The 72,089-nt window shown below is 36.5% G+C and overlaps 1 protein-coding gene and 1 pseudogene across 1 annotated transcript; both read left to right on the plus strand.

Moving 5' to 3' along the window:
• Positions 1-12,702: 12,702 nt before the first annotated feature.
• On the plus strand, positions 12,703-14,268 carry LOC139867604 (acid phosphatase 1-like). The gene is made up of 3 exons (XM_071855973.1): positions 12,703-13,125; positions 13,319-13,528; positions 13,828-14,268. Exons 1-3 carry the CDS (start codon positions 12,728-12,730, stop codon positions 14,003-14,005), a joined length of 786 nt encoding a protein of 261 aa, XP_071712074.1. The 5' UTR covers positions 12,703-12,727; the 3' UTR covers positions 14,006-14,268.
• A 7,878-nt stretch (positions 14,269-22,146) lies between these two features.
• Positions 22,147-47,184, plus strand: LOC139867743 (acid phosphatase 1-like; annotated as a pseudogene).
• The last annotated feature ends 24,905 nt before the right edge of the window (positions 47,185-72,089 follow it).

A 72,089-nucleotide genomic window follows, 5' to 3' on the forward strand; every position in this document is an offset into this window, starting at 1 on the left:
CCAATTCGACACTTAGTGCAATTTCGACCCAAATGCACTTTCAAGCACAAACCGCGCCCAAACTAACCAACATTCACTAACGCAAGTGAAAATGGTCCTAATATGCCAATTAAACCCAAACACAAGTGTTAAAAACTTATCGTTCTCAAAAACGCCCATAAACCCTAATTTTGACCCATAAAGTCAAAATCTCACCAATTACAAGTTTTGACACCAAAACATAAATAACTCGGTTCTATGCTTCAACTTAATCCATTTTAAGTTTATAAACCTTATTAAATCGGCAATTGAGTCATAATCATCAACAAACCCTAATTTTGACTCTAGTCAAAATTAGTCAACCATAAGAACCCTAATGGTTTCCAAAACACCAATAATCACTAACACTAGCGATTATACATCATTTACAAGTCTTAAACATGGTTAAATCATTAACCAACCCAAAACCCGCCTTTAACACTTACAAACCCGAATCTTGGTGTTAATTTTCAATTAACAACTAAATGGGTTCCATCTACGTATCATACAATCAAAAGCCCCAAAATTGAATGATGAACACGAAAACAAAATTCGAAGTTATAACTTACCACTAGTATCACCGTGTAGCTAAGAACGAGGAGAACAAACTTGTCTACTACGCCAAAGATCAAAACCCGCTTCTTCCTTTCCAAAAAATCCCTTAGAATCAAATGGGTGTTTGAGTTCTTGAGAGAAATATGAAAAGAAAAGGAAAAAGAAATTAATAAATGAAATGGGTGGATGAGGTTAAGTCCACAAATCTGGCTCAAACACGAAAAGACCAAAATGCCCCTTTAAACCCCTTAAAATAACAAGGGAGTCTGCCAGCGACACATGGCGCGGTGCGTGACCAGGTGGCGCGGCGCGCGACTTGCTAGAATCAGAATCCAGGTCTTACAACTCTCCCCCACTTAAAATCGATCACGTCCTCGTGATCTTCACCACTTAACCATTCCGGACCTACTCAACGGTCCTCAATCATAAGTCCCAATCCGAACTTTCCTAGACTATTCTTCCCAATGAATCACCTTTAACAACAAAAATCGTCACCCGCGATATCAAAACTACCATCCGAGCACTAAAACCTGCTCAATTCTCCATATCGGGAAAAATTCAACCAATCTCGTACCGAGATATCAATTCCTTAGCGTACCTTTACCAAGGACAACGCTAAAAGCGACCAAGACTCAACCTAAAGTCAACAATCCAAACGTTGAAGATCGAACCGCATGAATCCTTACGGATTACACTTACTACCAAACATCCTTTGTGGTGCGCAATATAACCAATACGCCACTATCCTAACATCGTAAGCAACGACTAAAAACAAAAACGCCCAAAACGACTATGGCAACGCTAATCCTAAGGTGTACAAAATCGACTATTGTCACACCTGTAACAACATGTGAGCGAAACACGGCTATCGCATCACTAATCACACAACATGGTCCTCACTATCCCACCATCGGTGTATAAAACAGCTGATAGATCACACCACACGGTCCTTACGACCCCACCATCGGTGTATAAAACAACCGATAGATCCCTCAACACCGGATGAAGTCAGCGGACCCCGTCAGCGGTCATGCTTCACCGATATAACACTACACCCATGATGAAGTCAGCAGACCCCGAAGATCATGCTTCACCAATCAATGATATCATGATGAAGTCAGCGGACCCCGAAGGTCATGCTCCACCAATCAACGATCCCATGATGAAGTCAGCGGACCCTGAAGGTCATGCTTCATCAATCACCAATACCATGATGAAGTCAGCGGACCCCGAAGGTCATGCTTCATCAATCAACGCCCTTTTGGCCTCGAACGACGAGTAGCGTAACATCGAGCTCTGCTACGCCATAGTGAATCCTAACGGATACCACTAACCATCCACACAATCGAGCAAGAACCACCTATATCGAACATAGGCACAAAACAATAATTCTCTATAAGAGAATCCACCACGCACATCCCTTAACCGAGGGATTCCACCTTGCTCGCCATACCCGTCCATTATCTCTCAACGAGATTTACCACATTACCACCTTGGTGATAATTCAAATCCAAAATCATAGGTACAATTTAACCGAAATTGTACTCTACCACAAATCGACCAAATCTAGGTCCCGACACAAATTTCGGATCTACCATAAGCATTGTCCGAAATCTCACACTAAAACCTCCTCGTGCGGGAGTGTAACTCCCCCACTTGGAATTACGTTCCATAACCGCATCTCGTACACCCGCACAATGCTACCAAAGGTAGACTTTACCAATAATTGGGTTCGCACGGCCCATCACCATGTCTTGCTTCAACTTTGAGCATACCAAGGATCCTAACCTATCCTTAAACACTTCGAACGAAAAGTGTACCACAAATTACACGAACTATACACTCGCAATCATCCAATTGTTTAGTTTGTCGAATTTCACTCGATCACTCATGTACCTAAGAGTTTCACTTCGGTACCCTAAGTACAATGTAACCGCAACACAATCTGAGTCGAACACCACGCTAGTAGGTATAAAAAGGCACCTAATGTCGCGTCACATAGACTCCTTTACCAACATACATCGAGATCAACACTCGATTTCAAGAGTTTCAATCCACCCGACGAACCTCATGGTTCATCAACTTCAACATGAAAGCGAACACGCGCTTAACGACCGAACACCAAAACCCATTTCCATGATTTGGTAGAAACATTTCCCAAATACTAAGAAATGTTTGGTTGCACCAAGTCTTACGCCCTTCGCCCGACAATCAAACGTCACCATAGGGTACTTCCATTAGGAACGTCACCCATATCAATAATATGCACAACACCATTGAGACTTTAAGGGTCTCACTCAACCGAGCTTAATGACCTGATACCAACCGAAATGCTTAAGCACCCAAGGATTCGCACCATAGGATCAAGGCACAACACACCACTTATACAACTTTCTGAGAGCAAACCGGAACCATAAACGTAAACCGCCCGCATGCTACGAATTATCTCCATCGGAGAATAAAGTTTAACTAAGACTTACGCACATACCACATGTTATTACAAACGAACATCATATAATTTCGTACTAAAAGTACCTGATGTAGAACTGTTGGGCTTCCGTGCTCCACTTCCCATCAAGTATTCGCGCTCTAACCTCCTAACCCGATTGTCATGCGATTCGGAACACTCTGACTTCCGGTGTCCCTCCATCCGGCAAATGAAACACCTGATTGAGCCTAAAGGCACCACCGTACAATCTTGTGCCAAATGACCCCGTTCCCCACACTTAAAGCACGTGAGCTTGTAACCCTTCTTACTCTTCTTCTTCACATTCCCGACGCCTTCAGGCGTACTTCGTGCCCTCTTACTAGGGATGGCAATGGATCGGATATGGATCGGGTGAGGCCGTACTCATATCCATATCCATTTATTTTTTTTACTTTTCATCCATCCATATCCATATCCGTCGGGTAAAGCGGGTTAATGGATAATTATCCATATCCGTTTAAATTTATTTTATTTTTAACAATTATAAGCGGTAGTTCACTATATACGATCAAAAGTAATATTTTTAATAGTTTATGCGACCGAAAGTCACATTTTACAAATCTATATAACAAATATTCAATAGATAACCTATTAAACGTGTAAAGATATCGACATGTAAGTTGCTTACTTTTAGTTACATGGAATCACATTTGAACCACCAAAGTACGATAAATACATTTGATTAAAGAAAGATGAATATGAATATAATTAATGAAATATCACTACATAAATGATACTAATTTGAGTGATAAATTTATATATTTAGTTATTTCGGGTGAAAGCGGGTTCATCCATGGATGAAATTTTTTCATCCACATCCATATCCATATCCATTTAGATCGTCCATATCCACGAATAATCGGGTGGATCGGATGGATATCTACTGGATCGGGTATACATTGGCATCCCTACCTCTTACCATGAGCACCCTGTAATCCTAACCTTGCAAGTACATCTTCATCATCACTACCTCGAGGTTTGGGAAACCTCTTTTCAAACTCTTCCTTTACAACTTTAGTCACTTGGTCTTGGACCATTTCCGTCATTTGTCCTTCGACCAACTCCTTGGTTACTTCCCTAACTTTACCGGTGAAAACCGAGACATATTGTTCAAACACGGCCTCAATCTTTAACGTTAACTCATCCTTCCCTTCATGAATAGGCTCACTCGTTCCGCATCCATCTTCCGTTTTCATTCTAAGGAATGCAAACGATTAGATCACGAACGTATAAACCACACGCACAACACTGCCTCATCTTGCTAAACACTCATCGTACATCACTTGTTAGACACGATTTGCACCCGTAATAAGGTTTGCAAGTCCTTATTACGCACACACGCCGCATCAACTCGTTAGTACAACGACCGCCTCGCTCGATGATATAAACAAACACAAACAGAATTCTGCGAGATATAAATACACGCGAGAATTACACCACAACACAAATAATATATTAATAATATCTGTATTACTAATATAAACGTTAGTCAACCTATAAACAAGGCACTAGCTAGAACCCATTCCGACCCGTAATCCTACAAGTCCCGCAACAATTAAGCACACACAAAAGTCTAAGTCTAGGCACCTATCTCAAGTCACCTAAATCCCTTAGACCATGCTCTGATACCACTTGTAACATCCCAACCCGTAATACAAACGATCACGCGGAAATATCAATTTTTTTTTTTTTGCCGGAACAGCATATGGCGCGGCGCGCTATATGGCCGCGCGGCGCGCCAAACTGTCCTGTCCAAAAAGTCATGAAATGCGAAAATGTTTGACCACTTCCCGACGTATTTAGACAAAACGCTTTTAACCATGCATTAATATATGTAGAACTAACACGTTCCATTAATAAAATTAGTTTTACGAAGACCGGGCCCACATCGGCCGTTTTACGACTTTCGTACGAAAATACAAGTTTTCAACCACATGATTTGTAATACAAAATAAAGGCCGAGCATGGGGATTGGGGATACGATACCCAATCCTAATCAATCCAAAAGCAAGCCTTCTAAAGCAACTACGCGAGTCCACTAGTCCCACGCTTACCCGAGCCACCGCATCCATGCAAATCTATAAAAAGGTAAACAACGAGAGGGTAAGCTAACGCTTAGTGAGTGAGAATATACTACATACATATATATGCATAAAATGGACACGCCACACAAAACCAAATACCGCATATCGGAGCATCCAAGCATAAAGGCAAGCTAGTCTAAGCATACCGTAAGATCACTAAGCAACGAGCTAAAGATACATCAACAAAATATAAGTTCACCAACAACGATGTGAACAATGCCAATAAGCTACACCCGGAGGGTTAGCTACATCACGACAATACAACATTATATGTATACAATATATATATATATATATATATATATATATATATATATATATATATATATATATATATATATATATATATATCGAATAACATAATTTACTTACGCTTACAATACAATAACCATGGTTAACCAATCGCACAAGGCAATGGCGCTCGCGAAAACGCCATCGGTGTTCATAACATCCGTTAGGGTACTTAACACCTCGTATCACTAACCCCTAGGGTGGCACCTTAACACCTCGGCACTTCACCCCGAGTGGCATCTTAACACCTCGATGCTTCACTCATTATTTTACGGAGTGGTGTCTTAACACCTCGACACTACACCCCTAGGTGGCATCTTAACACCTCGATGCTTCACCCCGAGTGGCATCTTAACACCTCGATGCTTCACTCATCACGTGAAACATGGTGTCTTAGCACCTCGACACTACACATTTCATGCTACAACAAATAGATACATTATATACCTACACATATAATTATTCCACTCACTATATTAACCCTTCGTCATTGGGGTTATATAAGTCCACATCACACGCCCATGTGATAACGTACACACAAAGTGTGTACCTCGCCAACGTGGTCAACCAAAACGCACAATCGTGCCAATTGGACCTATACACAAGTCCAACAATTCCACCTATACGAGAAGCGAGCTCTACAAGCGAGAACCCCTTCTCCCGACCCGCACCCATCCTACACATACATATGCATATAGGATATTAACACTCACCTTGTCGCCTTGATGAAACGCTTCCAAATAATCCGCAACTCGTCAATGGAAAGCACCTATTCCATAATCATAAATACCACAACACAATTAGGATGGATTTACAAACCAACCCAATTCGACACTTAGTGCAATTTCGACCCAAATGCACTTTCAAGCACAAACCGCGCCCAAACTAACCAACATTCACTAACGCAAGTGAAAATGGTCCTAATATGCCAATTAAACCTAAACACAAGTGTTAAACACTTATCGTTCTCAAAAACACCCATAAACCCTAATTTTGACCCATAAAGTCAAAATCTCACCAATTACAAGTTTTGACACCAAAACATAAATAACTCGGTTCTATGCTTCAACTTAATCCATTTTAAGTTTATAAACTTTATTAAATCGGCAATTGAGTCATAATCATCAACAAACCCTAATTTTGACTCTAGTCAAAATTAGTCAACCATAAGAACCCTAATGGTTTCCAAAACACCAATAATCACTAACACTAGCGATTATACACCATTTACAAGTCTTAAACATGGTTAAATCATTAACCAACCCAAAACCCGCCTTTAACACTTACAAACCCGAATCTTGGTGTTAATTTCCAATTAACAACTAAATGGGTTCCATCTACGAATCATACAATCAAAAGCCTCAAAATTGAATGATGAACACGAAAACGAAATTTGGAGTTAGAGCTTACCACTAGTATCACCGTGTAGCTAAGAACGAGGAGAACAAACTTGTCTACTACGCTAAAGATCAAAACCCGCTTCTTCCTTTCCAAAAAATCCCTTAGAATCAAATGGGTGTTTGCGTTCTTGAGAGAAATATGAAAAGAAAAGGAAAAAGAAATTAATAAATGAAATGGGTGGATGAGGTTAAGTCCACAAATCTGGCTCAAACGTGAAAAGACCAAAATGCCCCTTTAAAACTCTTAAAATAACAAGGGAGTCTGCCAGCGACACATGGCGCGGGGCGCGACCAGGTGGCGCGGCGCACGACTTGCCAGAATCAGAATCCAGGTCTTACACATTTGTTCATGTTCCCAAAGATGAAAGGTCAAAGCTTGATATGAAGACTAAGCCATGTGTATTTCTCGGCTATGGTGAAGATGATTTTGGGTACAGGTTATATGATCCAATTCAAAAGAAAGTTGTACAAAGCCGAGATGTTGTTTTTTCAGAAGATCAAATGTTGAAAGATGTTGAGAAGACAGAGTCAGTTCCTCAACACAATGCCGATCTTATTGATTTGGATCTAGTTCCTCCACAACATGTTGATTCAAATGTTGGAGATGATGTTCATAATGATGAACATGGTACTGATGTTGGTGATGCTCCGGAGCAGACAGAGATTCCAGTACCAGATGTGCCCCCATTTATCCCACTTAGGCGGTCTACCCGAGACCGTCATCCTTCTGTCAGATATTCTGTTGATGAGTATGTATTACTCACTGATGGGGAGAACCAGAGTGTTATGCAGAAGCTATGAAAGATGACCATAAGAAAGAGTGGGGTGAAGCCATGCAAGATGAGATGAATTCCTTACATGAGAACAATACTTATGAGTTGGTGAAGTTACCTAAAGGTAAGAGAGCTTTGAGAAACAAATGGGTATTCAAAGTGAAGACAGATGAGCTTACTTCACAACCAAGGTACAAAGCTAGGTTAGTCGTTAAAGGATTCAGCCAGAAAAAGGGTATTGATTTTGATGAGATTTTCTCTCCGGTCGTGAAGATGGGATCGATTCGAGTGGTTCTTGGGTTAGCTGCTAGTCTTGATCTTGAGGTTGAACAGATGGATGTCAAGTCTGCTTTTCTTCACGGTGATTTGGATAAGAAAATCTACATGATGCAACCTGAAGGTTTTCGGGTTAAGGGTAAAGGGGAAAATTATGTTTGTAGGCTTCAGAAAAGTCTATATGGGTTGAAGCAAGCATCGAGACAGTGGTATAAGAAGTTTGAGTCGGTTATAGGAAAACAAGGCTACCGAAAGACAACTTCAGATCATTGTGTTTTCTTTCAGAGGTTTGGTGATGATGATTTCATCATATTGTTGTTATACGTTGATGATATGTTGATTGTTGGTAGAAATATTAATAGAATTGCGCAGTTGAAGCGAGAATTGAGCAAGTCTTTTGCTATGAAAGACTTGGGACCAGCAAAACAGATTCTTGGCATTCGGATTTCTAGAGATAGAGGTGCTAAGACGTTACATATATCACAAGAGCAATACATTGAAAAGGTGCTTAGTAGGTTCAACATGGAGAATGCTAAAGTGGTTAGTTCCCCTCTTACTACCAACTTTAAGCTAACGGATAGAGATTGTCCTACTTCAAAAGAGGATGTTGAGGAGATGGATAAAGTTTCATATGCTTCAGCGGTTGGTAGCTTGATGTATGATATGGTGTGTACTAGGCCTGATATAGCTCATGCAGTACGTGTTGTTAGTCGGTTTATGTCAAATCTGGGTAAGAAGCATTGGGAAGCAGTTAAATGGATTATGAGATACATACGAGGTACTTCAAAGTTGGGTATCACATTTGGAAATGGAGAGCCGATGCTTGTTGGTTATACGGACTCAGATATGGCAGGAAACAAAGATAACATGAAATCCACTTCTGGATATATGATGACTTTCGCAGGGGGAGCAGTTTCATGACAATCAAGGTTACAAAAGTGTGTTGCATTGTCTACAACCGAGGCTGAGTATATGGCAGCAACAGAAGCGTGCAAAGAACTATTGTGGATGAAAAGGTTTCTACAAGACCTTGGGTTTAAGTAATCACGATATGTGGTTCTTTGTGATAATGAGAGTGCGATTCATTTTGCTAGAAATTCTATGTATTATAAGCGGATAAAACATATAGATGTGCGGTATCATTGGATTAGAGAACTTCTTGAAGATGGTTTGTTTGAACTTGATAAAGTTCACACCGATGATAATGGTTCTGACATGTTCACAAAGGCTTTAGCAAGTGAGAAGCTCAAGGTATGTTGCTCGATCGCCGGGATGGCGATCCCTTCCTCATAATCGGAAAGGGGGAGATTTGTTGGGTTTTATGTGGTTTCCAATATGAGGAAGCCATAGTCCAAATGTCCAAAGCCCAACAAAAATAGGCCCAAGTTGTTGTTTCACTTAGTCAACATCTGTGGGCATCTTTTATCTCATGTTTCCAGCTAATTTCCAGCTACTTTCTCATTCAAGAGTGCAAAGTGAGATCAAGAAAAAAGAGTGAAACCCCATTTTCGTCTATAGTGACAGCAGCTCAGTAAATCGATGATCTCCGCAGATCCGACCGTTGAATCTTCATCAAATTTGGGCTGTGTCTTCCTGACATCAGTGCCAAGGTTTTCAACCGTTAAATTCATCTAAAGAGGTCTGTAGCTCGAGTTATAGCTTATGGATCAGACCGCAGTTTTTGGGTGAAATCATTTCTCTTTTGTCTTTAATTGTTTCATATACTTGTTGATTTTTGTAGTTCAAGAGTATGATGATGTTGTATACCTCTAGTTGATCTAGAGAAGGATTATTGTATTGCTCTCTTGTTGATGATAGTGGAATTTAAGTGGCTTACGATTCCCGTGGTTTTTACTCTCGATTTTAAGAGGTTTTTCACGTAAAAAGTCTCGTGTGTATTGTGTGTGATTATTTATTTCGTATTTGCTGATTTGGGACAGAATTGGGGCTGATTTGTGGTGATTGTGGTATACCTTATTTGTTAGTTTCCTCACTGGTTTATACGGGTCGGGAAATGTTTGTCAATCGGATGTTTGTTTCCGTTTTGTAGATTGCCCGTTGTGACTATTTCCCATCAATATTAGGTCTATACCAATTGGTAATTTTAGAAAAGATTTAAATCAAACTAAATTGATAAGTAAAAATAAAAAATAAAAGATAGATTAACTCTAATAGAGACAAACGTATTTACTTAGAACTTGTTACATAGCTTAGATTACGTTTTGAGAAACATTCAATTGTTGTGTAGCAAATGACCGTAGATAGTCTGTCAATTCTCTCAATTTCTTAACTAGTTTAATTCTAACCTACATACTAACTAAATCTCGTCCAATGTTAATTAATAAGTGTGTTTTAATTCAATTCTAAGATTGTAAAACCAAGTCAATGATGGTGTCTCGCACGTGTCAACACAACTGTTTAGATTCTAATCCTATTTCAATTCATCAATTAGAACCTAAAAGAATATATTTCCAATTCAAAAACTAGAATTCAATCACCTAAATAAATGCAAAGGAATTTAGCTACTCACGAGAATTGAATAAACACTCAAAACAATTAAGAACACAAGATTAATCATTTTACTAAACAAGTACTACGTAATAAAAAGAGAATGAACCAATTGCTGAGACTTGAACAAAAATAGCCAAAATCCCTCAAGGTTTAAGACTTCTGGTCTCCAATTACGTCAGCCTCCAGAGAGCAAGAAAATAATATACTAAGCTAAACCTAAACTATTAAATTAACTATCGAAATAATTAAAATAAGGATTTTCTAAGAGAACAATCATACAGGGCACTCTTTGCACATATAACCTTCGTATTGGAGCCTCCAAAAGTGTCCAGCCACGTTTTTCTTTACTGGTCCTATTATGAATATGGGATTTCTTTCCAACTCTCGAGAATAGTAGGTCCAGCCCATTAACCATAGGCCCAATTTTGGACCAAAGTATCCAAAATTCTCAGAATCCATCAGCCTGCGAAATTGCTGTGAACGTTGAGTAGCCCGCAACAATTTCAGGAAACTATCAAAATCAAGAGTTGTAGGCTTGTAGCAGTTTCAGATACCGATATTTAGGCTTTTATATCAACTTGATATGATTCGAATTAAGGTGATATGATTAAAAGTGTGACTGTACCGAAAATCTAAAGATATCCGTCAAAAGTTCCTCCATGTATCACCTTCTTTGACAATTTTACATAAAATCAATTTCAAGGTCAAGTATCAAAAGTTCATGATATTAACCTAGATAACTAACAAAACGCCAATTAAATGTATATAAATATAAATATGTATGAATAAAGCGATATTACCATCGTAAGATGTTATGTTAGTGAGGTTTGAACATATTGAGTTGTTGTAAAGATATAATAACGTGATTATTCGAATATTCGCCTTCTTTATCTGCCCTTAATGATATGCATGATTCACATATATAACTAGTTTTTTGAGCCCGTGCGTTGCACGACATTTGTATAAATTAGTAGTCGATAACGTTAATATTGATACTTGTCAAACGTATAATACAATTACAATAGAAAAAATCCTTTATAATATTTGTATCAAAAATATTAGTATTGAATACCAACGCATAGATTATAAGCCCGTCCGTTAGAATTATTCTAACTTCAATTGACAAAGAATCGATAATAGACCAAACATGAGTCCCTAAAAGTTTGTTTTAAAACTAATCGTTGAGAATCTCTGATTCAAAAGGTAACTTTGGAAGCAATTGCGGAAGCAGAATTTTTTTTTTTACCAGGGGCGAATTTTTTTATAAAAGCAAAATATGGAGGTTTTTTTGGCAAAATACGAAGGTTTTTGGAGAAAATACGGAGACTTTGGGGACAAAATATGGATACTTTTGGGGGAAAAATCAATCCACGGGGCAAAATCGAAAAATTCTAAATTTTTACATTGAAAATTACAAATCCGCTGGGACGGCCGCCCCACCCTGCCCCCACATATTTCTGCCCGTGTTTAGAAGGAGTAATATATTGAATCCTGAATCATATTTATATTTCCATCCATTAGTCTGTTGATAGATACATATATACATATATACATATATACATATATACATACATACATACATATATATATATATATATATATATATATATATATATATATATATATATATATATATATATATATATATATATATATATATATATAATCTCGTTAGCTGCAAGCCTGCAATAATATAACAACTTATAAAAAAATATTAAATCATCATTGTAATTTTATAGGATCGATTCATTCAATTTCTTTATATAGAAAAGATTTATTTTTATATGGTAACTACGATCTATAATATGTTTTCTTAATATATTTATAATATTTTAATCCTTTTCCTAATTATTAAATTTAATTTAGTTTAATAATAAAATGACACGTAGGATTATTTAACTCATTTAATTGACAGAATGACACGTAGGATTTATAGCACGTGCTTTATAATGATGTATCGATATCGATAGATAGATATTAAACCCCTTAGATTAAATATCTTATCTTATAATTGGAAATACACAAAACTTGGAGGGTACCATTATATAAACGTGTCACAAAATACAAGTGATGGTCCCGTCTTGGCATATAATAATTTTGTTTCCTTATGACTTGTGAGGTTACAGAAAGCATATATTATATCGTTTAATTTGTATAAATTTGGGTTGGACCACTGTATATTGAAGGCTACATGCCCTTTGATTGGGCAAATATGTAATATATTGAAAAGTTAAAGGTTAATTTGGTTGCAAAGAGTGTATATAAACAACTTGCATGAGATACCAATTGATCATCCCAACAATAAGTTTAATACTCCAAAATTTAGTAGTTATGAAATTGTTATTAGTGTTTCTTTTTCTTACAGTAGCAACTGCAACATCACGTTCAATACTGACTGGCCACCATTTAATCCGTAGTGTCCTCCCAAAATCGGATTTTGACGATGAAGTTGTTGAAAGCCATTGTCTGAGCTGGCGATTATCGGTGGAAATCAACAACTTGCGCGATATGAATTGGGAGGTAGTGCCGGAGGAATGCATAAGCTACGTGAGGGATTACATGACTGGCCCACAATATTTTTACGATTGCTTCATTGCTGTATCTGTGGCGATCACGCATGCTGAAAGTGTTGAGCTCACTGGTGATGGGAAGGATGCTTGGATCTTGGATGTTGATCAAACTATCCTTTCTCTTATTGATTATTATGCTCTCCCTACTGTTCAATATGGGTAATAACTGTATGTCTTTGTAAGCTTAAAGTTGTGACTAACCAATATTTCTAATCATAAGTTTTTGGTTCAAACTTAGAAATATTTGGTTAGTTCATTGTTTTAGCTCTTGGGGACGCTGCTATAAGCATAACATTGTATTATCTTTTTCCATTTATTCTACCCTTTAATTACTGAATTGTTGATATTGCAGAGCAATTCCGCATAATGATACAATGTTTCAAGAGTGGTTGGCACAAGGGGTTGCTACACCAAACATTTTGGTGCGTGTATTGTACCGCAACTTGATTGAAATGGGTTTCAAGATTGTGTTTCTTTCGGAATCATCAGAGAGACTACGAGATGCGAGGATTGCTAATTTGAGGAATGCTGGTTACAATACTTGGGAAAAACTTATACTAAAGTGAGTACTTTCCAAAAATAGACATCCTATAATTATTTTGTCATATATAGATGATAGCAGAAAGTGTAATAATTATTATATATATAAAGAAATGGAACATATAACCCTCATCATAGGGTTTAATTTATTCACTTTACATGGTATCAGGATTACATTGAGTACTTAAAAGAAAATACATACGGTATATAACGCATAATATTTTTCATTCAGCTGTCAATTTGTAAAAATATATATATCATTTTATGTCAAGTATAGACGATAGTTGATGGTTAATGTTGTTGAACTATATGTGTTTTCAGGGCAGATTCAGAGCAAGGGACAACTGAACAAGAGTACAAGACCAAAAAACGGACAGAATTAGTAAGAGAGGGATACAGAATCCACGGAAATATGGGAGATCAATGGAGTGATTTGATTGGTGATCATAGTGGTACTCGTACATTCAAGTTGGTCAATCCTATGTTCTACAATCCTTAAACTAACAACCATAGAAACCTAGTAATAATTGGTGGGGTCGTGATGCTTGATATGGCTCTAGAACAATATTATTATGTTGCTTCTTTACGAGATCATATCAATCAATAATCAATAAGAATGTAATAAGAATGAATGCAATAAGAATGTCAAAGAATGTAATAATTTGGATATTCAACCTCGTCCATGTTTGATGAGTTGGTGAAACTTATAAGTATTAATCATGTAAACACTGTACACTTTGTGATAATAAATAAATACTTGCTACTCCGTATTAATTTATTAGAGTTACCGATTTGCATGTAAGTTTTAAAATGCATTTTTCTCCATCATTTAAGTTTTCAATTGCAAATCCGTAAAGTACAATGATTGAGAAGTAGGTCGTCCGTTCAAATATTAATTTAATATTTTAAATTGCTAGCGAAGTATTTTCAAGTGTGAATTATATGTTTACTAGCCTTTAAGAGCCTGTGCGTTGCACGGCGACCCTTAATAAGACAAAATGTAAAATGTTAATGACAGTAGCAAAAGTATCTAAATCATATGAATATAAAACATTATAGTTGATATCAAATAAACGATGTTTGTCCATCAAGAAATGCATTTAAGTTCCTCTAAGGATTGTTGTAAACATTAATAAAGATATAAAGCACGTTCCTTAAAGTAGTACGTGAATAAACATTTTGTGCCACGTTTGAGACGATTTTGTCTTTGAAAACGGCTAAATCCGTACGACACTTGTTTACATAGACCACTGAATGGATCAGTTCTGCTGATCCGCTAAAGCTGAGATCAAGACTCCACTTGCTTAATTACAAAAGAGTATAATGACATTCTTTGTAGGTCCTTTTCTTTGTTCCTTTTAGTGTATTTTGCTGGTATATTTGTTAAGATAATGAGCACGTAGAAAAAGAACTTTCTTGTATTCTTGCTTCTTCAAAGAAGGTAAAGTATGCCTCTCCAATATGTATTGTCTCGGCAGATGCCAATGAAACAGTACCTAGAAGACAGTTAAAACGAAAAAATAAACAAATAAAGTGGAAATTATTTTACATCTCATAAAAGAGTAAAACAATTTTAATTTATCTATGTTATCATTGATTTGTAAATAGATAATACCAAGTACCAATTTCAGATGTTTTAGTAACATGTTGTTTTAGTACTCGAATTTCAGACCATCTGCTCTAATATTTCATCTTTTTGGCAAACTTCAAGCTAAGATACCTTATGCTATCATTATTATTGATCATACCAATTTTGGTCCATACGACTCCTAATATTCTGCCATTATTGAACGGTTACATACGCCTATCTACGAACAGTCAAACAATTTCAAATATAAACACTTTCAAGTTATTTGTAGTAGTAAGAAGCAAACACCCTTAATTTCTGGCGTCACCTGCTTCGACCTGTTGGCTTCACATAACTCCCTAACAACACCAATAGTTGGTGGATCGTGTCGAATTGGTTAAGTCAGCTTGCTTTGAATAACCGCTTTAAAACAATTTGCCAAAAAAATCAGTGGCCACATATCCATCATAGAAAAGGTACTTAAATAATCATTCAAAGCAATTAATACAGTGACAAAAACATGAACTAATATAAAGTTTCTTTACTCAGTAATTCTTAAATCAAGACTGATTATCAGTATAGTATAACAAATTACATTTCAACAATTTAAATAAAATTTAATCTTTTCTTGTACACTGTTCAAATCGCTCAACTATGGTTAGTCAAAAGTGGTCAAATGGGTTAATAAATAACAAATTACGTTGTAGCTATTTAGGGAAAAAAATTAACCAATTTCTATACATTGTCGAAATTAAGTAAATGTAAAGTTGTTAGCAATGGTAAGTCAAAGAACTCAAATATACCAAGTCATTTTGTTTTATTAAGATTTAACCGTTTATCGGTTATAGAATACGACCCGTTTGAAGCTGCCCATTTTGAAATATGTAGGAACACCACATCGCAATTCTCTGACTTAGAACTATTTCTATATTAAGTATGCGCAGATAAAAACCAAAGCTAATTACAAATGATTCAAGCGACGATTAATAAGAAGTCAAACTGAGCAAGCGTAGAATGAAACAGTTAACTACAGCAAGATATTATAGTGCACAGGGTCGCGAAAGTTACTTGGAAAAATGCATATATATATATATATATATATATATATATATATATATATATATATATATATATATATATACATATATATACATATACACATATATATATAACTATTAATAATAATAGAGCACAACAATGTATATCGTTTTTGTACCTGTGATAGTCGTCTTGGCTGCCGTGAGTCATACAAACTCGATTGGTTCCGATATCGTCCAGCTTCTTTTTACATGTTTTGCAAGCGTTGTGGCACCAGACTTACCATGCTTAACCAAGCAGGAAAAACATAAGCCATACTATTATAAAGCAAGTACACAAACATGCCAAGAAAAATAACATAAAATGCAAACGAATTTTAAAAGCTTGCATTAAAAAAATATTATTCTAAGAAAAAAAGACTTAATGACAATTATTTGAAAGAACCATAAATGGATGGTGTACCATGGATGGTGTATACTGCAAACATATATATATTCCTCTAAAAATGGGTCATTCTGTATATATGATAAGTTGAATATAATTCAGTTTTTTTGGGGAATTTATATTTTCAGTTACATATTTAGGTTTAAAAATAACTTTAGATTGGCATAAATTTCGGAATGCAAGTATTCTTTTAAGATTCAAAATGCTAAATTAAATATATTTTAAAACATATTCAAATTAAAATTTGAATAAATTAAATGAAGATTGGAATTTTTTTTTTTTTTAAAAGATATGAACATGAAACACAGATAACCTATGATTTTGCTGGAGATCAATAAACATTTTGAATCAGTCCTTTATGTATATTCATATGAGTCAAGTAATGTATTCCAAATTTTATAGTCATCTACAAAAAAAAAAAAAAAAAAAAAAAAAAAAACATTATGATAATATTGTTCATCACAACAACATTGTTCATCACTTAACATTAAAATGAAACCATAAAAACAGAGTTTTCGAAATAAAACACAAAATTTTGAGATCAAACAATAACCTTAACATTTAAACAACTAAAACTTGATTAATGGGTATTGTTAACACAGAATATGAACCGATTCGCTTTAATCAATACCTTACCAGTGTCAAGTGAATACCTACCAAAACAATACAAATATTATTAAAATTCAACAACATGGTTTACCAACAACTTACAATGGGTGCTTTATACCTAAAGAATCTTCAATAATTAGCATGAATCGTCCACCACCGGAATGCGATTAAATGACCAGAAAAGCTTCAACCGATTTCAATCTTCGTAAAATGCAAATCGAAATGACCGGAAAAGCTTTAACAGATTTCAATCATCGTAAAACGCAAACACATTTACTAACCGGAGATGCTTCCGGCGAGTTAGAATAAACCAAATATATTCTACAAAATTAATACCTTTATATGCGTAAAATTGCAACGGATTGATTAGTTGTTGCGGCGTTGTTTATTATGGCCGGCGGAGACCATGATCGTCGATTTACAGGTGGCGGTGGTTGCTTCTATGTTGAAGAGAGAGGGGTAGAGCGTTTTTAGGTTCCGTAACTGTATTTATTTTATTTGATGGTCGGGTGTGGAGTGATTATGGGACACGTGTCCCGATGTGGTTTTTTTAAAAAAAAATAACCGAAAAATGGAGAGGATGGACACTTGTAAGGTGGGTGTTGGTGTACTCCATGATGTGACAAGTAGGCTGGGATCCTCACGCTTTATGTGAGGAATAGATAACAAATTTTGAAACACTGTTCTACAAAAATAATTTAATATCTTACAAAAATAATTTTGTAACAAATTTATTGGCGACTTGACAGTCGCTTAGAGCCTAAATTGAATTGCATACAAGATTTAAAACCTGTGAGAATTTGATTCTATCATTTTCATGGCGTCTCTCTTATTTATTTTTTATATTTTATTTTACTTTTTTTAAATATTTTCCTACTTATTGGCCGGAGGTCTACTCGGAAGCAATCTCTCTATGAGACTCTATCCGTCGAACATAGAGTAGGGTGACTTTCTCTACTATTGGGAGTGTTTCAATACGGGTGAAAAAATGACTTTTCTTTATTCTCGGATAGGGAAAGGCATCTCGCCTCCTCCATATACCACTCATGTGATATTGGTTTTTGTTGTTGTTATTATTAGTTCTACGTTGTTGTGATGACCCGAAAATTTCTGACTAAATTTAAACTTAATCTTTAACATTTCCGACACGATAAGCAAAGTCTGTGAAATTGAATCCCAAAATCTTGAACTATTCAATTACCCATCGACTATTCTCAACGATTCGAGAACAATTATATGTAAATAGATACATACATACATATATATATACATACATATATATATATATATATATATATATATATATATATATATATATATATATATATATATATATATATATATATATATATATATATATATATATATATATATATATATATATATATATACTATAACTTGAAAACGTAACAAAGTTTTGAGTATATGATACTGTGTATTAACCTTATTGGTTTGATTATCTGATTGATATTTAGATAAGTTAACTAAAACGTTTAAGATGAACCGGTAAAACACTAATTTGCTACAGTATTTTCGAATTGCTACAGTACCCGAAAAGCTACAGTGTTTTCAAAAATCACTATTTGCTAGAGTAAAAAAACTTTGCTACGTAACTTTGCTACAGTAAAACACTATTTTAAAATGTATTTTGACAAATAGCGAGACGATAATTTATAGAAGTAAATGACCAAAACACTTAAATGTATAAGTTATATTTCGAGTGATATAATTTAGGGATAATTTAAGGCTATATTTTGACTAAGGTACGTGTCCCAAAATGTAATGTATAAGTTTTCTTAGCGTACGAAGGGACATTCGAAAAACCAGAACCGAGACATAAGTCGCGTGATGACGTACAACTTATCGGAACAAAAATTACAAATTAACTATGCACGGGAATAAAATATAATATATAATTAATTAATTTAAATTATATATTATATATATATTATAAAAATATGTCGACGAGCTAGTTGCCAAAATTTTGTGAGCTGTAAAAGTGGGCCATGCGATCGCATGGCCATTGGCCTTCAGAACCATGCGATCGCATGGGGTCTGGGGACAGGCCACAACTATAAAAGCTCGATCATTTCTGCCTCTGAATTCATTTTATTATTACTCTGTAAGTATTTATATTATTTATATTATTATTATTATTATTATTATTATTATTATTATTATTATTATTAAGATTAATATTATTATTAATCTTATCATTAATATTAGTAATATTAGTAATATTATTACATAAAATATTACGACGAGGTTATGGGCGTGTCACTTTCAAAACGGGTTTTCGAGCGGGATAGAGATAAGAAAACTATGGGTTATAGCTATGGAGGTTATGGGTAATGTTCAAGGGTATTGTTCTCAAGTCAAACCTAGTGTTTATCATCTTCGTTGCGTCTACGCACTTTTCTAAAATATTGAATCACAATATTGATACGTAAGCATTTATATTTTATCTTTTATAAATTAATAGTGTATCCATGTCTAGTGCTCGAGTATATATGTTTATGCATGCTTGTATACTAAATTTCGTCGTTAAACAGTTTATAATGAATCACTAATTAAATACATATACTATTGGTAAAAGGTATATGATATACCTGTTTTTGGAAAGCTGGCAAAAAAATCAATAACTTTTCATTTAGATATCGAATAGTTTCGATGAACGGATTAAAAGATATGATCAACTGAATTATGATTGACGTTAATTGAAATTGCTTTTGAATCTACAATTAAGATTTGAACAACTTGTTTACGAGATTGATAAATTGGATTTTTGAATATTATCAACAGAGTAAATGACTCCTTATATAAGGTATGTCTCGTTTTGTTGAACTATTGTCAAAATTGACTTTTTGAAACGACTTTGGATAACTTTTGTGTGTCGATCTCGAGCATTAGGATTGTGATACACTATGACCAGACCTAGCTTGATAGACATATATTGACCAACATATGTTCTCTAGGTTGAGATCTACGGTTATTTCGTAATCCGAGTTTCAGTCACATTTTGGTGAACGACTTTATATGCTGCTGAGGTGAGTTTCATTGCTCCCTTTTTAATTGCTTTTGCAATATATATTTTTGAGCTTAGAATACATGCAATTTATTTTAAACGCAATGGATACAAGTACATAATTAATTCTACACTGAGTTTGAACCGAAAATCCCTTAGCTTTGGTAACTAGTAGCTGCCAGTACATAGGATATGGACTGGTGGGCGCGAATAACAGTATATGGATCCATAGGGCTTGACATCCCCATCCGAGCTAGAGCGCTAGCCTTTTAACGGACGTGTGTTATTTAAGTTTAGGACATGTTGGTTTGCGTGTATTAAAACGAATGGGGTATTTATCATTATAACGTTAAAGCTTAGTTACCAGGGTGCTCTGTTACGTAGAATCTATTGACAAACTTTTGATAAACGTTTCTGGATGAAACAACTGAAATCGTGTGATCCACTTTTATATACAGATTATGCAAAACACTAAAACTATGAACTCACCAACCTTTGTGTTGACACTTGTTAGCATGTTTATTCCCAGGTTTCCTAGAAGTCTTCCGCTGTTTGCTTATATATTAGACAAGTTATGTGCATGGAATCGTACATGGCATATTTTTCAAGAAAAAGTTGCATTCACCAAATCATCACCATGTATCTTATTTTGACTGCATTGTCAACGAAAGTACTATTGTAAACTATTATTTACGGTGATTGTCTATATGTAGAAATCATCAGATGTCGAAAACCTTTGATTTAAATATTCATTTATGGTGTGCTTTTTCAAAAGAATGCAATGTTTACAAAACGTATCATATAGAGGTCAAATACCTCGCAATGAAATCAATGAATGACGTATTATCCATATAGATTTGGAGCGATCGTCATATTTGTCGATGTCAACTAATTTTTTGAGATCCCATAATAAAAAAACACTCTTAACTTTAACCAAAATCAATCAGAAAAAATGAGAATTTTTATTTGCAAAACGAAAAAAAATAAACAAATGAACGATCGAGCAATCAGGCCCATATTGGCCCATATTCTTGACAAGTTATTTCACTTTTTTTTTTTTTTGGCAAAATAACGATAACATTAATAACAGATCTGAAGATCAACTCATACAACCAATACAACTAGAGTCCAAACGAGCTCAAGCAAATACTACATGGTCCAAATCAAACGACTCACCAACATGGTGAGAAAACACGTTCTACAAAGGACCAAAAACTTAAGCTATAACAACAGGAATCTAAAGTACCGGTTATACTACACATAATCAAAAAGTAGACATAAACGAATCCAACAAAAACGACCACCGGTAGGACGCCGGATCCCCATACCTGCCGTAAACAGAAACATAAACCACCGACAACCCGCAAGTCATCCGGCCAACCTCCAAGATCATGTAGCACGAGACCCAAAGGCGAGAGAATGTCGTCCGAGAAGCCATATATCACAAGAACCATAAATCAGCCAACAAATTACCCACAAAAAAGTCACCCGGTCGAAAAATAAAATACCGGCCACCCACAACCGTCGCCTGAAGAGCCAGAGTACAAAACAAAAAAACCCCAGCGAACATCTTCATCAGCGAGCCAGAGTACCACAGTACTCGCCGCCTGGTCGGAGAGAAGAGAACTCGCCGGAGAAACGAACACCGGTCAGCCAGCCCAGAAAACCGGCGAGGCCACTACTAAACGCCGAAAACAAAACAAAATCCCAGATCCACAACGAGGAAACTCAAGGAACAAGAGATAGTAGAGAGAACGTTGACTAAACTTCCGTCACACTTAAATCCCGAGGAGATCTAGAGATTTGATAGTCTCCGAAGAAAGAGCATAAGAGGGGCGCCGATCAACAAGAAAATAAAGAACCTGCAACAGAGGAGGACCCCAACCTCGCTACCGTAAGCTGCAAGAACGGCGGCTCACTAGAGTAGATCCACCGAAAAACTCATCTTTGTCGAAAAATGGAGAAAACAGAAAATTGGCCGCGAGATGCCGGAGGCCGGAGAGACAACACGCGCTTGAGAGCTACAAACCAAGAAGGAAAGTTGCCTGAGGAGATGATGGTTGAGTGAGGTGATAACAGGGTAACAAAGCTTTGGAAAGGAAAGAGGGTTTTCTCAGAGAAAAATTTATAGAGAGAGAAAGTGACGTTTATTGTAGCTTTTGAAAGACAAGTTATTTCACTACTTTAGTTGGTTTGCTTGTTAATCAATTGGTTAGTTTGTACTTTGTATGTTTGTTTAGGTAGGTGGTTGACACGGTCTTATGTTGATGCGAACTTGACCAAATTAAGTGATGCTTATTTGACTAAAAAAAATAACCAACAATATTTATGTAACCACATTTGCACAACTCTAATATACTAATTCAAATCAAATACTCCGTAGTTATATATTTCTATATTTCATCTTATGCTTTGTATATCCTAACCATTTGAATTAACCAGCATGATCCCATCAATTCACATCCCAAATCATCTGATCACGCCTCAATCCGGTTCCAAGATCCCCAAACCGTCATGCATCGACTGCTCGAGCTGGCGGTTGGGCGTGGAAACTCACAATATTCGGAACTGGAAACATGTTCCGAAAGAGTGCAAAGACTATGTGTAACATCCCGCCTTTTTACGTCAACTTTTCCGTTTAACTATTTATGTTCCGTTATATGTTTATAACACGTCTCGTTGATACGTGTTTGAATTATCTTGTTTAGGTAATTCCCACACCCGTTTTAAAGTTAAGGGACCAAACTTGCCAAGGGTTGAAACTTTTGACTAGGTCAAAGAGTCAACCCTCATCCTCATCCATTCAATCTCATCTCTTTCACTCTTACTACTTCAACTTTTCTCTCAACTTCCATACAAAGATTCATCATCCAAAATCGAGCTAGCGGTCATCTTTCCAAACAAATTACATATTTGAACTCCTCGTGATCTCCTCTTCGATTCCATACCGACCTCATCAAATTTGGGTAACTTTCTAAAATCACTAATTTTATGTGTTCTTGAGATTTTTGAATTAAAAGGTTGTTAATTAGTGTCTATGGCTCAAGTCTAGTTTGATTATGTGTTTTGTATGCTTGTTCTTGCTATTTTAATGTAACTAGTTCACATTGAAAGTTCACATGCTTAATCTTGAATTTTAAGTGGTTATATGTTGTTTGATGTTAAGAGTTCATGTTTTAATCTTGTTCCTAGTGTTACTAGCTTCATTTGGATGTAAAGATTTATCAAAGAAACCTCTTAAACTTGATTATGAAATTTGGTGATTTTTGGTTAGGGTTTCATGAACTAGGAATGGATTTTTGATGCTTTAAATGCTTAAAAATGTCGATTGCAAGTGTTAGGTTGTGTTGTATGCTTAATTACCTTCGCTACGGCATATCGTTCGTGTAATTTGATTGCCAAATCATTAAATTGCATTTATGACTTGTATGCATTGAATGGGGAACATTAATTGTGGTTTTTGGTTGTTATAAGTGGAAGTTTGATTGATGATATGTGTTTAGTTGCATTCCTCGTCAAAATACCTTTCCAACGATGTATGATAGGCGTTATAAGTGTTTGCGGGTCAAGAGTTGTGTTAGAATTGGTTTTGGCTCGTGCATAGTTTGAAAGACAGAAAAATAGCTGAACTACAGGTCGCGCGGCGCGCACCCTACCCCGCGCGGCGCGCCAAATGGCCTGGACAGATTCTGACCTCCATGTCCCTTTTAACGTGAAATGTTTGACTAGCTACCGACCTCCGATTCACATGAAACTTGTTTTAATATACTTGTATATGAATAATTAGCATGGAAAATTTGTCCGGGACCCGACCCGAACATGTTGACTTTTTCGTTGACTTTGACCCGACCAAGTTTGACTTTTTGTCAAACTTAACCAATTAATTATGCAATCTTCCTAACATGCTTTTATACTTGTATCTTGCATGAAACTTGACAATTTGCTTCACATGCTATATTAATCGAGTCATATTGAGCCATAGGACTAATTGAACATCTTTGACCCTTCGTGACTATCGTTATTGATACAACCTAATTGTTTAGGTCGAGACTAGCATTGTTCTTTGCACGTTTACTTGTTGAAGTACTATTTCACTCTTGCAATCAAAGGTGAGATCATAGTCCCACTTTTACTCTTTTTGAACTTATATTTGGGATGAGAAAACATAAACGATTCTTTTGAACTAAGTGAACACAAGAACGGGAAAACAAACATTCTACATACGAGTTTAGAACAAAAAGCCTCAATTCGATTATCATTAGTTACACTTGACGGGTGTAAGCGAGAACTTATGTTATATGTGTAGTGACCCGAACTTTTCCATGTTTATATATATTAATTGAGATTGATATTTACATGATTAAACGTTTCCAACATGTTAAGCAATCAAACTTGTTAAGACTTGATTAATTGAAATAGGTTTCATATAGACAATTGACTACCCAAGTTGACCGGTGATTCACGAACGTTAAAACTTGTAAAAACTATATGATGACATATATATGGTTATATATATAGTTAACATGATATTATGATAAGTAAACATATCATTAAGTATATTAACAATGAACTACATATGTAAAAACAAGACTACTAACTTAATGATTTTTAAACGAGACATATATGTAACGATTATCGTTGTAACGACATTTAAATGTATATATATCATATTAAGATATATTAATATATCATAATATCATGATAATATAATAATTTAACATCTCATTAGATATAATAAACAATGGGTTAACAACATTAATTGAGATCGTTAACTTAAAGGTTTCAAAACAACACTTACATGTAACGACTAACGATGACTTAACAACTCCGTTAAAATGTATATACATGTAGTGTATTTAGATGTATTAAAATACTTTTGGAAGACTTCAAGACATATATCGAAACACTCATACTTAACGAAAATGGTTACAGTTACTTTCCCATTCTTTTCTTTCATCAAGAATTCTAGTCGTATTCTTACTCGTATTATACACAGCTTCAAAACGTACTTACTATGGGTATATACCAATAGGAACTAGCATGGGATTCCACTCTTGATTATGTCATGTATGACTAATCAATTTTAACTTCTACCATGAGCTAGTCAACTAACTAGAACTCCTTTTAACCCCACTCACCACTCACCAATTAACACTCATCATTCACTCCATTTCACTTCCAAATCTCTTTCTAATTCTCTCTCAACACACCCACACTATTATGAACGTATTTTTCCAGTAGTTAATCATCATCTTCATCAAAAATCACTTCAAGAATCAAGCTATAATCATCATAGGAAGAACACTTCAAGAATACTTCAAAAATCCCTTCAAGTTTACTAATTTACTTCCAAGCTTTCTAATCCATTCCAAGTAATCATCTAAGATCAAGAAACCTTTGTTATATACAGTAGGTTATCTTTCTTATTCAAGGTAATATTCATATTCAAACTTTGATTCAATTTCTATAACTATAAACTATCTTAATTCGAGCAAAAATCTTACTTGAACTTGTTTTTGTGTCATGATCCTACTTCAAGAACTTTCAAGCCATCCAAGATCCTTTGAAGCTAGATCATTTCTTGTCACTTCCAGTAGGTTTACCTACTAAACTTGAGGTAGTAATGATGTTCATAACATCATTCGATTCATATATATAAAACTATCTTATTCGAAGGTTTAAACTCGTAATCACTAGAACATAGTTTAGTTAATTCTAAACTTGTTCGCAAACAAAAGTTAATCCTTCTAACTTGACTTTTAAAATTAACTAAACACATGTTCTATATCTATATGATATGCTAACTTAATGATTTAAAACCTGGAAACACGAAAAACACCGTAAAACCGGATTTACGCCGTCGTAGTAACACCGCGGGCTGTTTTGGGTTAGTTAATTAAAAACTATGATAAACTTTGATTTAAAAGTTGTTATTATGAGAAAATGATTTTTATTATGAACATGAAACTATATCCAAAAATTATGGTTAAACTCAAAGTGGAAGTATGTTTTCTAAAATGGTCATCTAGACGTCGTTCTTTCGACTGAAATGACTACCTTTACAAAAACGACTTGTAACTTATTTTTCCGACTATAAACCTATACTTTTTCTGTGTAGATTCATAAAATAAAGTTCAATATGAAACCATAGCAATTTGATTCATTCAAAACGGATTTAAAATGAAGAAGTTATGGGTAAAACAAGATTGGATAATTTTTATCATTTTAGCTACGTGAAAATTGGTAACAAATCTATTCCAACCATAACTTAATCAACTTGTATTGTATATTATGTAATCTTGAGATACCATAGACACGTATACAATGTTTCGACCTATCATGTCGACACATCTATATATATTTCGGAACAACCATAGACACTCTATATGTGAATGTTGGAGTTAGCTATACAGGGTTGAGGTTGATTCCAAAATATATATAGTTTGAGTTGTGATCAATACTGAGATACGTATACACTGGGTCGTGGATTGATTCAAGATAATATTTATTGATTTATTTCTGTACATCTAACTGTGGACAACTAGTTGTAGGTTACTAACGAGGACAGCTGACTTAATAAACTTAAAACATCAAAATATATTAAAAGTGTTGTAAATATATTTTGAACATACTTTAATATATATGTATATATTGTTATAGGTTCGTGAATCAACAGTGGCCAAGTCTTACTTCTCGACGAAGTAAAAATCTGTGAAAGTGAGTTATAGTCCCACTTTTAAAATCTAATATTTTTGGGATGAGAATACATGCAGGTTTTATAAATGATTTACAAAATAGACACAAGTACGTGAAACTACATTCTATGGTTGAATTATCGAAATCGAATATGCCCCTTTTTATTAAGTCTGGTAATCTAAGAATTAGGGAACAGACACCCTAATTGACGCGAATCCTAAAGATAGATCTATTGGGCCTAACAAACCCCATCCAAAGTACCGGATGCTTTAGTACTTCGAAATTATATCATATCCGAAGGGTGTCCCGGAATGATGGGGATATTCTTATATATGCATCTTGTTATTGTCGGTTACCAGGTGTTCACCATATGAATGATTTTTATCTCTATGTATGGGATGTGTATTGAAATATGAAATCTTGTGGTCTATTATTATGATTTGGTATATATAGGTTAAACCTATAACTCACCAACATTTTTGTTGACGTTTTAAGCATGTTTATTCTCAGGTGATTATTAAGAGCTTCCGCTGTTGCATACTTAAATAAGGACGAGATTTGGAGTCCATGCTTGTATGATATTGTGTAAAAACTGCATTCAAGAAACTTATTTTGTTGTAACATATTTGTATTGTAAACCATTATGTAATGGTCGTGTGTAAACAGGATATTTTAGATTATCATTATTTGATAATCTACGTAAAGCTTTTTAAACCTTTATTGATGAAATAAAGGTTATGGTTTGTTTTAAAATGAATGCAGTCTTTGAAAAACGTCTCATATAGAGGTCAAAACCTCGCAACGAAATCAATTAATATGGAACGTTTTTAATCAATAAGAACGGGACATTTCAGTTGGTATCCGAGCGTTGGTCTTAGAGAACCAGAAAATTTGCATTAGTGTGTCTTATCGAGTTTGTTAGGATGCATTAGTGATTCTGGACTTCGACCGTGTTTTCTTTAAAAATGATTGCTTAACATTTTTGTTGGAAACTATATATTTTTAACATATGAATATTATGTGATATATTAATCTCTTAACGTGTTTGATATTATGTGATAGATGTCTACCTCTAGAACAAGTCCCATTGACTCACCTAATAATAATGAAGAGTCAAATGTAAATTGGAATGATTCGTGGACTGATTCACAAGTTCCCGAAGAGGAACCGGAAGAAGAGTCGGAACCGGAAGAAGAATCAGAACCGGAAGAAGAATCGGAACCGGAAGAAGAATCGGAACCGGTGGGGGAAATAATAAAACGGTTAAGTAAAAGAGAATCCTCAACCAACCGACCAAGGTTAATTATGGTCAATGGTGTTTCCGCCAAGGAAGCAAAATATTGGGAGGATTACCAATTCTCCGATGAATCGGATTCCGACGAGAATTCCGATGATGTTATAGAAATTACCCCAACTGAATTTAAAAAGGCAAAAGAAAATAATAAGGGAAAGGGCATAAAAATAGAGAAATCTAATTCCAACCCCGATGAACTTTATATGTATCGTCAACCCCCGAAGTCCTTAAGTTGTAACAATGACCCGGGAACCTCTAAACCACCAGGTTTTTCTAAACCAATGTGGAAAATTACGGCTCGTATTAGGGGAACATCATATATCCCTAGAAACTTGGCAAAACGAACCAAAACCGAAGAAGAAGAAACAAGCGAGTCGGAATAAGATAGTTGTATTCGTGTGGTGTAATATATGTAATATAGTGTGCTTATGCTTTATGATATATGTAAAAATTGCTTGTATTAATAAGTATTTTTTTTTTATGAATCTAACTCTTGTCTATTTTACAGTATAAAAACACAAAATGGATAGACAACCCAATATTTTAAGAGACCTACCCGGAGACATGATTGATGAAATCTTGTCTAGAGTCGGTCAGAATTCCTCGGCACAACTATTTAAGGCGAGATCAGTTTGTAAGACATTCGAAGAACGTTCCAAGAATGATTTGGTTTATAAAAGGCTTTCGTTCGGAAGATGGGGGATATCACATTGGGAAATCCATAAGTTACGATGTGTTTACTTTGACGCATATATTGCGGGGAACCCAAATGCTATTTTACGCAACGGGTTAAGAAATTATTTTGACTCAGTATATCCAAATATAGGACTTCGTGATTTAGAAAAAGCGGCTAACATGCAACATAAAGAAGCATGTTATGCTTACGGGTTAGTAATGTTCGCTTCTCACCAAAGTGAGAACAAGAACATCGGGCTACAACTATTAAACAAAACGTTCCCTCAAGTGACGGAGTCGGTAATTGGGGTAAGAAATGAGGTTTTTAGGTTATTACGAGACTGTTGGTCATTACGTAACCCTCGTCCCTTTGACGACGTTACAACACGCTGTCTTATCAACGGCCATAACGGTTATGTTCCACAAGACCAAGGATGGGAAGTAGTCCTAGTAAAACCAGAATGCATGACTTGTTTCTGGACGTATGAATTACGTGTCTTTATTGCCTTTGCTGAACGACTTGTGTACTAGCTAGAATTATCTTCACAACTATCTTGTATCAAAGTTATTGTGTGCTATATTTCATGCTTTATGTAAAATAAGCGGTATTGTAAGTTTATAAAATATTGTATAAAAGTTTGAACGCGAAATATTATTGTAATCAGTTTTTCATATAGAATTGTAGTAGTTGAATTGTATATTAGCTACTAAGTATGAACTTAACGGGTAGGTACTACCCGAATTTAAACTTATAAAACGCTAATATGAAGAAAAAGCTTTTATAAATGAGTTCATATTATGCTACGAAATACTATTAACTACTCTTAATATTCTGTATGATTAACTTGTTCCATTTGACTATTTTGAAGGAAATGGCACCGACTACTCGACACACCGTGAATATGAATGAAGAGGAATTCCGTACTTTTCTAGCTTCAAACATAGCCGCAGTACAGGCTGCGCTATATACCAACAATAACCTTGGATCTGGCAGTACAGGAAATCGTGTAGGATGCACCTACAAAGAATTCACTGCCTGCAAACCTTTGGAATTTGATGGAACCGAAGGACCGATCGGATTGAAACGGTGGACCGAGAAGGTTGAATCGGTGTTTGCCATAAGTAAGTGTACTGAAGAGGACAAAGTGAAGTACGCTACGCATACCTTCACAGGTTCTGCGTTAACATGGTGGAATACCTATCTAGAGCAAGTGGGACAAGATGATGCGTACGCACTACCGTGGTCAGCATTCAAGCACTTGATGAATGAGAAGTACCGTCCCAGAACCGAGGTCAATAAGCTCAAGACAGAACTTAGAGGGTTACGAACCCAAGGCTTTTATATTACCACGTACGAAAGACGATTCACAGAATTGTGCCTATTGTGTCCGGGAGCGTTCGAAGATGAGGAAGAGAAGATCGACGCGTTTGTGAAAGGATTACCGGAAAGAATCCAAGAAGATATAAGTTCACACGAGCCCGCCTCCATACAACAGGCATGTAGAATGGCTCACAAACTAGTGAACCAGATTGAAGAAAGAATTAAAGAACAGACTGCTGAAGAGGCCAATGTGAAGCAAGTCAAAAGAAAGTGGGAGGAAAACGGTGATAAGAATCGCCAATACAGCAACAACAGCAATTACAACAATAATCGCAACAATTATCCCAACAATCGCAACTACAACAAACGGCCCAACAACAACAACAACAACAACAGCAACTACAACAATCATCCTAACAACAATAATAACCGCAACAACAACAACAATCAGAAGCAGCTATGCCAAAGGTGTGAAAAGAATCACTCGGGGTTCTGCACCAAATTTTGCAACAAGTGTAAAAGAAATGGTCATAGCGCGGCGAAGTGTGAGGTCTACGGACCAGGGGTTAATAGAACGAAAGGAACAAATGGTGTCGGAACGAGTAATGGCGGAGCAAGTAGTGTCGGAGCAAGTTATGCCAATGTAGTTTGTTATAAATGTGGAAAACCGGGCCACATTATTAGAAATTGCCCGAACCAGGAGAACACGAATGGACAAGGTCGTGGAAGAGTTTTCAATATTAATGCGGCAGAGGCACAGGAAGACCCGGAGCTTGTTACGGGTACGTTTCTTATTGACAATAAATCTGCTTACGTTTTATTTGATTCGGGTGCGGATAGAAGCTATATGAGTAGAGATTTTTGTGCTAAATTAAGTTGTCCATTGACGCCTTTGGATAGTAAATTTTTACTCGAATTAGCAAATGGTAAATTAATTTCAGCAGATAATATATGTCGGAATCGAGAAATTAAACTGGTTAGCGAAACATTTAAGATTGATTTGATACCAGTAGAGTTAGGGAGTTTTGATGTGATAATCGGTATGGACTGGTTGAAAGAAGTGAAAGCAGAGATCGTCTGTTACAAAAATGCAATTCGCATTATACGAGAAAAAGGAAAACCCTTAATGGTGTACGGAGAAAAGGGCAACACGAAGCTACATCTTATTAGTAATTTGAAGGCACAAAAACTAATAAGAAAAGGTTGCTATGCTGTTCTAGCACACGTCGAGAAAGTACAAACTGAAGAAAAGAGCATCAATGATGTTCCCATTGCAAAAGAATTTCCCGATGTATTTCCGAAAGAATTACCGGGATTACCCCCACATCGATCCGTTGAATTTCAAATAGATCTTGTACCAGGAGCTGCACCAATAGCTCGTGCTCCTTACAGACTTGCACCCAGCGAGATGAAAGAACTGCAAAGCCAATTACAAGAACTTTTAGAGCGTGGTTTCATTCGACCAAGCACATCACCGTGGGGAGCTCCTGTTTTGTTTGTCAAGAAGAAAGATGGTACATTCAGGTTGTGTATCGACTACCGAGAGTTGAACAAACTTACCATCAAGAACCGCTACCCACTACCGAGAATCGACGACTTATTTGATCAACTACAAGGCTCGTCTGTTTATTCAAAGATTGACTTACGTTCCGGGTATCATCAAATGCGGGTGAAAGAAGATGATATTCCAAAGACTGCTTTCAGAACACGTTACGGTCATTACGAGTTTATGGTCATGCCGTTTGGTTTAACTAATGCACCAGCTGTGTTCATGGACCTTATGAACCGAGTGTGTGGACCATACCTTGACAAGTTTGTCATCGTTTTCATTGATGACATACTTATTTACTCAAAGAATGACCAAGAACACGGTGAACATTTGAGAAAGGTGTTAGAAGTATTGAGGAAGGAAGAATTGTACGCTAAGTTTTCAAAGTGTGCATTTTGGTTGGAAGAAGTTCAATTCCTCGGTCACATAGTGAACAAAGAAGGTATTAAGGTGGATCCAGCAAAGATAGAAACTGTTGAAAAGTGGGAAACACCGAAAACTCCGAAACACGTACGCCAGTTTTTAGGACTAGCTGGTTACTACAGAAGGTTCATCCAAGACTTTTCCAGAATAGCAAAACCCTTGACTGCATTAACGCATAAAGGGAAGAAATTTGAATGGAATGATGAACAAGAGAAAGCGTTTCAGTTATTGAAGAAAAAGCTAACTACGGCACCTATATTGTCATTGCCTGAAGGGAATGATGATTTTGTGATTTATTGTGACGCATCAAAGCAAGGTCTCGGTTGTGTATTAATGCAACGAACGAAGGTGATTGCTTATGCGTCTAGACAATTGAAGATTCACGAACAAAATTATACGACGCATGATTTGGAATTAGGTGCGGTTGTTTTTGCATTAAAGACTTGGAGGCACTACTTATATGGGGTCAAAAGTATTATATATACCGACCACAAAAGTCTTCAACACATATTTAATCAGAAACAACTGAATATGAGGCAGCGTAGGTGGATTGAATTATTGAATGATTACGACTTTGAGATTCGTTACCACCTGGGAAAGGCAAATGTGGTAGCCGATGCCTTGAGCAGGAAGGACAGAGAACCCATTCGAGTAAAATCTATGAATATAATGATTCATAATAACCTTACTACTCAAATAAAGGAGGCGCAACAAGGAGTTTTAAAAGAAGGAAATTTAAAGGATGAAATACCCAAAGGATCGGAGAAGCATCTTAATATTCGGGAAGACGGAACCCGGTATAGGGCTGAAAGGATTTGGGTACCAAAATTTGGAGATATGAGAGAAATGGTACTTAGAGAAGCTCATAAAACCAGATACTCAATACATCCTGGAACGGGGAAGATGTACAAGGATCTCAAGAAACATTTTTGGTGGCCGGGTATGAAAGCCGATGTTGCTAAATATGTAGGAGAATGTTTGACGTGTTCTAAGGTCAAAGCTGAGCATCAGAAACCATCAGGTCTACTTCAACAACCCGAAATCCCGGAATGGAAATGGGAAAACATTACCATGGATTTCATCACTAAATTGCCAAGGACTGCAAGTGGTTTTGATACTATTTGGGTAATAGTTGATCGTCTCACCAAATCAGCACACTTCCTGCCAATAAGAGAAGATGACAAGATGGAGAAGTTAGCACGACTGTATTTGAAGGAAGTCGTCTCCAGACATGGAATACCAATCTCTATTATCTCTGATAGGGATGGCAGATTTATTTCAAGATTCTGGCAGACATTACAGCAAGCATTAGGAACTCGTCTAGACATGAGTACTGCCTATCATCCACAAACCGATGGGCAGAGCGAAAGGACGATACAAACGCTTGAAGACATGCTACGAGCATGTGTTATTGATTTCGGAAACAGTTGGGATCGACATCTACCGTTAGCAGAATTTTCCTACAACAACAGCTACCATTCAAGCATTGAGATGGCGCCGTTTGAAGCACTTTATGGTAGAAAGTGCAGGTCTCCGATTTGTTGGAGTGAAGTGGGGGATAGACAGATTACGGGTCCGGAGATTATACAAGAAACTACCGAGAAGATCATCCAAATTCAACAACGGTTGAAAACTGCCCAAAGTCGACAAAAGAGCTACGCTGACATTAAAAGAAAAGATATAGAATTTGAAATTGGAGAGATGGTCATGCTTAAAGTTGCACCTTGGAAAGGCGTTGTTCGATTTGGTAAACGAGGGAAATTAAATCCAAGGTATATTGGACCATTCAAGATTATTGATCGTGTCGGACCAGTAGCTTACCGACTAGAGTTACCTCAACAACTCGCGGCTGTACATAACACTTTCCACGTCTCGAATTTGAAGAAATGTTTTGCTAAAGAAGATCTCACTATTCCGTTAGATGAAATCCAAATCAACGAAAAACTTCAATTCATCGAAGAACCCGTCGAAATAATGGATCGTGAGGCTAAAAGACTTAAGCAAAACAAGATACCAATTGTTAAGGTTCGATGGAATGCTCGTAGAGGACCCGAGTTCACCTGGGAGCGTGAAGATCAGATGAAGAAGAAATACCCGCATCTATTTCCAGAAGATTCGTCAACACCTTCAACAGCTTAAAATTTCGGGACGAAATTTATTTAACGGGTAGGTACTGTAGTGACCCGAACTTTTCCATGTTTATATATATTAATTGAGATTGATATTTACATGATTAAACGTTTCCAACATGTTAAGCAATCAAACTTGTTAAGACTTGATTAATTGAAATAGGTTTCATATAGACAATTGACTACCCAAGTTGACCGGTGATTCACGAACGTTAAAACTTGTAAAAACTATATGATGACATATATATGGTTATATATATAGTTAACATGATATTATGATAAGTAAACATATCATTAAGTATATTAACAATGAACTACATATGTAAAAACAAGACTACTAACTTAATGATTTTTAAACGAGACATATATGTAACGATTATCGTTGTAACGACATTTAAATGTATATATATCATATTAAGATATATTAATATATCATAATATCATGATAATATAATAATTTAACATCTCATTAGATATAATAAACAATGGGTTAACAACATTAATTGAGATCGTTAACTTAAAGGTTTCAAAACAACACTTACATGTAACGACTAACGATGACTTAACAACTCCGTTAAAATGTATATACATGTAGTGTATTTAGATGTATTAAAATACTTTTGGAAGACTTCAAGACATATATCTAAACACTCATACTTAACGAAAATGGTTACAGTTACTTTCCCATTCTTTTCTTTCATCAAGAATTCTAGTCGTATTCTTACTCGTATTATACACAGCTTCAAAACGTACTTACTATGGGTATATACCAATAGGAACTAGCATGGGATTCCACTCTTGATTATGTCATGTATGACTAATCAATTTTAACTTCTACCATGAGCTAGTCAACTAACTAGAACTCCTTTTAACCCCACTCACCACTCACCAATTAACACTCATCATTCACTCCATTTCACTTCCAAATCTCTTTCTAATTCTCTCTCAACACACCCACACTATTATGAACGTATTTTTCCAGTAGTTAATCATCATCTTCATCAAAAATCACTTCAAGAATCAAGCTATAATCATCATAGGAAGAACACTTCAAGAATACTTCAAAAATCCCTTCAAGTTTACTAATTTACTTCCAAGCTTTCTAATCCATTCCAAGTAATCATCTAAGATCAAGAAACCTTTGTTATATACAGTAGGTTATCTTTCTTATTCAAGGTAATATTCATATTCAAACTTTGATTCAATTTCTATAACTATAAACTATCTTAATTCGAGCAAAAATCTTACTTGAACTTGTTTTTGTGTCATGATCCTACTTCAAGAACTTTCAAGCCATCCAAGATCCTTTGAAGCTAGATCATTTCTTGTCACTTCCAGTAGGTTTACCTACTAAACTTGAGGTAGTAATGATGTTCATAACATCATTCGATTCATATATATAAAACTATCTTATTCGAAGGTTTAAACTCGTAATCACTAGAACATAGTTTAGTTAATTCTAAACTTGTTCGCAAACAAAAGTTAATCCTTCTAACTTGACTTTTAAAATTAACTAAACACATGTTCTATATCTATATGATATGCTAACTTAATGATTTAAAACCTGGAAACACGAAAAACACCGTAAAACCGGATTTACGCCGTCGTAGTAACACCGCGGGCTGTTTTGGGTTAGTTAATTAAAAACTATGATAAACTTTGATTTAAAAGTTGTTATTATGAGAAAATGATTTTTATTATGAACATGAAACTATATCCAAAAATTATGGTTAAACTCAAAGTGGAAGTATGTTTTCTAAAATGGTCATCTAGACGTCGTTCTTTCGACTGAAATGACTACCTTTACAAAAACGACTTGTAACTTATTTTTCCGACTATAAACCTATACTTTTTCTGTGTAGATTCATAAAATAAAGTTCAATATGAAACCATAGCAATTTGATTCATTCAAAACGGATTTAAAATGAAGAAGTTATGGGTAAAACAAGATTGGATAATTTTTATCATTTTAGCTACGTGAAAATTGGTAACAAATCTATTCCAACCATAACTTAATCAACTTGTATTGTATATTATGTAATCTTGAGATACCATAGACACGTATACAATGTTTCGACCTATCATGTCGACACATCTATATATATTTCGGAACAACCATAGACACTCTATATGTGAATGTTGGAGTTAGCTATACAGGGTTGAGGTTGATTCCAAAATATATATAGTTTGAGTTGTGATCAATACTGAGATACGTATACACTGGGTCGTGGATTGATTCAAGATAATATTTATTGATTTATTTCTGTACATCTAACTGTGGACAACTAGTTGTAGGTTACTAACGAGGACAGCTGACTTAATAAACTTAAAACATCAAAATATATTAAAAGTGTTGTAAATATATTTTGAACATACTTTAATATATATGTATATATTGTTATAGGTTCGTGAATCAACAGTGGCCAAGTCTTACTTCTCGACGAAGTAAAAATCTGTGAAAGTGAGTTATAGTCCCACTTTTAAAATCTAATATTTTTGGGATGAGAATACATGCAGGTTTTATAAATGATTTACAAAATAGACACAAGTACGTGAAACTACATTCTATGGTTGAATTATCGAAATCGAATATGCCCCTTTTTATTAAGTCTGGTAATCTAAGAATTAGGGAACAGACACCCTAATTGACGCGAATCCTAAAGATAGATCTATTGGGCCTAACAAACCCCATCCAAAGTACCGGATGCTTTAGTACTTCGAAATTATATCATATCCGAAGGGTGTCCCGGAATGATGGGGATATTCTTATATATGCATCTTGTTATTGTCGGTTACCAGGTGTTCACCATATGAATGATTTTTATCTCTATGTATGGGATGTGTATTGAAATATGAAATCTTGTGGTCTATTATTATGATTTGGTATATATAGGTTAAACCTATAACTCACCAACATTTTTGTTGACGTTTTAAGCATGTTTATTCTCAGGTGATTATTAAGAGCTTCCGCTGTCGCATACTTAAATAAGGACGAGATTTGGAGTCCATGCTTGTATGATATTGTGTAAAAACTGCATTCAAGAAACTTATTTTGTTGTAACATATTTGTATTGTAAACCATTATGTAATGGTCGTGTGTAAACAGGATATTTTAGATTATCATTATTTGATAATCTACGTAAAGCTTTTTAAACCTTTATTGATGAAATAAAGGTTATGGTTTGTTTTAAAATGAATGCAGTCTTTGAAAAACGTCTCATATAGAGGTCAAAACCTCGCAACGAAATCAATTAATATGGAACGTTTTTAATCAATAAGAACGGGACATTTCAATATGGCCATATGGGTTGACAACCCTCATCTTTGACGGTTCGCTACCGTCTACGGATGAAATATATTTTCGAGAATCAGTGTTTGTTCTAGCACTATGGATGGGGTATACAATGGATGGAATGTTAAGCTTTGATAATTGGGTGCTCGTGAATATTAACTTTTAGAATGATTTACTATTATTTCAACTTTGCAAACCTTGTGGTTCGACTTACTTACTTTTGCTCACTTACTTACTTAAACCTATGATTTCACCAACGTTTTCGTTGACAGATTCTCTATGTTTTTCTCAGGTCCTTGAACTTAGGTGATACATGCTTCCGCTCATACTTTTTGATACTTGCTTTGGATGTCGAGTATAATTGCATACGTGGAGCGTCTTTTTGGCTTCTTTAAACTATGTCGCACGTGTTTCATATGAACTATAACTTTGTTGTGTACTTGTCTTGGGAATTACTTTGTAAACGTTGAAACATCCTTTTATGAAATGAATGCGACATATTTTCAGTCAAACCTTGTTATAAATACTTATAACCATGTAATGGGACCGTAGGTAGCTGACGCCGTCATTTGACGATTTGTCGGGGTCGCTACAAGTGGTATCAGAGCCTTGGTTGTAGGGATTTAGAGTTCATTGGTGTCAACCCCGAGTCATAGGGTACATTGGTGAGTCTAGACTACAACCGGCATATAGACTTGACATAGGAATTACTTGACTACTTGTGCATTTATATTCGAACTCTCTCACTCATATCTACTCTTATTCTATCTAAATCTTGCGTTGTATAATTTAACTGACACGCCACCTTGACTATATGATGTAATGTCGAATGCACATATGAATTAGGGTAATATAATTCCCGGAAATTATATTACGGTGACTCATATGAACATACCGACATTATGACATAAAGAATTTAAGGCAAGTCAAGGATAATTTTCTCTTTATCTTTATTCCATATCACGGTTAGTATTATTTAGAATACTAACCAACGGTATTCTTGTGTTTTGAAGGAACATGGCTCGTCGACGAGCCCCTCCCGAAACTCCCGAACAAGCTTTGCAACGCATGATAGCCACCGCCGTGGATGCGGCCATGGCCGGTCACTCGTCCAACAACAACAATAATAACAACAACAACAACAACAACAACCAAGGAGCCGGTAACTCTAGCGAAGGGTGCTCCTACAAAGCTTTCATGGGGTGCAAACCCCACACTTATGATGGAACCGGGGGACCGGTTGTGCTTACTCGTTGGTTTGAACAAACCGAGGCCGTCTTTAGCATAAGCGGTTGTCGGGATCAAGACAAGGTCAAATACTCCACCCACACTTTCTCCGGAATTGCTCTAACATGGTGGAACACCTATGTTCAATCGGTAGGTACCGATGAAGCTCATGCCCTCTCTTGGGCCGATCTAAGGGAAAAGATGATTGTTGAATATTTTCCGCGCGAAGAAACCCGAAAGCTTGAGGAAGAACTAAGAGCTTTGAAAGCGGTCGGAAACGATCTTAAGGCTTATAATCAACGCTTCGCCGAACTATCCTTGATGTGTCCTAATCTTGTTAACCCCGAATCTCAAAGGATTGAGCTCTACATGCTCGGTCTTCCAAAAAGCATCAAACAAGGGGTGATGTCATCCAAACCCGCTACTCATCAAGCCGCTATGAACATGGCCCGTCAATTAATCGAAACGGTTGACGAAATCGTAGTGCCGGCTCCTAAGGCCGAGGACAAGTCGGGTGGCAACAAAAGGAAATGGGAAGCCACTCCATCAACCAACTACAACAACAACACCTTCACCAAAAAGCCTTTCAACAACGACGGCAAGAAGGGTTATGTCGGAAACTTACCTTTTTGCAACAAATGCCACAAGCATCATTACGGCGAATGTAACAAGCTAGTTTGTCACCGTTGCCAAGGAGTTGGTCATAGGTCCCACAATTGCACAAGCGCTGCCCCCGTCGCTCGAAAGGGGCCCAATCCTCCAAGAACGGCCACTTGTTATGAATGTGGTCAACCGGGTCACTATAGGAACGAATGCCCGAAGAAGAAAGCCAACCCCAACAACCGAGGCCGAGCCTTTAACATCAACACCGAGGAAGCCCGAGATGACAACGAATTAGTCACGGGTACGTTTCTTCTCAACAACACTTATGTTACATGCTTATTCGATTCGGGTGCCGATAAATGTTTTGTGTCTAAGACTTTGGCTCCTACTCTTTGCACTCCACCACACCCTTTAGATACTACTTACTCCATCGAAGTGGCCGATGGAAAACTCTTAAGTGCCGACACATATTACCGGGGGTGTACTTTGAACATTTTGGGTAATGAATTTGAAATTGACTTGATACCCATAGAACTAGGGAGTTTTGATGTAATAATCGGTATGAATTGGATGGTCAAAAATAAATCTCACATTCTTTGCGATCTTCACGCAATCCGAATTCCTATCGAGAATGGTGAACCATTGATTGTCTATGGCGACAAAAATTGCACCGGACTCAATCTCGTTTCGTGCCTTAAAGTTCGAAAGCTACTTCGCAAGGGTTGTTTCGCGATTCTTGCCCACGTTAAGAAAGTCGAGGCCGACGAGAAACGCATCGATGATGTGCCGATTGTTAGTGACTTTTCCGATGTGTTTCCCGACGAACTACCGGGTCTTCCACCTCATCGACCGGTTGAATTTCAAATCGATCTTATTCCAGGGGCCGCACCCGTAGCGCGTGCACCATATAGACTCGCTCCATCCGAATTGCAAGAATTGCAAAGTCAAATCCAAGAGTTACTCGACCGTGGTTTCATTCAACCTAGCCATTCACCATGGGGCGCTCCGATTTTGTTCGTCCAGAAGAAAGACGGATCCCTACGAATGTGCATTGATTATCGTGAACTAAACAAATTGACGGTTAAGAACCGATATCCCCTTCCTCGCATCGATGATCTCTTTGATCAACTACAAGGTTCTCGTGTATATTCAAAAATCGATCTCCGTTCGGGTTATCATCAACTAAGGGTTAAGGGGGAAGATATCTCCAAAACCGCTTTCCGGACTCGTTATGGTAGTTATGAATTCCTTGTCATGCCTTTCGGTCTCACTAACGCACCGGCGGTGTTCATGGATCTCATGAACCGCGTGTGCAAACCTTACCTCGACAAATTCGTTATCGTGTTCATCGATGATATTTTGGTCTATTCTAAAAACGAAGAGGAACACAAAGAACATCTCCGACTCATGCTTGAACTCTTGAGAAAAGAACAACTCTATGCCAAGTTCTCCAAGTGTGAATTTTGGTTGGAGGAAGTTCAATTCCTCGGTCATGTTGTAAGTGATCAAGGCATTAAAGTCGATCCCGCGAAAATCGAAGCCATTAGTAAATGGGAGACTCCTACTACTCCTACTCAAATTCGTCAATTCTTGGGTCTCGCCGGATACTATCGTAAATTCATCAAGGACTTTTCCTTAATCGCTCGCCCTTTAACCGCGTTAACTCACAAGGACCGAAAGTTCATTTGGTCATCCGAACAAGAAACCGCTTTTCAAATCTTGAAAACTAAGCTAACCACCGCTCCTATCTTGTCACTTCCCGAAGGCAATGATGATTTTGTTGTATATTGTGATGCCTCGAAAAACGGTTATGGATGCGTATTAATGCAACGAAAGAAAGTCATTGCTTATGCCTCTCGACAACTCAAAGTCCACGAACGAAACTACACGACACATGATCTTGAACTCGGTGCCGTCATCTTTGCACTTAAGCTATGGAGACATCATCTTCTTGGTACCAAGAGTACTATCTTTACCGATCACAAAAGTCTCCAACATATCTTCGATCAAAAGCAACTAAACATGAGACAACGAAGGTGGATTGAGACCTTGAACGATTATAATTGCGAGCTTCGTTATCACCCCGGAAAGGCAAATGTAGTGGCCGATGCCTTAAGTCGAAAGGAAAGAGCGGTGCCTCTTCGCGTCCGAGCATTAAACATCACCATCCACTCAAACCTTAATAGCCAAATTCGTGTAGCCCAAGAGGAGGCTCTTAAATACAACCACATCGGACGTGAACTTTTAAACATCCTCGTCTCTCGATTCGAAGTTAAGGAGAACGGACTTCGATATTACGCCGGAAGAATTTGGGTGCCTAGATATGGCGACTTACGAAACCTCATCCTAGACGAAGCCCACAAATCACGATATTCGATTCATCCCGGCACCAATAAGATGTACCATGACCTTAAAGAACAATATTGGTGGCCGAATATTAAAAAGGAGGTTGCTAAATACGTTGCCAAATGTTTGACTTGCGCTAAAGTCAAAGCCGAACACCAAAGACCGTCCGGGTTACTTCAACAACCCGAGATCCCACAATGGAAGTGGGAAAGGATCACGATGGATTTTATCACCAAATTACCGAAAACGTCGGGCGGTTATGATACTATTTGGGTCATTGTCGATCGCCTCACCAAATCCGCGCACTTTCTCGCCATGAAAGAGACCGACAAAATGGAGAAACTTGCACAACTTTACATCAAGGAGATCGTAGCCCGTCACAGTGTACCTTTATCGATTATCTCCGACCGAGATGGTCGTTTCGTTTCTAGATTTTGGCGTACTTTACAAGAAGCGTTGGGAACGCGTTTAGACATGAGCACCGCATATCATCCTCAAACCGATGGGCAAAGTGAACGTACGATACAAACCTTGGAGGACATGCTACGAGCTTGTGTTGTTGATTTTGGAAAAGCTTGGGACAAGCACTTACCTCTCGCCGAATTCTCTTACAACAATAGTTATCATGCGAGTATCCAGGCCGCACCTTTTGAAGCGTTGTATGGTCGAAAATGTCGCTCTCCTCTTTGTTGGGCCGAAGTGGGTGACGTGCAAATTTCCGGGCCCGAACTCATTCACGAAACAACCGAGAAGATTCTTCAAATCCGAGATAAGCTTCAGACGGCCCGGAGTAGTCAAAAATGCTATACCGACAAAAGACGCAAAGACCTCGAATTTCAAGTCGGTGACCGCGTCATGTTAAAAGTCGCACCTTGGAAGGGTGTCATTCGTTTTGGGAAACGTGGGAAACTAAATCCGCGGTATGTTGGCCCTTTCGAAATCTTAGAGCGTGTTGGAACCGTTGCGTATCGTTTGGATCTTCCGCCGCAACTAAGCTCCGTCCACCCTACATTTCACGTATCTAACTTGAAGAAATGTCTTGCCGAGCCCGATATCGTCGTTCCTCTTGAGGAACTCACTATTAACGACAAACTCCATTTTGTGGAGGAACCGGTTGAAATTGTGGACTACGTCGAGAAGGAATTAAAACAAAGCCGGATCCCGATTGTTAAGGTTCGTTGGAACGCCAAAAGAGGACCCGAGTTTACTTGGGAAAGAGAAGATCAAATGCGAAAGAAACACCCTCATCTATTCCCGGTTCCGGAAACGTCAGATTCCGAGGAAGAAACAACGACTACTACGCCTACCTAAATTTCGGGACGAAATTTCTTTTATGGTGTAGGTAATGTAACATCCCGCCTTTTTACGTCAACTTTTCCGTTTAACTATTTATGTTCCGTTATATGTTTATAACACGTCTCGTTGATACGTGTTTGAATTATCTTGTTTAGGTAATTCCCACACCCGTTTTAAAGTTAAGGGACCAAACTTGCCAAGGGTTGAAACTTTTGACTAGGTCAAAGAGTCAACCCCCATCCTCATCCATTCAATCTCATCTCTTTCACTCTTACTACTTCAACTTTTCTCTCAACTTCCATACAAAGATTCATCATCCAAAATCGAGCTAGCGGTCATCTTGCCAAACAAATTACATATTTGAACTCCTCGTGATCTCCTCTTCGATTCCATACCGACCTCATCAAATTTGGGTAACTTTCTAAAATCACTAATTTTATGTGTTCTTGAGATTTTTGAATTAAAAGGTTGTTAATTAGTGTCTATGGCTCAAGTCTAGTTTGATTATGTGTTTTGTATGCTTGTTCTTGCTATTTTAATGTAACTAGTTCACATTGAAAGTTCACATGCTTAATCTTGAATTTTAAGTGGTTATATGTTGTTTGATGTTAAGAGTTCATGTTTTAATCTTGTTCCTAGTGTTACTAGCTTCATTTGGATGTAAAGATTTATCAAAGAAACCTCTTAAACTTGATTATGAAATTTGGTGATTTTTGGTTAGGGTTTCATGAACTAGGAATGGATTTTTGATGCTTTAAATGCTTAAAAATGTCGATTGCAAGTGTTAGGTTGTGTTGTATGCTTAATTACCTTCGCTACGGCATATCGTTCGTGTAATTTGATTGCCAAATCATTAAATTGCATTTATGACTTGTATGCATTGAATGGGGAACATTAATTGTGGTTTTTGGTTGTTATAAGTGGAAGTTTGATTGATGATATGTGTTTAGTTGCATTCCTCGTCAAAATACCTTTCCAACGATGTATGATAGGCGTTATAAGTGTTTGCGGGTCAAGAGTTGTGTTAGAATTGGTTTTGGCTCGTGCATAGTTTGAAAGACAGAAAAATAGCTGAACTACAGGTCGCGCGGCGCGCACCCTACCCCGCGCGGCGCGCCAAATGGCCTGGACAGATTCTGACCTCCATGTCCCTTTTAACGTGAAATGTTTGACTAGCTACCGACCTCCGATTCACATGAAACTTGTTTTAATATACTTGTATATGAATAATTAGCATGGAAAATTTGTCCGGGACCCGACCCGAACATGTTGACTTTTTCGTTGACTTTGACCCGACCAAGTTTGACTTTTTGTCAAACTTAACCAATTAATTATGCAATCTTCCTAACATGCTTTTATACTTGTATCTTGCATGAAACTTGACAATTTGCTTCACATGCTATATTAATCGAGTCGTATTGAGCCATAGGACTAATTGAACATCTTTGACCCTTCGTGACTATCGTTATTGATACAACCTAATTGTTTAGGTCGAGACTAGCATTGTTCTTTGCACGTTTACTTGTTGAAGTACTATTTCACTCTTGCAATCAAAGGTGAGATCATAGTCCCACTTTTACTCTTTTTGAACTTATATTTGGGATGAGAAAACATAAACGATTCTTTTGAACTAAGTGAACACAAGAACGGGAAAACAAACATTCTACATACGAGTTTAGAACAAAAAGCCTCAATTCGATTATCATTAGTTACACTTGACGGGTGTAAGCGAGAACTTATGTTATATGGCCATATGGGTTGACAACCCTCATCTTTGACGGTTCGCTACCGTCTACGGATGAAATATATTTTCGAGAATCAGTGTTTGTTCTAGCACTATGGATGGGGTATACAATGGATGGAATGTTAAGCTTTGATAATTGGGTGCTCGTGAATATTAACTTTTAGAATGATTTACTATTATTTCAACTTTGCAAACCTTGTGGTTCGACTTACTTACTTTTGCTCACTTACTTACTTAAACCTATGATTTCACCAACGTTTTCGTTGACAGATTCTCTATGTTTTTCTCAGGTCCTTGAACTTAGGTGATACATGCTTCCGCTCATACTTTTTGATACTTGCTTTGGATGTCGAGTATAATTGCATACGTGGAGCGTCTTTTTGGCTTCTTTAAACTATGTCGCACGTGTTTCATATGAACTATAACTTTGTTGTGTACTTGTCTTGGGAATTACTTTGTAAACGTTGAAACATCCTTTTATGAAATGAATGCGACATATTTTCAGTCAAACCTTGTTATAAATACTTATAACCATGTAATGGGATCGTAGGTAGCTGACGCCGTCATTTGACGATTTGTCGGGGTCGCTACACTATGTGTCCAATTACATGTTAAGCACACAATACCACAATGATTGTGATATGGTAGTCGAAGAAGCTTACAAATACGCTCAAGGACTAACGCTCGGTGAAGATGGCTTGGACGTATGGGTTTTCGACATAGATGAAACGGCCATCTCGAACGTACCTTATTTTCAAAGCGTCAATTTTGAGTATGTGCTACCTGCATTATTTATCAAGAAATGCTACGGTTATAAAAAAAAAAAAAAAAAAAAAAAAAAAATTACAATATAAACTATTATATATTATAAATATATCAATACCACACAGCCTTTTACTGTTCACCACCATTTTTTATTCAGAAAGAATATTTTCGTCATTTCACGTTACCAATATATAAGGATTTTATCCACACAATTCTCTCCACCATTTTTTATTACTACTACATACTAAACTACATACTAAAAATCAAAGTGGAATTCTCTCCACCATTTTTTATTCCTTTTTTTTTTCTTTTTCTTTTTTTCTTTTTTTCACTTTACTTTTCATTCTTTTTAGCACATTTTTTCATTACCATGTCTTTATCATTGTAGTCAAGCGAGTGACATAACATACGAGGTAACATATACAAACACATACAACACCTATTACTCACATTTTTTAATTAAAATAATTTCCAGCGAAGCGGGATCCCCACAATTCTTGTTCTCTTTCAAAAAGGAAACTCGCAAACGTAAACACAATTTTTTTCCCCACCAATCTATATACAAATTGTCCACTCAAACCTCATGGTTAGAGGACACATCAATACCGGTATGTCAATGCCCATTTAATAAATAAAAATGTATATCAATTGTCTTTGTCAACTTTGACGATATATATTTTTATTTGTGTTGTACAATATTTGATTGATGAAAATTTATTAGTGAATCGAGTTTTTAAATGTGTTTATATTAATATATTTTTCATCAAATATTATATATACTGTAACATATTAATTAAAAGTTGACAAATATAGACTTTTGAAACTCAATACTACTAGTTATAATGGGACGGAACGAGTATTGTTTATTGTTTATGTCTCATTAACCTTATATACTAAATCCCATGAGGGATTTGGTCGATTTGGCCAAAAAACCAAAACCAAACGACAAGGAAAGAAAAAAACAACAAATCCCCCCCCCCACCCCCCCCCCCCCCCCCCACAAAAAAAAAACAAATTCCCCCCAAAACTTTGAGAACTATGCAATTTCAACCCCCAAAGAGGGGTGTATTATAACTATAAACCACATTTTTTATTAGTTTTTCTCTAAAATTTAATATTGGTTTCTATACTAAATTTTTTTTGTTACTCATTTTGATTGTTTGTTATCTAGGACAAATCCGACAACTTTTTACGAGTGGTTAACCACAAACGAGGCAAAAGTATTACCGGCTTCCCTGAAACTATACAGAAGATTAGTAAACCTCGGTTTTAAGATAGTGTTCCTATCAGGAACAAGCGCTAGTGTGGCCGAAACTCGTGCCAAACAACTAAAAGCAGTTGGTTATACCGCTTGGGAGAAACTTATACTTATGTTAGTCATTCATGATTAACTTGTAATCAACATTAACGTTCATATTAATTAAACATTGTCGGATTAAATGATTTCAAGTGCTAATTTGCAGGGGTGAATCACTTGAGGAAGTAGGGGTTTCCAAATCTAGAGAACGAAAAGAGTTGGGAGGACAAAATTATAAAATACGAGGAAATATAGGTGATCAGTGGAGCGATTTACTTGGGATCAATACAGGAGATCGTACTTTTAAGCTTCCAAATCCATTGTATTACATTCCATGATTGATTTCAACAAGCTTGATTGTGTTACGTTTTAATAATTGATTATTAGGTTACCGTAAGTGGTAACTTGAGGTTTCATATTTATAAGTTTGGAAAGTTACATATATTTAAATATATTTTTGAAAGTGATTAAACTTTTAAACGAAGGGATAAAACTAGAAGTTAATAGCTAGCTCATACAACTAGCGTTTAAGAAAAAGTTATTAACTTTTTTTTAACAACCCCATCTACTTTATCAAACAGAGCCGGTCCCGACAATTTAAGTACCTAGAACGAAATGAAAAAAATGCCTTTACTCAAGATTTCTTTTTAATTTGGATCCAGAATCTTTTGTTACTTTAATTGTGAATAGTCGATTTTTGTTAAATTCGATTAGTTTTTAGTCTTTTAATTATAGCTTTTGATTTGGGATTTCTTGTTCGTTATTTTAGCACAAAAAGATATATTCATTATATGTACACTACTATTACATTTCACAATTTTAATTAATTAATAAGATTATAACATTTAAAAATATATTCACGCTCAGCGTGCGTGTGTACCCACGGCCCAATTTTTGATAATATACCCACGGCCCAATTGTTTTAATTACTAATTGACTTCCCTCCAGGCCTTGATACTCATGGCTGCAATTTCTTTTTTTGGGGGGGGGGGGGGGGTTGTGTGTGTGTGTGTGTACGCAAACAATTGGGTCCCGAAAATATTAAGCCCTAAATAAATGTTCACTTTATTTTCTCTTTGGGCCGGATCTTCTGTCCAACTAGTAAAAAAATCTAAAAAACTACAGTAGTAGGTAACATTATAAAATTACCAGTTCTCATTTAGTTTTACCAAACATAAATAATTGAAATTGGTTATGAATTCGGTTAATGGTTTACCGAATTCAGAGAAGTTTGTAACACCTATTGGCAATCTATAGTTTCTATTAAAATCTTATAATGATGATGTCATTATTAGGTTAATTACTTTGTTAAAAAAACTAAAAAGAAAAAAATCTAGGCACTCTAGATGATGTCATTAAGACCCCCATTAATGGAGCGTGATCGACCCGAAATGGCCAACATCGCGCCCCCATAGAGCCTCTATGGGGCGCGATCGGTTTTTTTTTCCGGCGTGATGAAAGCATCACGGTTTGTGATGGTGTCGAGCATCGAATGATGATGGTACACGTGGACTGGTGGTGCAGGTTTCCGTTGAGAAGGAGCCGTTTGGTTTTTTTTTTTAATATATATATATATATATATATATATATATATATATATATATATATATATATATATATATATATATATATATATATATACTCCTACTGTAACGATCGCTCCAAATCCATATGGACAATACGCCATTCATTGATTTCATTGCGAGGTATTTGACCTCTATATGATACGTTTTGTAAACATTGCATTCTTTTGAAAAGGCGCACCATAAATGAATATTTAAATCAAAGGTTTTCGACATCTGATTATTTCTACATATAGACAATCACCATAAATAATAGTTTACAATAGTACTTCCGTTGAAAATGCAGTCAAAATAAGATACATGGTGATGATTTGGTGAACGCAACGTTTCCTTGAAAAATATGCCATGTACGACTCCATGCACATAGCTTGTCTAACATATAAGCAAACAGCGGAAGACTTCTAGGAAACCTGAGAATAAACATGCTAACAAGTGTCAACACAAAGGTTGGTGAGTTCATAGTTTTAGTGTTTCACATAATCTGTATATCAAAGTGGATCACAAGATTTCAGTTGTTTCATCCAGAAACGTTTATCAAAAGATTCTACATAACAGAGCACCCTGGTAACTAAACTTTAACGTTATAATGATAAATACCCCATTCGTTTTAATACACGCAAACCAACGTGTCCTAAACTCAAATAACACACGTCCGTTAAAAGGCTAGCGCTCTAGCTCGGACGGGGATGTCAAGCCCTATGGATCCATATACTGTTATTCGCGCCCACCAGTCCACATCCTATGTACTGGCAGTTACTAGTTACCAAAGCTAAGGGATTTTCGGTTCAAACTCAGTGTAGAATTAAGTATGTACTTGTATCCATTGCGTTTAAAATAAATTGCATGTATTCTCAACCCAAAAATATATACTGCAAAAGCAATTAAAAAGGGAGCAATGAAACTCACCTTAGCAGCACATAAAGTTGTTCATCGTAATGTGACCGAAACTCGGAATATCAAATAATCGTAGATCTCAACCTAGAGAACATATGTTGGTCAATAAATGTCTATCAAGCTAGGTCAAGTCATAGTGTATCACAATCCTAATGCTCGAGACCGACATACAAAAGTTATTCGTAGTCGTTTCAAAAAGTCAATTTTGACAATAGTTCAACAAAACGAGACGTACCTTATATAAGGATTCATTTACTCGGTTGTTAATATTTAAAAATCCACTTTATCAATCTCGTAAACAAGTTGTTTAAATCTTAATTGCCGATTTAAAAGCAATTTCAATTAACGTCAATCGTAATTCAGTTGATCATATCTTTTAATCCGTTCATCGAAACTATTCGACATCTAAATGAGAAGTCATTGATTTTTCGCCAGCTTTCCAAAAACATGTATATCATATACCTTTTACCAGTAATATATGTATTTAATTCGTGATTCATTATAAACTGTTTATCGACGAATTTTAGCATACAAGCATGTATAAATATATATACTCGAGCACTAGACATGGATACTCAATTAATATATAAAAGATAAAATATGATTGCTTACGTATCAGTATTGAGATTCAATACTGTAGGAAAGTACGTAGACGTAACGGAGATGATAAACACTAGGTTTGATTCACAAATATACCCCTGAACATTACCCATAACCTCCTTGGCAATAACCCATAATTTCCTTAGCTCTATCCTGTAACATCCCGCATTTTTCCGTTATTGGATTTTAACATCCTCCGTTAATACGCGTTTTAAAATATTCCGTTTAGGTAATTTTCGCACCCGACTACAAACTCGAGGGACTAAAATTGACACGGGGCAAACTAGTTGACTAGGTCACCTAGTCCACCCCAATCACCACCATTCAACCATCTCCATCTCTCTCTCTTTCTCTCTAGCAAGAACACACACACAATTTCCAAATTCATTCAATCATCATCTAAATTCGATCTAGGAGGCTTACAACAAAATAAATTACATATTCGTGATCCTCTCTTCATCCTCTTCATTTTGGTACCAACTTCATCTCGTTTGGGTAACATTTCTAAAACTCTAGATTTCTCTAAATTCGTGTTTTTGACTTGAAATGGTGTTAGTTAGTGTCTATGGCTCATTGTGATGTCGTGTATGTAATTTGTATGCTCGATCTCGTTGTTTTAGTATAACTAGCATGAACTTGAATTTTGGTGTGTTGTTCTTGAATTTTGGATGATCATATGTTGTTAGATGTTAAAAGTTCATGTTCTAATTGTGTTCCTAGTATCACTAGCTTCAATTTGATGTGTAGGTTGCTTGAGAAAACTCCATAAACTTGATTAGTGATTTTTGGTGAATTTGGGTTAGGGTTTGATAAGCTTGAAATGAATAGATGATACATTGAATGCCATGAATTATTGTTAGTAAGTAGTTAGTTGTATTGTATGCTCGATTACCTACAAAACGGCGTGTTGTATGTATGCATTAAATGCCCGAATCATAAATGTGCACTTATCAAATTCGAGTATTAAATGTGTGCATTAATCGATCATTTATTTTGGAAAGCCGATTGTTACAAATAATGTTTTTGGTTGGTGAAATATATTTAGTTGTGTTCTTTGTCAAATTACCTTTCCAACGATATAAGGTGCGAGTTCTAAGAGTTAGCGGTTTGTAATTTATGCTTGAAAGAGTTTTGATTTGGGACTTGAACAATTGAGACTGACCAGGTACCAGCGCACGGCCAATGCCGCGGCGCGGCCAGCTTATGTCGCGGCGCGACATAAGCCGTGGTCAGGTTCTGACCTCCATGTCCAAAATACGAAAAATGTTTGGCATACTACGGACCTCCGATTCACATGAAACTTGTTCTAACATGCTCATATATGATTAAAAACCTCAGAAAAATAGTTCGGGACCCGACCCGAACATGTTGACTTTTTCGTTGACTTTGACCCGACCAAGTTGACTTTTAATCAAACTTAACCAAATAGTTGTGCAATCGTTCTAACATGTTTTTATACTTGTACCTTGCATGAAACATGACAATTTGATTCACATGCTATTATGATCGAGTCTTAACGAGCCATAGGACTAATTGAACATCTTTGACCTATCGTGTTTACCGTTATTGATACAACCTATTGTTTAGGTCAAGACTAGCATTGTTCTTTGCACACGTTTACTTGTTGAAGTACTTTACTACTCGTGCACTCAAGGTGAGATCATAGTCCCACTTTTACTCTTTTTGAACTTACATTTGGGATGAGAAAACATAAACATTTCTTTTACTAAGTGAACACAAGTACAGGAAAACAAACATTCTACATACGAGTTTAGAACAAAATCCTCAATTCGATTATCATTAGTTACACTTGCCGGGTGTAAGCGAGAACTTATGTTGTATGGATCCATATGGGTTTGACAAACCCTCATTCAAACGGTTCGCTACCGTTTACGAATGAAATATATTTTCGAGAAACAGTGTATGTTCTAGCACTAAGTGATGGGGTTCAATGGGAGAAATGTTAAGCATTGATAATTGGGTGCTCGTGAAACAAATTTTGGAATGGTTAACTATTAATTCGATGTTGCAAATCTTGTGGTTCAATCTACTTATTTACTCACTTACTTACTTAAACCTATGATTTCACCAACGTTTTCGTTGATAAATTTCTATGTTTTTCTCAGGTCTTTGAACGATATGTGTTACATGCTTCCGCTCATTATTTTGATACTTGCTTTGGATGTCGAGTATTTATGCATACATGGAGCATCTTTTGGCTACTTTTAAATTGTGTCGCATAGGTTTCATTTGTACTTATAACTTTGTAACGTAACTTTTGGATGAACAATTCTTATAAACTAGGGAACACTCTTTACTTTTGCAATGAATGCGACATATTTTGGTCAAACGTTATTTTAAAGACTTATGACCACGTAACGGGACCTAAGTAGTCGGCGCCGTCAAATGACAATTTTGTCGGGTCGCTACATATCCCGCTTAAAAACCATTTTGAAAGTGACATGCTTATAACCTCATCGTAGTATTTTATGTTTAATACTAATTAATAATATTAATAATAATAATAATAATAATAATAATAATAATAATAATAATAATAATATAAATTAAAATATAAATATGGAAAGCAGAGAGATAGATATGAATTGAATTCGATCACTGGCTTCGCGTTTTATACTATCTGACTTGTCCCAGCCCACCATGCGATCGCATGGTTTTTGGGCATCAAGGCCATGCGATCGCATGGCCCTCTGATCCAGCTCACATTGTTTTAACTTTTTGTTTGTCGACATAATTTAATAATAATATATATAATATATATAATTTAAATTAATTAATTATATATTATATTTTATTCCCGTGCGTAGTGGACTTGTAATTTTTGTTCCGATAAGTTGTACGTCATCACGCGACTTATGTCTCGGTTCCGGTTTTTCGAATGTCCCTTCGTACGCTGAGAAAACTTGTACATTACATTTTGGGACACGTACCTTAGTCAAAATATAGCCTTAAATTATCCCTAAATTATATCACTCGAAATATAACTTATACATTTGAGTGTTTTGGTCATTTACTTATATAAATCATCTTCTCGTAGTATATACATATACATATATACATTTTCATTTTAAAATAGTGTTTTACTGTAGCAAAGTCACTGTAGCAAAGTTTTTTTTTACTGTAGCAAATAGTGATTTTCGAAAACACTGTAGCTTTTCGGGTACTGTAGCAATTCGAAAATACTGTAGCAAATTAGTGTTTTACTGGTTTATCTTAAACGTTTTAGTTAACTTATCTAAATATCAATCAGATAATCAAACCAATAAGGTTAATGCACAGTATCATTTTCATAACACTTTATTACGTTTTCAAGTTATAGTATATATATGTATCTATTTACATATAATTGTTCGCGAATCGTTGAGAACAATTGAAAGGTATATGAATAGTTTAAAATTTTGAGATTCAACTTCATAGACTTTGCTTATCGTGTCAGAAACGTTAAAGATTAAGTTTAGATTTGGTCAGAAATTTCCGGGTCATCACAGTACCTCCCCGTTAAAGAAATTTCGTCCCGAAATTTGAGTGCAGGTCGTCATGGCTAACAATAAAAATGTTTTCATGACGAATATGAGTTGGAAAATAGAATTTTATCACCATTCAATAATATGGATAAAATAATTTGATTACTCGAAGCGTATGAAAGACGTTATCGTAAAAGAGTGAAATGAGGAAATAGAAATTCGTTTTAACTCTTGACGTAGTAACGACTGATTTTCGGAATTTAAGGAATAGAAAATCTTCATTATCTAAATAAGATTTGATTCTTCGGAATTTGCGGAAATTAGTATTTTCTTTGATTAAATGCATAATCTGCCTCGATTGCTATGTCTGATATTTCGCTATAAATTGACCTCTTCCGTTTCATTTATTTTCACCACTCCTATAATCTTCTTCATTATTTAATACTTCTTAATAGATTGTGAAAATGCTTCATCCAGTTCTGATTCTTGATATACTCCTAACTTTCATATCTATCATTCTTCTTTTTCATCTGCCGCCGGAGGAATCTATTCACTTTTACTATACTCTTGGCTTTTGATATTGCTCAATAACATCATATATATCTATCGCAATATCGTGTAAAATGCTCTAGAATCGAGGATAATGAAGGCGTTTCTACAAGTGATAATCCAAGATGCGCAAATTTGTATCGGAAGAGTGATTTACAAAGAGTTTTGATGATTTATGACATTGGTTGATCCCGATACGACTTAAGGTCTATTTAGTGCTCTAAAATGGTAAAACAAAGCTTCCAAGGTGTTAGGCTTCGTCCAAATAAAAGAGGATTGAAAAGAAAGCGAAACAGTGAATCTCAGCATATCTGGACGCCGTCCGGGGTTACAGGACGCCGTCCAGCCTATTGAAACAGGACGCCGTCCTGGATTTATAGGATGCCGTCTAGCTCTTAAGGACGGGACGCCGTCCAGCCTTTTTGGACGCCGTCCCGTAGTAGGTTTCAGCCGACTTTTGTGCTTTTTACCTACTTTCTCCACTTTAAAACTACTGTTTTGAGGGATTGTTTCATAGCTTACGAACCAGAGAGTATAAGAGACGATTTTTAGGAGCAAAATTGGAGAACTCCAAGCTCTTGGAAGAGGCTCAACATCAAGACATCAAAGATCAAAACCTTCATCATCCAAGAACTCCTTGTTCTTGTAGGTTATTCCTTGTTCTAAAAACAATGATTTCAGTTGTTAATCTGATTGTTATGTTGTCTGTTACCATGATTGTTGGCTAGTTTCTATAATGTTTGTCTAGATTAATAACCAAGGTATTGGATGTAATCTTATTGATTGAATGTATTATGTGTGATAGATTAAAGCTTGAATTAAGAACCATGCTTATTGCTGTTAAAATCATTTGTATCTAGTTAATTGATATGTTGTTGATAAAGAGAACTCTTGTTGATGTATCATATTGATTTACAATCAACTTGTCTTAGATTGATTGTTTACTAAACCGAACCAAGGGGGTAAACTAGATTAAAATGGTTAAACAAAATAGGAATGAATTGTGTAGAGCGAACGCAAAGACAATTGTTATTCAAGTCTTTGATCTAGCTAATCAACTAGTCACAAACGAAAAGGTCTAAGTAATAGGGAACCCTCACTTAGTAATTCTAGTTTGAGTACTCGCTAAAGAGAACTCTTGACGGGTCGATTTAGGTGATTAGCATGCTTATAATAGTTATTTGATTACAAATATAAGAACTATAGTGAAAAGGGAACCTTTGATCTTGTGATTGTGTTTGCGTGTTTATTCAAGAGAACTCTTAGTGAACCTATTAGATAACTTACACACATAATTATTCAATCAGGCCTTAATATCAAAACTTACATCCAATACCGAGGGTAAAATATCTAGATGAACATTTCATCTCTTTGATTTAAATCAAAACTATCTTACTTGCTTTCTTTGCATTTATTTTCATCTTATAAATTTAAAAGACCAAAAATATTGTTTTTACATTTAACCTTCTCTGATTTGGCTAAATCGTTAAATGGCCACCAAAACATAAAACTTGTACCTTTAAGTTTCATTTACTTAGTTAATTATAATATAGTTTCTAATTCTAGTTTGGCTAATACAACTGTCCTTGGAACGATACACGGAACTAAACCAGTTACTATACTACTACACGATCGGGTACACTGCTCGTTAGTGTGTAGAAATCTTTAATCGGTATTTTTCCATATTATTTTATACGACAATTTATACGACACTTCCAGCACATCAAGTTTTTGGCGCCGCTGCCGGGGACAGTTTTGTGTCAAAATAGAATTATTAACTGATTTGTGATTAAGTAGTTTCTTAATTATTTTAAAATTTTAATAGTCTTTGATTTTTAAACTTATAGAATCGGTATGCTTAATAATTTTTGTTAGTTGTGTGATTGACAGTTTATAGGTCGCATATGTCACATACCAGAAGTTCAGAATCTCCATTGCTTACACCACTTACAGAACCTGATAGAAAGCTTGGTAGAATTCCAAAAGAAGTACTTGAAATTTTTGAATCTTCATCAAAGCAAGAAACCTTTGATTCAGAATCAAGTACGACCAAGCCTCGATATTCAGACTTTGGTAAACCCGTTCAACCCCCAAATTTTGAAATGGAAGGAGAAAGACCGTTGGTACCACGACAATCAGTGGCAGCAAAGATGAAAGCAACCCGGACCGGACAAGGTAGTGCTATTACTCCACCTACTGGTGAGGTAACTTTTGAAATAAAAGGACCTATTCTTCAAATGATTAATAACAGGTGTCAATTTGGTGGTGGTCCGAATGAAGATGCAAACGAACATATTCGTCTCTTTCAAGAGATATGTCTTCTTTTTAAACTTAAACCAGAAACTGACCAGGCCATATTATTAAGACTTTTCCCTTGGACACTCCAAGGGGAAGCACGAAGTTGGTTAGATTCATTGGCCGAGGCTACCATAGAAACGTGGGATGGTATGTTGGAAAAATTTCTTAAGAAATATTTTCCAGCATCCAAGTCCGCGAGACTCCAACACGAAATTACCCAATTCTATCAAAAGCCGATGGAAACCCTGTACGAAGCATGGAATCGATTTTCCAAAATGCTAAGAGGTTGTCCAAACCATGGTTTGGATACCTTTCAAAAGGTCCAAATCTTTTACAAAGGTTGTGATGTAGCAACCCGAATTTCAATTGACTAAGCGGCCGGTGGTTCTCTTATGGACAAAACCGAGCAAGAGGCTTATGAAATAATCAAGAAGCTAGCCGATTATTCTCATGAGTGGCATCAAGAACGCCCAATTACTCGTAATGCTCAAGTCCAAAGCGCCGGCGCCTATGATGACCTTAGTTCCCTAAGTGTTAAAATAGACGGTGTTGCTCGAACCATGGATAAAATCACCAAGGAAATTCATAGTATGAAAGTAGGTTGTGAATACTGTGGTGGTCTTCATTTAGGAAAAGATTGTGATGCCGGTTTAACAATGGCTCAAAAAGAAGAAGTGGCTTTCGTAAGCCAAAGAAATAACAATCAATTTCAAGGAAGAGCCCAATTTAACCGGAACTTTAACAACCCCTACAACCCTCAAGGTCAAAATTCCAATTACCAACAAGGGTCAAGTAGTGGGTTCCAACAACAAACTTCGGGTTTTTATCAAAAACCCCAACAGGAAGAAAAAAAGTCAAATTTGGAGAGTATGTTGGAAAAGTTAATTTCATCACAAACTCAGCTTGTCACAAATATAAACCAAACCAACGAGAAAAACGAACACCAGTTTCGAAATCAACAAGCCTCAATTCAGAATTTGGAGAAACAAATGAGTGGTTTAGCTAATTTACTTAGTGAGAGAAAACCAGGTAGTTTACCAGGCGATACAAATAAGAACCCTCGAAATGAGCACGCCAATGTTATCACCACACGGAGTGGTTTAGCATACGATGCTCCAAAAATGCCCGAAAATTCTGATTTTAGTGTTCCGTTGAACCGAAATGATGAACCGGTTAAGGAGCCGGAAAAAGTGGTTGAATAGGAAGAACGGGAAAAACCCGTAGTGAAACCATATCAACCACCGCTCCCATACCCAAGAAAACAACAACAAGAAAGGCTAGAGGCCGAAAGGTCAAAATTCCTAGATATGTTTAAACAAATTATTAACATAAATATGCCTTTCATTGATGTAATCTCAGGTATGCCCAAGTATGCTAAGTTCTTAAAAGACTTACTTACTAATCGGAAGAAAATGGACGAACTTTCATCCGTCACCATGAATGCTAATTGTTCAGCAATTTTGATGAACAAAATACCAAAGAAATTAGCAGATCCTGGAAGTTTTACCATACCATGTCTCCTGGGAGATTTGGAATGCATTAAAGCATTAGCGGATTTAGGGGCTAGCATAAATTTAATGCCTTATTCATTATATGTTAAGCTAAACCCCGGGGTACTAAAACCAACCCGAATGGCAATTCAACTAGTGGACCGCTCTGTTAAATTCCCTCGTGGAATTTTAGAGAATATGTTGGTAAAAGTAGGTACCCTAGTATTTCCGGCTGACTTTGTAATTTTGGACATGGAGGAGGACACACGTGTGCCTCTTATATTAGGTCGACCTTTCCTCAATACCGCTAGAGCTATGATAGATGTTCATGGGCAGAAATTGACCCTTAGTATTGAGGATATGAAGGTTACCTTTTCCGTTGACCATGCCCTACAATACCCCGAGTCTACTGATGATCAATGTTATTATGTGCAAACCATAGACACATATTCAGAGTTGTTGCAGGAATTTCCAGAATTGCAAGGTGCGGGAGAATGCATTTTTGCTGAAGGTGATGAAGAGAATATGTTGGAAGAAGTGGAGATGTTGACCACCTTGATGGCTAACGGTTATGAGCCAAATGATGAAGAATACAGAAAGTTGGATTTAGGAAATGAGTACCGATGTAAAACATCGATTGAAGAACCTCCCGTTTTAGAACTCAAGCCACTTCTAAAACACTTGGAATATGCTTACCTACAAGAAGGTTCTACTCTCCCGGTTATCATTTCATCCGAACTCTCTGTAAGTGAGAAGTCTAAACTTGTTTCCATGTTAAAAGCCCATAAAACGGCTCTAGCATGGAAAATTCATGACATCAAGGGTATAAGTCCCTCTTATTGTACGCATAAGATATTAATGGAAGATAACTATAAGCCATGTGTACAAAGACAAAGGCGACTCAACCCTAATATGCAAGAAGTTGTTAAAAAGGAGATTGTTAAACTCCTAGATGCAGGTCTCATTTATCCAATTTCGGATAGCCCTTGGGTGAGTCCGGTCCAATGCGTGCCTAAAAAGGGTGGCATGACCGTTGTCACAAATGAAGACGACCAATTAATTTCTACCAGGACTATCACGGGTTGGAGGGTATGTATTGATTACAGAAAATTAAATGATGCTACCCGAAAAGACCATTTTCCTCTTCCTTACATTGATCAAATGTTGGAAAGGTTGGCAGGAAAGAACTTTTATTGTTTTCTTGATGGTTTCTCGGGATATTTCCAAATCCCTATAGCACCAGAGGACCAAGAGAAAACAACCTTTACATGCCCTTATGGTACTTTCTCCTATCGACGTATGCCCTTTGGCTTATGCAATGCTCCTGCTACCTTTCAAAGGTGTATGGTAGCTATTTTTCATGATATGATTGAAGACTTTATGGAAGTATTCATGGATGACTTTTCAGTCTTCGGTGATTCTTTTGACTCATGTCTTCATAATCTTGAGCGTATGTTGATTAGGTGTGAAGAATCAAATCTTGTGCTAAACTGGGAAAAATGCCATTTTATGGTAAAAGAGGGCATTGTATTGGGTCATAAAATTTCTTGTGCAGGTCTGGAGGTGGATAGAGCTAAAGTGGAAGTCATAGCCAAATTACCACCACCGTCAAATGTAAAAGGTGTAAGAAGTTTTCTGGGGCACGCCGGTTTTTACCGGCGGTTCATTAAAGATTTTTCCAAAATTGCAACCCCCATGAACAAACTTCTTGAGAAAGACGCTCCATTTGTCTTTACGGGCGAGTGTCTTACCGCCTTTAACCTACTTAAAGCAAAGCTCACACAATCACCCATTCTCATATCACCGAATTGGTCAATACCATTCGAACTTATGTGTGACGCTAGTGACTTTGCTATTGGTGCCGTCTTGGGGCAAAGAATTGAAAAACATTTCAAGCCCATTTATTATGCTAGCAAGACATTGCAAGGAGCCCAACTTAATTACACTACCACCGAGAAGGAACTCCTGGCAATCGTCTTTTCGTTTGATAAATTCCGATCCTATTTGGTACTAGCAAAGACGGTTGTCTATACAGACCACTCGGCATTGAAGTACTTGCTTGCTAAGCAAGATGCTAAACCCCGGTTAATACGTTGGGTCTTGCTTTTGCAAGAATTCGACATCGATATTAAAGACAAAAAGGGGGCCGAAAACCTAGCTGCCGATCACCTTTCTCGACTTGAGAACCCGAATCTTGGGGTTCTCCATGAGACTGTTATCCAAGATAACTTTCCAGACGAAAATCTCATGAAGATTGAGAAAATTGATGATCCATGGTTTGTAGACATAGCCAACTATCTTGCGGGTGGATTCCTAGAAACCGGTTGGTCACATCAGAAAAGAAAGAAATTCTTTAGTGACCTAAAATACTATTTTTGGGAAGACCCTTATCTATTTAGGCGATGTGCGGATGGAATTATTCGTCGGTGTGTTTCGGGGAAAGAATGCACCGAAATTCTGCTTGACTGTCACCTTGGTCCAACAGGTGGGCACTTTGGTCCCCAAATCATGGGGAGGAAAGTTTACGAAGCCGGTTTCTATTGGCCTACAATATTCAAAGATGCCTACACTGTTTGTAAGGCTTGTGACGCGTGCCAACGGGCCGGTCAAATAACTAAACGAGATGAAATGCCTCAACAAAGCATCCAAGTATGCGAGGTGTTCGATGTTTGGGGAATTGACTTTATGGGGCCCTTTCCAAAATCTCATTCTTACCTATACATACTTGTTGCCATAGATTATGTTTCCAAATGGGCGGAGGCAAAACCTCTACCAACAAATGATGGCCGAGTTGTGGTAAACTTTTTAATGGAACTTTTCTCTAGGTTTGGCACGCCAAAAGCTCTTATAAGTGACCGGGGCACCCACTTTTGCAATAAGCAATTGGAAAAGGTGTTGAAGAGATATGGAGTAATCCATAAAATTTCAACATCCTATCATCCCCAGACAAGTGGGCAAGTAGAAAACACCAACCGGTCATTAAAACGTATACTTGAAAAGACCGTTGGTGCAAATCCAAAAGAGTGGTCAATCAAGTTAAACGATGCATTGTGGGCCTTTCGCACGGCCTACAAAACACCAATTGGAACAACTCCTTTCCGTATGGTATACGGAAAAGCATGCCATCTCCCGTTGGAGATTGAACACAAAGCGCATTGGGCACTAAGGGCATGCAATTTGGATTACCAAGAAGCGGGTCGGTTACGTTTGACCCAACTAAACGAATTAGACGAGTTGAGGCTCGAAGCCTATGACAACTCTCTAATTTACAAAGAAAAAACCAAACAATGGCACGACAAAAGATTGAAACATCCAAAAGAATTCATGGAAGGAGATCGTGTCCTTGTTTACAATTCCCGTTTCAAGTTATCACCAGGAAAGCTTAAGTCCCGATGGACGGGACCATTTGTGGTTAGAAAGGTGTACCCTTATGGTACAATTGAAATGGTGAACTGGAAGGGTGATACTTTTAAAGTGAATGGCCACCGGGTCAAACACTATGTTGATGGTCCCCTAGAAATTGAGGATGAGGTTAGCCTCAACTTCAAGAACAAGGCATAAATCAAAATGGGGACGAGTTTGGTGAACGACTCGTTAAAAAATGGTTCACAATTGTAAATAGGTTTGAAATGTGTGCACGATAAATTTTAGTTTGGTACAATATGATTTACGTTTGGCCTTTAAACACGCGCGACTCAGAAAAACAGGTCAGTGAGTTTTAGTGCAATGGGACGCCGTCCCATTTTCCTGGACGACGTCCCCATTTAAAGACCGGGACGCCGTCCCAATTTCCTGGACGCCGTCCTAAAATGAAGAACTGGACGCCGTCCCATTTTCCTGGACGCCGTCCCCATTTAAAGACCTGGACGCCGTCCCATTTTGCTAGACGCCGTCCCAAGTGACTGACTCAGAAAAAAAAATACGTTTTAATACCTATCCAACCCATTTCTTAACCACAAAAACACATTTTTATCCATTTCTCTCTGCCAAACACGAAACACTCTCCAAAAACCCTAATTTCTACCTCAATTTCGCGTTTTCTTCTTCAAATCCAAATTTCAAATCATGTTTTCTAGGGTATGGATACTCCATTTTTACACTTTTCTTTATCAATTACTTGAATTGTATGTTTATATCTATAAATTGGTGAAGGATAAGTGTGGGGTGTTTGATTTGCATGATTATTGTTAAGATTTACATGCCTTAGTAGTTTAATTGCCCATAATGTGTTTATTTTGCAAAGATTACATGCTTTTAAGGGTTTGTTCATGATTTTAGGGTTTGTGGAATTTGAATCCGAATTTAGGGTGATTAGTTCATGATGTTGAGTTTGTGTATGATGTTAATGAATCTTGTGAAGTATTTAATTGTGTTGGTGATATTGATGTCAAATTGGCCGGGTCATTTTTGAATGTTCTTGAATTTTTTAGCATACTGTTGAATTATAATGAACTTATGAAGTATGTATGCTTGATTTTCATTTGTATGGGCCTGTTGAAGTAAATTGATGGAATGGAATGCCATAATGTATGATGTTATAATAGGTCATTTGAACTAAAATTGCGAAAAATGTGTTATGATTTGTAATGAATATCATTAGAATGCAAATTTAAATGTTATGACCTATAACACAACATGCTTGAATCCTTGAGTCATAAGTTGATGCTACATTGTGAAGTTGTGATTTTCATTTTTGAAAAGTTATTAACGGGTTTATGTTGACTATAGTTGACTTTGGTTTAAAATTGTGAACATACGCTTTTGCTTAAATGAGTCATAATACTTATGAACTTGAAATGAAATGATTAAGTTCTCTTGCTACTCGGTTATGTTTTAGCTAACATTAACACAACGGTTTCTATGTTCTTTTGGTCTGGTGTTAATGTTTTGCAGGGACAATCAAGCCGAGGAGGACCGGCAAAGAGAGAAAGGACAGCAGGTTTGGCTCCACCACGACAACCACCACAACAGCAATATCATTCATCATCATCGTCAGGAGAAGAAGAAGAGGAGGATCGAAATGATCCTCGAGTTTGATTGACACAGGTTCAAAACGACGAAGACTACGCAGAAACATTTGAGACGATAAACCGTAGGCCTATTAATGCCACTTGGTATTTTATCTGGGGCCCATTGGAAGAGGCGGGTATGCGCCGCCATGTTTCTAACTTACTCGCCATCCCCTACGGTAGAGTAGTCACCCACGCTTGGGAGCAAGTTTTCAGCATCAACGAACCAATTTATCCGGTGCTGCTTAAAGAATTCTACTCAACTGTGTGATTTAACAATGTCAGCGATTATTTGTCAAATGACTTTCTTCGATTTCGTTTAGGGGGTGAGTACAGGGGTATAAGTAGTTTTGAGCTATGCCGAGTTTTGGGTATTTTTGAGGAACTCACCGATACCCAGTTAGGTGAATACTTGCGGGCCTCCGATTATGTTGGCCGGCATGAATTTAGTGATGTTTCTTATTGGCGAAGGATTTGTAGGCTGAATGCGGCTGCACAGTTTAGATCAAGCAGGCACAGGTACAACGAAATCGCAGCCCGGGATGATAAACTGCTTCATAGACTTATCGCATGCACTTTTAATGCGAGGGTTGAGGGTCACGAGAAAGTGAAAACGTTGGATTTATGGATTATGGACCAAATAAAGCGGGGTTGCTATACCGACATTCCTGGGTTGATCGGTAATTATTTCCTGGCCATTGCTACCGAGACACGGCAACAGAAGCCACTTCTGGGAGGCCACTACATCACCCGACTTGCTCGACATTTTAACATAGATTTCAGCAGATTACAGGAGTGTACGAACGTCATGAAACCATTAAAAAAGGTTTCTTATATTAATGCTGAAATTCTTATGAAAGATAGAAATGGGCATTTGGTACCTTTTGAGGCAGGTGGCGCAGGTGGCGCAAGTGGCAGTGGCGTGCAGCAAGAACAGCAGCAGGAAGAAGAGGCGGAAATGGAGGCACAGACTAACGTTGGTGATCAGGTTCCGTGGCATCCGTCCCAATCAAGTTGGGACAGTTTGGTTGGTAGTGTTAATAACATGAGGTTGAGCCCGAACGAACAAAGGACGCACAACAACCAAATGTGGGATAGTCAGCAGCGAATGGAGCAACGACAGATTGCTCAAGTGCACGATCAGGGATGGATGAGTTATGGTATTGATTGGAATAACCATAACTCAGAGTTGTTTTATTCCAACCCCGAGCAGTACTATGGGACGACACGTCTGACACCCCAATATTACACGGATCCTCAAAACCCACCTCCGCCTCACCCGATTTATGATAATACCGCTGCGTTGTAGGATGCTCGGAACAGATTTGAGCAGGAATATCCACAGGGACGCCCGTACATAGATGGTTCGGGTAATTATTTTTGGCCGTTTGATAACTAGGCCTGCGTGCCTTTGATCATTTTGTACTTTGTTTTGAGACAATTTAATTTGTGTGGTGTGATTTTAGACAATATTTGGTTTGTAATAACTGGCTAATTATGTGGATTTATGAACGGTTGTGGTTGTAAAAACACCGTTCTTTTTATTATAAATTGTGTGGTTTGTTAATTTGTGCAGCGTGATTGAACTTCAAAGACTGGCATTAAGTTCAGCGACATTTGATATTATGATGTGTGTATGATGATAATCGCGGAATGGATGATGCTCTTATGCTGGCAGTAAGTTCAGCGGCATCCGTCTACATGTTCCACGATTTGCAGGTTAAAAATTGAAAATTTCTACAATCACCCTATCGCTTTACCCTCTAAATTTAATCCTTTTTCTGATTTCATGCAATGAGGGCCTTGCATGATCTCAAGTGTGGGGTGGGGAATAGAAATTTATCGGGAACTCGTTTCACTAAAATTAAGGCGTTTATTATAAAAATTTTAAAATTTTCATTCAAGTAGCCTTAAAAACGATTAAAAATCCAAAAACCATGTTATACGCATTATGATCTTAAAATCTAGAAAATAAATGTTGGTTTACATTTTAAATTATTAATAGTCTTTGAAGTTGCACTATCATTCAATTATTTGAATAAAAATCCTACTAGTTTAGTAAGCTAACTTGTAGGTCACTTGTACCAAAACGAGTGTAAACCGTGAGAGAGCGGTGATTGTATAGCGTGGTCGGAAACCGGATCTCGCGCCAGATCAAAAACCCTAAGGACGGTCCTCATTGTTTCTCCTAACAAGGACAATATTGCGTCCGACCACTTGATATGACCAATAGGATGTATCTTTTCCATCCTCAAGGAAGTAAAGTCTTCCGAATGACACACTTACTGATTCAATTCAGAAGATGTAGTCCAGACCAGTTGTAGGGTGACAAAAACTCTTGAAAAGTCATTACAGACATCGACTGGAAATCTACCAGGCCTCAACGTCAAACAGGGAAACTGGTAGTCAAAGTTTATCTCAATGAGGGAGATTAACTAGTAAAACGGGGGGGGGGGGGGGGGGCACCATGTATACACAAAATGTTAGTGATTTATCAGATCCCCGGAAGGATAACCTCCAGAAAGGTAAAATATCAGCTTTTAAGACTGATAAACCTCAATCTTCATGATTGATTTAACGGATTAGATGATTACCTCATAATTGTCAATGATGTCCGGACGTAATGTGTATCCTCCTAAAGCACATTATCTTCTACCAACATCTCGTAATGTTAGGTACCGTGGGAGGGATTGGCTTGACCAATAGCGGGAAACCCGCACTCATTTTTAAAAATTCAGAAAATCCGATCAAAATCGGAAAACGTGCATAGTATTAAAAACTAGCATGATATTTTAAAAACCATAAAACGTTTTCATAAGATCCTGATTTCCCTAGGGTCAAATTTTTTGGATACTTGGCTCTAATCTCCCAAAAATGTGTGTTTCCATTGTGTATATAGCGTGCGTGTGATTTCAATAAAAGTGTGCTATACTTAAAGCGTGTGTTTCCATTGTGTATATAGCGTGAGTTGTGTTTCATATCAACGTGTGTGTTTCGTGTGCTTCGAGTGATTCATGTAATGTTTGTAATCTATATTGTGTGATTATGTTTGATATTGTTCTACTTTGTAAAGAAAGAATTGCTTGAGGACAAGCAAGGTTTAAGTGTGGGGTGTTTTGATATTGCTCAATAACATCATATATATATCTATCGCAATATCGTGTAAAATGCTCCAGAATCGAGGATAATGAAGGCGTTTCTACAAGTGATAATCCAAGATGCGCAAATTTGTATCGGAAGAGTGATTTACAAAGAGTTTTGATGATTTATGACATTGGTTGATCCCGATACGACTTAAGGTCTATTTAGTGCTCTAAAATGATAAAACAAAGCTTCCAAGGTGTTAGGCTTCGTCCAAATAAAAGAGGATTGAAAAGAAAGCGAAACAGTGAATCTCAGCATATCTGGACGCCGTCCGGGGTTACAGGACGCCGTCCAGCCTATTGAAACAGGACGCCGTCCTGGATTTATAGGACGCCGTCTAGCTCTTAAGGACGGGACGCCGTCCAACCTTTTTGGACGCCGTCCCGTAGTAGGTTTCAGCAGACTTTTGTGCTTTTTACCTACTTTCTCCACTTTAAAACTACTGTTTTGAGGGACTGTTTCATAGCTTACGAACCAGAGAGTACAAGAGACGATTTTTAGGAGCAAAATTGGAGAACTCCAAGCTCTTGGAAGAGGCTCAACATCAAGACATCAAAGATCAAAACCTTCATCATCCAAGAACTCCTTGTTCTTGTAGGTTATTCCTTGTTCTAAAAACAATGATTTCAGTTGTTAATCTGATTGTTATGTTGTCTGTTACCATGATTGTTGGCTAGTTTCTATAATGTTTGTCTAGATTAATAACCAAGGTATTGGATGTAATCTTATTGATTGAATGTATTATGTGTGATAGATTAAAGCTTGAATTAAGAACCATGCTTATTGCTATTAAAATCATTTGTATCTAGTTAATTGATATGTTGTTGATAAAGAGAACTCTTGTTGATGTATCATATTGATTTACAATCAACTTGTCTTAGATTGATTGTTTACTAAACCGAACCAAGGGGGTAAACTAGATTAAAATGTTAAACAAAATAGGAATGAATTGTGTAGAGCGAACGCAAAGACAATTGTTATTCAAGTCTTTGATCTAGCTAATCAACTAGTCACAAACGAAAAGGTCTAAGTAATAGGGAACCCTCACTTAGTAATTCTAGTTTGAGTACTCGCTAAAGAGAACTCTTGACGGGTCGATTTAGGTGATTAGCATGCTTATAATAGTTATTTGATTACAAATACAAGAACTATAGTGAAAAGGGAACCTTTGATCTTGTGATTGTGTTTGCGTGTTTATTCAAGAGAACTCTTAGTGAACCTATTAGATAACTTACACACATAATTATTCAATCAGGCCTTAATATCAAAACTTACATCCAATACCGAGGGTAAAATATCTAGATGAACATTTCATCTCTTTGATTTAAATCAAAACTATCTTACTTGCTTTCTTTGCATTTATTTTCATCTTATAAATTTAAAAGACCAAAAATATTGTTTTTACATTTAACCTTCTCTGATTTGGCTAAATCGTTAAATGGCCACCAAAACATAAAACTTGTACCTTTAAGTTTCATTTACTTAGTTAATCATAATATAGTTTCTAATTCTAGTTTGGCTAATACAACTGTCCTTGGAACGATACACGGAACTAAACCAGTTACTATACTACTACACGATCGGGTACACTGCCCGTTAGTGTGTAGAAATCTTTAATCGGTATTTTTCCATATTATTTTATACGACAATTTATACGACACTTCCAGCACATCAGATTTATAGTGTTTTTAGTTCTCCCGTGTCTTTACGTTGCAATACTTATTGATATACATGGTTTGTAATTTATGTGTTTTTATCGAGCTTTATATTCTCCGTTATATTTCGAAGCTTCATGCTTTCGTTCTCTCTTCCCGCCTTCAAGTCAAGCGAATAATGGTCCAGAATTCGTAGGTATGGATTTTGAAATGAACATAGTTAATATTCTAAGAAGGAAATTATAATGGCACGATCTTGATTTGTCAAATTACCAGAATATCTGGAAAAGACCGAATCATCAAGAAAAAATATTTTCTTGATATGTTTAGAAGTTAAATAGAATGAAAGAGTTATGTAACATGGTTCATGATGAGGGTGTGATCTGTGAACCTTTATCACGTTCCATTAGAAACTCCTCACGACTTACTGTAATATAATCACGTTGATCAAGTGTCATTATATTATACTAATTCATGCTTCAGTTCTCAACACTACTTCAAAACATTCATATTTTAAATTTGAAGATTTCAGAATTTAAAAACTAAAATAGTTTATTTTATGATGTAATATAGATATTGCTAAGAGATGAATGATTTCAGATAAGAATAGTTATGAAATATCTTCAGAAATATCGAGGATATTTATAATGAAAGATACGATGATATCTTAGAATTTCTAATATCGAAGGATGATGAAAAAGATTTGTCTGTGAAGGTTTAGAGTCAGGAGCAAGGTATTCGTTAATGACTTCAGCAGACACTGAATCATTTGGATTCTTTGAATATAGAGTTTGGTCCTTGTATTTGTCCTTTGTCTCCTTCATGGTCTGTTAAATCCGTTTTTCAGTTCCAAACCTTCTCTTTTTCTCAGCTTTACCACCATACCATTCTTTATCATCAAACTTTTAACTGTTAACGTTGTTTACAGTTTTTGTTGCTTCATCAGCATTTTTCCAAAATTCGGAGGACTAGTTTCACAGTTTGGGGTGTTTTTCAGAAACTTCACATTCGAAGTATGTAAGTCTAGAAGATAGATGTTATCTATATATAACTGTTGTCGTAGAAAATGCTGCGAGATTCAAAATACTGATTGCTAATTCCCGGTAGTTGGTATGACAATTATTGTTACAAGATGTGAAGGAGTACATGATAGGGTTTCAATGAGTATAAGGATTTTTCGGAAGGTCAAGGATAAATGAAGTTGTTGGTAAATTTACTGCTAATGTGGTGGAACATAAAAGGTTCCCCAGTGACAAAAATGTATATGTCAAGGTTATAATAAGGCTAATCTGAAAAGTCGAAGTTGACTTGTTAGAAGTGTGGTAAAACTGGATATTTTGAAAAGGATTGCAAGATTATTTTCGGTAATAATAATGCTAAAGGATCTTGCACGGTTTTGAAGTCAAAGTATAGCTTTGAAAGATGTAGAGATCTAAGAATGATTTCACCGGTTCAGAGTTATGACTTGGATTCTGATCCGTCAATATCAGAATATGTAATTGAATTTGTATGAAAACGATTGTATATCGTTGTGAGCATTGTTAATAATTTTTGAATCAAAGTTGAAGAATGTACAGTTTAACATATTAATTGTGAACTTATATATTTCCCCGGGTATTACCTACCCGTTAAAGATTTCACAAGTAATATTTTGTACAAAAGAATTTTTATTACCGTCTTTATGAAAATATATGTATGTATATTTTCTTCAGATGTAATACAGATTTAATGAGTTAATATCATATTAAACTCATTTGATTTTCGGCTTGAATTAGAAATGAATAATCTCTAAAACATTAGAGATTACATAATCTTTGCGGGGTATTTCACTAATGAAATCAATACTTCATTATTTATTCTTATTGATATTTCTCGGTGAAGGATGTTGATGCTCGTGGAATTATTGTGAACCTTACAAGGCACAGATGATGTTTTCTGGAAAGTTTCGAGTACATCGAAAATGAAAATATAAAATCAATTATGTAATTGAATAATACACTTGGTTTATTATGAAATGGAATTTATTGAGTTGAAATAGAGATTGTAGTTAACGATGGTTAAGTTGTTAACGAAGGATGTACATCATAGCATATTAATAATATGAATTTAACCGAGTAATATTTACCCTTTTTCAATTCATACATAATAGCTTAGTACGAAAAGATTTATGATGGTTTCAAAATTTATATATATAAGATATACATATAAACTCTTCAGAGGGAATGAGTTAATATTTCATAACTCGTTGATACAATATACGCATTATTGATTCGTAATGATGTCTACAGTGATTTCTTGAACTGGCGGAGCTTGTGATGTAGTAGATGCTGCTGGTGCTGACGATGCAGACGGTACTGACGGTGCTGCTGATGCTGACGGTACTGTTGATGTTGTAATATAACAAGTCTAGCTTGTAAATCATACACCATTCCGATCAGGGTTTCTACTATATCTGATTTATGGTTAAGGCTAGAATAGATAATCTCTAAACTTTAGAAATTACATAATTGCCGTAGAATGTTTCTCCGATGAAGTTATGAATCAATACTTCATCGTTTATTGTTGTTGGTACTCCTTGGTATCTATGGTGCGTATGATGTTGATATCCGAGGTATAGATTGTGATGTTGAGGCGTGTGATGGAGATGTTATTATTGGTGGTGGTAATGATACTGTTGGTGTTGATGATGGTGGTACCGGTTATGCTGCTGGTGCTGCTGCTGGTGTTCGTAACCCTTGCACCATATTCTCCAAAGCCACTACCCGAGCACGAAGCTCGTTGACTTCTTCTACTACCCCTGGATGATTGGCGGTTCGGACAAGCGAATGAATAAGATTTACAATATTGGATATTACGTAGTCGTTGCGAGCTGTTCTGGAAATGAGGGTGAAAATGGTGTTATGAACGGGTTCGCCGGTAACTGCTTCAGGTTCTTCGCCAAGAGGTGAATGTGGTGGATGGAAGGGATTGCCTTCTTCCTGCCTCCACTGATTAAGTAGATTACGAACCCATCCTCAATTCATCCAGAATAGATGATGGCTAATTGGTAGATTCATTCCGGTTACAATGCTTTCGGAGCTCGAGTGGAAATCCATATCGGAATAGCTATCGGAATCTGAGGAATTCAAACTAGATGCGGAATTCATCTTACACGGTTTGGATAAAGGATTTTTGATATGAAATGATTTATGGATATCGGATGATATTCTAATTACATAGAATACCTATATATAATACAAGGGATCCGTAAATTACAGAGGAACTTTCAAAAGCTGTCAGATAAAGTTTATAGTAACATATACGCTAAGATATGAATTAGCAGATACGTTATGATACGAATTTTGTCTATACACTATTCATGCAATCAATGCAGTAAGACATGTCTAGACTAGGAATGATAAGCAGGTAATTTCCGACAAGAAATGATAAGCAAAACTTTTAACATGCAGACACAGTCGAAGTCCAGACTTACGAATGTATCCTAACAACTATCAGTTAGATACACTAATGCAAGACCTGGTTCACTAGAACCAACGCTCTGATACCAATTGTAACAATCGCTCCAAATCCATATGGACAATACGTCATTCATTGATTTCATTGCGAGGTATTTGACCTCTATATGATACGTTTTGTAAACATTGCATTCTTTTAAAAAGGCACACCATAAATGAATATTTAAATCAAAGGTTTTCGACATCTGATGATTTCTACATATAGACAATCACCATAAATAATAGTTTACTATAGTACTTCTGTTGAAAATGCAGTCAAAATAAGATACATGGTGATGATTTTGTGAATGCAAGGTTTCCTTGAAAAATATGCCATGTACGACTCCATGCACATAGCTTGTCTAACATATAAGCAAACAGCGAAAGACTTCTAGGAAACCTGAGAATAAACATGCTAACAAGTGTCAACACAAAGGTTGGTGAGTTCATAGTTTTAGTGTTTCACATAATCTGTATATAAAAGTGGATCACAAGATTTTAGTTGTTTCATCCAGAAACGTTTATCAAAAGATTCTACATAATAGAGCACCCTGGTAACTAAGCTTTAACGTTATAATGATAAATACCTCATTCGTTTTAATACACGCAAACCAACGTGTCCTAAACTCAAATAACACACGTCTGTTAAAAGGCTAGCGCTCTAGCTCGGACGGGGATGTCAAGCCCTATGGATCCATATACTGTTATTCCCACCCACCAGTCCACATCCTATGTACTGGCAGTTACTAGTTACCAAAGCTAAGGGATTTTCGGTTCAAACTCAGTGTAGAATTAAGTATGTACTTGTATCCATTGTGTTTAAAATAAATTGCATGTATTCTCAGCCCAAAAATATATATTGCAAAAGCAATTAAAAAGGGAGCAATGAAACTCACCTTAGCAGCACATAAAGTTGTTCATCGTAATGTGACCGAAACTCGAAATATCAAATAATCGTAGATCTCAACCTAGAGAACATATGTTGGTCAATAAATGTCTATCAAGCTAGGTCAAGTCATAGTGTATCACAATCCTAATGCTC

This window comes from Rutidosis leptorrhynchoides, chromosome 9 (assembly GCF_046630445.1).
Source record: "Rutidosis leptorrhynchoides isolate AG116_Rl617_1_P2 chromosome 9, CSIRO_AGI_Rlap_v1, whole genome shotgun sequence".
In the NCBI taxonomy this organism is placed as follows: Eukaryota; Viridiplantae; Streptophyta; class Magnoliopsida; order Asterales; family Asteraceae; genus Rutidosis; species Rutidosis leptorrhynchoides.

Bases quoted from the DNA above. Each gene is read 5' to 3' on its own strand.
- LOC139867604 (XM_071855973.1), top strand. From the start codon at position 12,728: ATGAAATTGTTATTAGTGTTTCTTTTTCTTACAGTAGCAACTGCAACA. The intron at 13,126-13,318 runs GTAATAACTGTA...TTGATATTGCAG, and splicing joins CTCCCTACTGTTCAATATGG to AGCAATTCCGCATAATGATA. The intron at 13,529-13,827 runs GTGAGTACTTTC...ATGTGTTTTCAG, and splicing joins TGGGAAAAACTTATACTAAA to GGCAGATTCAGAGCAAGGGA.